The 72,089-nt window shown below is 37.0% G+C and overlaps 3 protein-coding genes and 1 pseudogene across 6 annotated transcripts in view; 2 read left to right on the forward strand and 2 right to left on the reverse strand.

Moving 5' to 3' along the window:
- The first annotated feature begins 22,574 nt into the window (after positions 1 to 22,574).
- Positions 22,575 to 28,663, forward strand: LOC122135978 (meteorin-like protein). The gene is made up of 3 exons (XM_042717292.1): positions 22,575 to 23,108; positions 26,474 to 26,533; positions 27,205 to 28,663. Exons 1-3 carry the CDS (start codon positions 22,727 to 22,729, stop codon positions 27,525 to 27,527), a joined length of 765 nt encoding a protein of 254 aa, XP_042573226.1. The 5' UTR covers positions 22,575 to 22,726; the 3' UTR covers positions 27,528 to 28,663.
- Positions 28,664 to 31,020: 2,357 nt separating this feature from the next.
- LOC109071249 (carcinoembryonic antigen-related cell adhesion molecule 5-like) lies at positions 31,021 to 40,333 on the reverse strand. The gene is made up of 13 exons (XM_042717277.1): positions 40,248 to 40,333; positions 39,976 to 40,041; positions 36,047 to 36,451; positions 35,700 to 35,948; positions 34,057 to 34,311; positions 33,703 to 33,957; positions 33,327 to 33,581; positions 32,973 to 33,227; positions 32,646 to 32,879; positions 32,260 to 32,347; positions 32,128 to 32,167; positions 31,760 to 31,923; positions 31,021 to 31,598 (listed from the first exon to the last, which is right to left on the reverse strand). The coding sequence occupies exons 2-13, from the start codon at positions 40,031 to 40,033 to the stop codon at positions 31,550 to 31,552; spliced, it is 2,307 nt and encodes a 768-aa protein (XP_042573211.1). The 5' UTR covers positions 40,034 to 40,041; positions 40,248 to 40,333; the 3' UTR covers positions 31,021 to 31,549.
- A 1,508-nt stretch (positions 40,334 to 41,841) lies between these two features.
- LOC109071259 lies at positions 41,842 to 50,168 on the reverse strand (annotated as a pseudogene).
- Positions 50,169 to 71,061: 20,893 nt separating this feature from the next.
- The window catches only part of LOC109072955 (NXPE family member 3-like), a 15,104-nt gene continuing 14,076 nt past the window's right edge, over positions 71,062 to 72,089 (forward strand). For 3 of the 4 annotated variants that reach the window (XM_042717285.1, XM_042717282.1, XM_042717286.1), the window contains exons 1-2: positions 71,062 to 71,189; positions 71,292 to 71,353. In XM_042717285.1, coding sequence (XP_042573219.1) covers positions 71,153 to 71,189; positions 71,292 to 71,353 — 99 coding nt within the window. In that variant the 5' untranslated portion in view covers positions 71,062 to 71,152. The remainder of the gene's footprint in view (positions 71,190 to 71,291; positions 71,354 to 72,089) is intronic. The other variant, XM_042717284.1, reaches the window with a different exon arrangement.

Genomic DNA, 72,089 nt, shown 5'->3' on the forward strand with positions numbered 1-72,089 from the left:
GGTGAGATCTGGACTTCATTATCAAGAAAATAATATTGCACTGCAAAAAAATTGGCTTTATTTTCTTAAAGCAGAATATGAAGTAATATTTCGATATGTGAGGCTCATATATTTGAGATGAGATAGATTTAATCAGTGCTGCCTGTGTATGTGTATTAAATAATTATTGACCAAAACAAACTATTAAAGCAGGTTGTTGTGCGATATTGCAAGGATAGAGATGCATTAGTAGTATTTGTAATAGATTAATCAAGAAACAAAATGAATTATCATATTTTTGTATAATTTTGTTTTGTTTTGTTTTTTAGTTGGATTTGCTAAAAATCCAGGCGGTGCGTCAGAGCTCTGGCTGATTCCTCTGGTGTGTGTGTGTGTTTATTTATTTTTTTTATGTACCACCTTTTATTTTAAATACACTCCTGATGACGGCGTGTGTTTGTCAGAGGAGATGACATGCAATGTGTTTGACAGAGCTGTCAGAGGAGCTCAATGGAATGACTCGAAGCAGCAATGTGAGGGAGACAAAACATGTTCATATCTGCATGTAAAATCTATTCCACCTTTTTGTTGGGTTCACGATTGCATCTGTTGCATCTGTTCTGACGGAGAGCCAGTGAGTCTCTCTGAGATACTCGATACAGAAACACATGCTTTAGATTGAGATGTGTGAGTCCCCTGCGGTGTGTGTGTAGAAATTCATGAGAAATTCACACAATACTGGAGGCTTTCCAACTAATTCTTGTTGTTTTGTAAGCTTGCGTTTGCTGGCAGCGCGCAGAGTCCATAAATGACGATAGGACCGAACATATATGGTTGCAGTTAGTGATTTAGTGTTGTACTGCTAAAGCATGTGCCCTCGCAGTGATGTTGTGTAATCAGATCTGTGATCGTGAAGCTGATGTGTCAGCTAGAGCCCTGCTCCTCCAGGAGCCAGCTAGCTGCGATCACGTCCAGCTGCTGTCGCAAGAAAAAGGCGTGTCAAAGCGAGGCAGGAACAGGCCTTTCGACGTATAAACCTTCCGGGGATTTGCAGCAGCGCTGCGCACGGCCGAGCAGTTCTCTCATCACTTCACTCAGATTCTCGAGCCGGTTTCCAAAACCCGTGTCAGTTTTCTTGCAAAGCCTTCTAGCGGGGAAGGATGTTTGGTGGAGTGTTCAAGCTATGCAGTTTCCATACAGTGGAATGACAAAATCAAGTGCCGAAAAGACGAAAAACTCTTTGCAAAAAACAATTCCCTAAATTTCAATCCTGTTTCTCACTCAAAGCAGTATATGAGTGGAAGTTCAGTTGGAGATAAAAAAACAACAACAAAAAACGCTTTGTTATTCTTATTACTGGAAACTATTTCTATTTAAATTGTTTTCATTTATTTAGAAAATCAACCGAAATGATATCAAATAGAAGTATTTGGTATAAAAAAAAAACTAAAACAGTTACGAAAGTAGCGAGGCTTAGGTTGGCTAAATAAGTAAGTTTGAAGAGCACGAAATGAGTACGAAAGGGAAAGGAAGAATCCAATACAAATAACTAAAAAAACACGAACAACGATTTTCTAACCCAAAATCACAACTAGAAAACAGAAAATATGTAAGGAATAAAAAGCTGTTTCAAAATATTTAAGAATTGCGTAGTAAATATACATTGTTATGTGTAATAATATACATTAAAGATATGTATGTAAATTAACACTGTTGCTAAAAAATAATGTATCAAATATATATATTATTATATATATCTATATATTTATTTATTTATATATATATATAAATGTCTATATATATATATATATAGATATATAGCTATATATAATTTTAAAGATAAATGATTAGCACAATAAATCATTAGCTAGAAAGTAGAATTAGAAAAGAAAAAGTCCAGATGATTTCTGCTTCTCACTGTACTGTACTTTCTGCTGCTTCAGGGTGTTTCTGGTGTTGTAAGTGTGTCTGGTTGTGATTTACGTACTCATAATCCTGATACACACTCCTACAGATAATAGCTCCATTAGTTCTGCTGACTTTACTGTGTGTGTCGGTGGTTTCGGCGGCTGCCGTCTGTGGAAGAAGTGACCCGAAGTTGGCTTCGGAGGGATTTTTCCAAGCGCCTGGGTTTCTAGAGGCCAGAACCAGCTCTCCTTGAGGTTCAGAGGAACGCCAGGAATCCAGGATCACTGAAACTGCAGGCACTTAAACACACAGATTCCTTAGGAAAGAAAACCACATGCTGTTTTTATATAAAAACACGCCTCTGGTGGATCCGCTGATGGAGGTTAAGATAATATGGTCAGCCAAATAAACCGAAGGCGTCATTCTACTTTAAAAATCCCCTTGAATATTTAAAAAATAAAGAAAGTGCAGTCATTCTGTCCGTGTACATTATATATGTTGCTGATTTATAGTATAAGCTTTGTTTATTTTTAAGTTATATATGCACATCAAAAACACACTTCCTGACTGGATGCCTGTGATGATGATGATGTGCGTTTCAGGATGACATCATGAGGCCTCAGAGAGCCATGACTACAGTATGAAGCTGCTGCAGCTTAATCCAACCGCGAGTGAGTAATGACGCGACTTTTTAAAGGAATTAAAACTTTAGTTCATCAGTGATGCATTAAAGTGATCAAAAGCAGTCAAGACGTTTATAAAGTTACAGAAGTTTAATAAATGCTGTACTTTTGAACTTTCTATTCATCTGTGAATCCTGAAACATAGTGTTTTTTCTAACATTGATAATAACTCAGAAATGTCTTTGAGCAAGTAAATCAGTATATTAGAATGATTTCCTGAAGACTGCATGTGACACTGAAGACTGCGAGTAATGATGCGGTAAAATACAGCTGCGCATCAACAGGAATAAATTAAGCTTTGATTTTACAATATATTCACATAAGAAAAACAGCTATTTTAAATTTGTAATAATATTTTTACAATATTTGAAATATGAACCAGTTTGATACAGCATGATGTGTAAACATGGTCATGAGAGCAGCAATCAGCAGGAGGGCCAAAAGCAGTTATTATTCGCAGTGTTTTTTGAGGGCTGGGTTGTGTTGTTTTGACCTCTGACCCCCGGTCACAGCTGGCGGAGGCATGTGTGCTAATAAACAGAGAGCACCATCGATCACATGACAGGAAATGAGGCGACCATGAAAGCTGCTGTTGTGTTTTTTGGGTAGCGTGTGTGTGTTGGTTTAGGGGTGTAGCTTGAGTTTGTAAGCTATGCCTTTACTCTACACACACACATTTATCAATGTATGAAACACTTCACTGTTACTTTGAGTCACTTTAATGCATCATTGATGAATAAAAAGTATTTATATATAAGAGAAAAACACATTACATCCCATATTATATGCCACTAATATTCTGTGTGTGTGTGTGTGTGTGTCTGTGTGTGTATGTGTGTGTGTGTGTGACACGTGTGTGTGTGTGCGTGTGTGTGTGTGTGTGTGTGTGTCGTGTGTTTTTTCAGATTGTAGGGGTTTATGCAAAGTGTGTCGTGTTTCCTGAAGGCTCCACTGAGCTACCAAGCACCAGATGATGGATCACAACTCTCTCTGAGTCAGGCAGCTCTCCTCACACACAGGTCTCCCCACATCATCATCAAATCAACATTCATTCATGGTCTTGATCTGCTAGTGAATGATGCATCATCACAAGTTTTATTTTCTCAATTTTTTTTGGACCTGTAATGTGTTTAATCAGAAATATCGCAAACAGTTCTTCTCTAATCATTTAGTCATCTTAAACTCCGCCCCCTTTTATAATCCAACCCAAGCTCACGTTCAGATCCGCCCACATCTCAACATCCAATCAACCACTGGTGGACAGATCCTGCCTCGTTTTTATTTTATTCTTCTAATGTTAGTTTGTTTTATTAATTGTTTTTGTCTTTTTATGAGTTTTTTATATTTCTGTTTTAGCTTGGCATTTTAGTTATTAATTTAGAATTTAGTGTTAATTCATTCAAAAATATTTTCATTTCAGAGAATGACAGAACATTTCTATTTTCTAGTTTAGTTTTTGCCATTTTAAAATTAATATTTTATTTTGTTTCAGCTTTATTTTCGTTTTAGTTACCAGTAACTGATAGAATGCTGGACTAGATTTAATGCAGGTTTGGAAATTAATTGTATCATGAAAATAGATTTTAAAACGGGGGGAAGACATTTATTAAAATATTAATGAAAGTTACTTTTTTTTGCTTCAGAATGTTGTGCACTGTATGGAGGAAGTGAAGGAAGCGGATCTGAAGTGTGTGTGTCTCTTTCATGACAGTCTGTTTGATCTCTGTATTCAGGATGTGTGTGTGTGTGTGTGTGTGTGTGTGTGTGTGTGTGTGTGTGTGTGTGTGTGTGAGAGGAAAGGCTGAAGTGTTGTGTTTTTGAGGTCGCGTGTGCCATGCGGTCAGCAGGTCACCACAGAAACAGGATGTGTACCTGAAGACAGATATTTCCAGGAAGCGGTCTGCGTTAGTGTAGCGTCCTGCGTGTTGGCGGGGAAAGCGGATCCCAAAAGAGTTTGTGAGGTCAGACCCGATGTGGAACCTTCCCAAATCATCCCAAAACACTCCTGTTACCATCCCAAACAGAGAGAAAGTACAAGTGCTGCCCGGCAACATCAGAATTCTAATAACACCTAGCAACTGCCTAGCAACCATTTAGAACCCTGTATGCTGCCCGGCGTACCCTAGCAACCACCTAGAAATAATTTAGAATGCACAGCAGCACTGTACCAGCGAATGCCTAGCAACCATTTAGAACACTGTAGCACTCCCCAGCGGTGTCCTGACAACTGCCTATCAACCGCAGAACACTACAGCACTACCCGGCAGTCACCTAGCAACCATTTAGAATACTGTAGCACTGCCTGCAACTGGCGATGCCCTAGCAACCATTTAGAACACTGTAGCACTCACCAGCAGTGTCCTGACGCTCGCCCACAGCAACCACTTAGAACACTACAGCACTACCGGCAGTCACCACAGCAACCATTTAGAATACTGTAGCACTGCCTGGCAGTACTTACAGCAACCATTTAGAACATTGTGGCACTCCCCAGTGTCCTGACATCGCCCTAGCAACCGCCCAGAACACTGCAGCACTACCCGGCGGTGCCTAGCAACCACCTGCAATCATTTAGAATATTGGCCCAGCACTGCTTGGCGGTGCCCTAGCAACCATTTGGGCTGCAGCACTGCCTGGCGGTGCCCTATGAATCATTTAAGTGGTAACTGCCCGCAGCAGCGATGCCCACCAGCAACTGCCCTAGCAACCACTCAAAGAAACATCACTAGTAATGCATGACTCTACACCTTTTCCTGAGAAACCATGGAAAGTAATGGTAACCACGGTAACATGCTAAGAACACCTTAACAACAAGGTAAAAACAGTACAGCAATGCCCTATACTTAACCATGCAAAAACACCCTCTTAACTGTCTAAGTACCACCTGGAGCCATCCTAACAACGCCCTGCTCTGGCGCCCCTGGCAACTGCAAAACGCTAACAGCTGCGCCGGCAACAGCTCAGAGATCGCCAGCAGCACCCAGGAGGGTTGGATGCGGCAACAAACAGCCATTCGCAGAAACCATGGTAATAACAACACACTGGCACTCAGGAACGCGGCGGCTGGCAACGCCTAGCAGCCTGGCGCACCGGCAGCGGCATGTGTTAGACAGATAAACGCTTGTTTTTCCTTCATGAAAATCTGTTTTGAATGATGAGTTTCTCCTCCGCATGTTCTTGTTCACTGAGAAAGGAGTCGTGTTTCTCCTGGGTGTGTTGCACATTCCAGACGAGGTTATCCAGTGAAACACACACACAGTGTCCAGCGGGCAACATCTCCGCCACGACCACTCGCTCCAGCTTCAGTCTGAACACGGACAGACTCACACACACTCGTCCTTGTAGAGCTGCCTCAATCTGGAACTGGTTTGGTTAGGGCAGTGTGACAAAAAATCAGTCTGAGCGATGTATAAATGGACTACAGTAGCACGTGTGCGATACTGTTTCACATGAGCCTGTTTACACACCTTTTGTCCAACACAGAGATTGTGACCAGACATGGCTTCTTATCACAGAATGAGGCAGAAATCACTATTTTTAGCATTCTATAAAATGATAAAGCCAATATCAACTATCATTGCATTATAAATATACTTTATTCGTATAAAAATACCCAAGATGGTTTGAATAACAGCGAATAACACATACTGAATGTTAAAAGTTCATATTGATCATGTTCTATTCTGTAATGTTAGTATAAATAATACACTGTCAGAATAAAAAGGTTGCATCTTATGCGAGCCTGTCACCCTTATGAATATCAACCGTGGTTTTACTAAAGTGTTCGTAGTTCAACTACAGTATTTGTAGATTTACATGGTTACCACTACAGTAAGCATATTCTAGCCATGTGTAAACAAAAATAGAACCTAATGTGTTGCAGTTAAGGCGTATTGAATTTTAAAATGCATTTCAAATATAAATATAATGGGTATCATTACCCAGTTTACTCTTGGTAATGTAATAAGTTAATAAATGTCATAATTTAAAAAAGTTCAGTTGAGCAGTATCGGTATGGGTATCATCGAAAACAAATAATGAATCACCCTTATTAGGGATTTGGATTGCATCACTTCTGTTTACTTCTGTTATGAAACAGGCCTATGTGCTTTTTTGGTAATAATAGGCAAGATAATACTTCTTTCTGAAGAAACGGGGTTTTTTGTCTCTCAGTGGATGCATATGAGTCATCGACATTTATATCATTATCGCAATAAATAGCTGAAAATCTCATGATATATTTTTAAGTCCGTATCGCCCATCCCTAAGTGCACACAGATCCCAGTGTTCGTTTTTTTTTTCCCCCTGAAACACATCACTGATTTCATCCATTTTGTCATCATTGAAATATTCCTGTCTTTCCTCCCTCCACTCCATCTTTCATTCTTTCTCTCTCTGTGTGTGTGTGTGTGTGTGTGTGTGTGTGTGTGTGTGTGTGTGTGTGTGTGTGTGTGTGTGTGTGTGTAAGGTCCTGAGTGTCTAGCTCTCCCTGATCTTTAACTCTTGGTCTGAACGGCCAAAGTAAACTCATCAGACTAGTGTGTGTGTGTGTGTGTGTGTGTGTGTGTGATTAGACAGTGTTGAGAGCATGTTAATGGTGCCAGACGCTGTGTGACAGGATTGGTCGTACAGACGTGAGCGAAGTGCTGCAAAGCAATCAAGACCGTCAGAACATATTTGATGTTTAATGTTCAGATTTTGGACCATGAGAATTCACTGTGGGCAGCTACTAACACATCAGTGAGAAATGGAGACCAAACATCCTGATTGGTGGACAAAACAGATTTATTTATGTATATATTTATTTATTTTATCTCTTCTACTCGACTAAAGCTGCATTTATTTGGTCAAAAATCAGTGTCACATGATCTTCAGATTAAGAATTTAATTTTTTTTTTTATGTGAATATCTGTTAAAATGTATTTCTGTGATGCACAGCTGAATTTTCAGCATCTTTACTCCAGTCTTCAGTGTCACATGATCTTCAGAAATCATTCTAATATGATGATTTGCTGCTCAAAAACATTTCTGGTTATTATCAGTGTTGAAAACACTCGTGCTGCCAAATATTTCTGTGGAAACTGATGCATGTTATTTTTCAGGATTCACAGATGAATGGGAAGCATTTATTTAAAAATAGAATGTCTTTGCTGTCACTTTCATCACTTTAGTGCATCTTCAGTGAATGAAGCATTGATTTCTGTCCTGCATCAGGTGTACACGTCTCACGGCCGACGGTCATCATGCCCACCTGGTTTCTGTTCTCGTGACTGGTTTGAGAAAGTGGGTCTGTTTAACGAGGAGGAAAGGTGAGGCTCTTCTTCTGGAACTTTGTGAATCCTTGGTCTTTTTTCTTTTTCCCCGGGGGGCGTTTCCTGAGGATCTGCTCTTCTTCTCCCAAATCTCCTCGGGGGGGTCACGTGATCCGGTGGCGAGTTTTTTGGGGTTTATCGTTACAAAAAACACGCACTCTCATTCAGTCTTGAGTATTTTTTACAGCCCCCTATGAAAACCTCTTCAGTCAAAAAAACCGGCACCGTATTTCCGGACACTGCACTGATCTTTAAATGCTTTTTACAGTGGTTTTTTTTTTTTTTTCTCTTTGACTTAATTTTTTAAAAATTTTTTTTACATACTAAAGGGTTTAAAAATTCAAATAAAAATTTAAATTTAAAAAAATTGAAAAAAAGAGTAAATAACAAAATAAATTTTTTAAAATACAAAGGGCCTAAAATACTAAATAAGAAAAACCAAAAAATTTTTGTATTTTTTTTAATTTAGTTAACACCAAGAACTTAAAAAATAAAAAAACAAAAATATAACTAATTAAAACAATAAATAAATCATTTAAGTATTGTTATTTTTTAAATACTAAAGGTAAAATTAAAAATTAAAAAAAATTTGAATAAAAAAACATTATTTTACCTTAGTATTATTTATAAATTATTTTAAATTCTGAAGGGATGAAAATACAAAAATAAAAAAATACAAACAAAAAAAAAATAATATTTAGTGTTTTTTTTTTATTATTAAACCTGAAGAGACTTAAAAATAAAAAAATAGCAAAAAAACAAACAATTACTAATAAATTACTTTTTTGTAATGTATTGACTAAAGGGGACTTTTAAAAATTAAATTTATTATTAAAATTTAAAAAATTGTAGAAATTGTTTTTTTATTATTTTCTGTCATAGGAAAAAAATTATTTTCCGACGCAGAAGCACAGGTTTTATAACCCTGCGTGACAATTCACTTGTGTTGTTTTGTTACAGTTTATCAGTGGAAAAAAATATTTCGGGGATCCCATATTCTCACGGTCACTTCATCTGTGTGTTGTGTGTGTGTGTGTGGTGTGTGGTGTTGTTGTGTGTGTGTGTGTGTGTGTGTGTGTGTTATCTGTCTCTGTCGGAAGGGGTGGCATCCTCTGATCAGGTTTCCCTCCTTTTCTCTCCGGGGCCGGGGGCCGCACTGTCGTCAGTCTCGCTCTTGTGTGGTGTGGGTGGTGGGTTGTTGTGTGTGTGTTGGTGTGTGTGTGGTGTGCCCTGATTTTGTTTTCGGGTTTTATGATGCCGGGGGAGAGATGATTTTTCCCAGGGGTTTTTTTCCCCACCGCGTCTTTGGGTTTAAACCCTTCCCGTCCCTGCCTTGTCTGGGGAAAATCTTGGAGTCCCGGGCCATTTCCTGAACTCTCCCCCAATGATTTCACCGAAACCGGGAAAACACCAGCCCCCTCCCCCATTGAGTGCCACCAAAGGAAAAATCCGGCCCCCAAATGCTGGAACTTTGACGGGGTCAAAATTTTAAAATATACAATTTTAAATTATAAATAAATAAAATAAAATAAAAAACCTCATGACACACTTATTTTTAAATTATTAATAAAAATACTAACTTTTAAAAATAAAAAAAAAATTTAAAAATTACATATTATTATTAAAAAGGGACTTGTATCCAAGAAATAACAAAAAAAAACAGTTTTTAAAAAATACAAAAATATATATATATTTTAATATAATATTTTTTGTGCAGTCTAATTAAATCATAGTTAGTTAATTGATATTTAAATGAAGGGTTGTATTGTCGTTTCTTTTTTTGTGATCGCAGGTGAAACCCTTTTTTAGAAATGAAACAAATTCAAAAGGCTTTTACACTACAGGGTCAAAGGTGGTCACTTCATTCATTATAATCTCTTCATGTCAAAACCTCGCCCTCGCTTAATGCAAATTTATACTGGTTATAACGCTTCAGAAAATAAGGTTTAAAACCACAGTTTGGGGTTTTCGCGGGAACTTTTCAGGGGAACGTGCTTGAGGGAAATGCAGATAGTGATATTATTCAATTAAAATTTAGTAATAATAGGTTTATGCTCAAACGCAGATTCCGCAGCTTTTGCAGAAGTACTGCGGTGACTATTAATTTCCGGGGGAAATTCACTTAGCCACATTACGTCGAACATACAGCGCGGCCCCAAAAACCACCCAAACACCACGGGAAACTCAGTTTGTGCTGAAGATGAAGAGATAAACCCACATTTTGACATTAAAAACCAAAATTTAAAACAGTGAAACCTGAATTGGGTTTAAAACCCGTCTTTTTCTTTTCTCTCAAAAACCCCAAACCCAGGGATCCCTGGCTGCACTTCACAAACCATCCCCCCGCCGTTCTCGGTGGTGAAGCTGGTGATGATGTTGTGGTGTGTGGTGAGTGTGTGTTTTGTTTGGGGTTTTGGGGTTTGTTTGTGTGGTGGTGTGGTTTGTTTTTTTTTGTGTGTGGTGGAAGGGTGAGTGTGTGTGTGGTGTGTGTGTGTGTTGAGTGGTGTGTTTTTGTGTGGGGTTTGTGGTGTTTTTGGGTGTGGTGTGTGTGAAGCTGGTGGTTGTGTGTGTGTTGGTAAAGCGGTGTGTGTGGTGTGTTTGTGGTGGTGTTTTTTTTGTGTGTGTGGTGTAAAAACACACTTATGCCACAGGAATTTTTTTCCTTAAGACGCCCCAAAAACCCCAACACCAGGCGTGTGGTCCAAAAGACTGTGGGGCCCGTTCAATCACATCCATCTTCTGTTTTTCCTCTAATCAAACGCGGCGGGACCATTTTATCACACCACGCTTTTCTCCCACTTCACACCGCCGCTGCGCCCAGATAGCAAAATTTTAACTGCACTCGGGGTTTGGGGGCGTGGTTTCATTTTAATAAAGTCTCTCTGCTCACAAAGGGTGCATTTATTTGATCAAAAAACATAAAAATCTGTATATTATTACAATTTAAATAACTGTTTTTTGTGTGAAAAATTTTAAACTGTAATTTATTCCCCTTTATCAAAGCTGTATTCTCCCCCTCCAATTACTCCAGTCTTCAGGTCACATGTCTTCGTAATATTCTTTGGCCGTCCCGATTATTTATATCGTGTTGAATATTTTTGTGGAAAATGAAAAGAAAAGAAATTGAAAAGAAAGGGGTTTATTTGAAATATATTTTTTTCAATAAAAAGTCTTTACTGTCATTTTGATCAAGTAAACCCTTTATGAAAAAAACATTTTTAACACTTTTATGATTTTCAATTCAGGTATTTTTATATTTGTGGGGGATTTTTAAAAATTTTTTGTTCTGTGTAGACCTGACCAGGGAGTCCGGAGGAAACCTGCGTCGCGCAGCGAAGGGGGGAGTCCTTTTAAAACATTTCCCTGAAGCGTGTTTTGGTGCCAAAGGGAAAAGCCGGACGCAAGCGGCAACACTTTCGCTAAAAAACCCTTTCAATGACGGGTCCCCTTAAAGAATTTAAGAACACACAACCTTTTCTGTCAAGCGGGGAAAAAAACCCTCTTTAGATGATTTTCAGACTGAGGAGAGTCAAAAATGGGAAGTGGGAGAGCTGGAAACTCTTCCGCGCCTTTCCCCGAGTTCCCCTTGAGAAACCTCTCACTCCCTTAGCACCTACACTACAACACCACCGCACACACACACAACTTATACGCACTCACACCCACACACACCCACACACACACACAACACACACTCGCCCCAAAACTCACACACACCCAAAAACCCCAAAGCACACACACTCACGCACTACCACACCCACCATCACCACACCCCACACACCCTCACTCACCACACACACTCATCACACACACACACCCCCAGGTTCGTGTGCATTCCTACCCCGTTTTTCCCGGATTTCTCCATTGTTCCCGAGTGACCTCAAAAAACCCTTACCCACAGCCATCCATCTCAACACACTGACTAATGTGCGCTCGCTCTCATCAGTCCCCTTGATGTCAGAGACGCTGGGGTGGACAGCAACTCAGTCCTGTTTAAAATTTTTTTGAAACGGATTTAGTGGCAATATGCAGTTACCCCGAACGGTACTTACGATGTTTAGCTGTGTGTAATTATAGCAGGGAATGGTGAAGTGCAGTTTCCACTCCACCATTCATGATTAAAAACCAGGGTGAGGGAATCTGAGGTTTGGGGCACGGTTGATTTTCTACGCTGAGGGTGTACTTCATGATCCTGCCCTTTTTTTTAGTTCATTTTTCATACAATCATACAATTTTTTCTGTTAAAGTATTTTTTCCCATTTTTTACTATTTTATTTTTTTTTATTTTACCAAACCCTTTTTTTCTATAATTTTCCCGTAGTTTTTTATATTTTTATTTTTTTATTCCCAAAATTTGAATAATATTTTTTCAACTTTTTTACTTCAGCTTAAAAATTATTTTAATTTAATTTTTAGTTATTTCTAGCCAAAATTTCTCATTAATAATTTTCATCTAATATAGCTTTTTTTTAAAATTTTTTTTCAGCGATTTTTTCTAGTTTTTTTTACAGTTTTTTTGTATTTTTTTTTGTTCAAATGTTCTAAAAAGAGTTTTTTTTAAAAATGGTTTTTCGTCATTTTTTTCGTTGTGTGGTTTTTTGTTACACCAACTTTTAACTTCTGACGTTCGACAGTCTGGTTTTTTTTTATCTCTCTTCCTCTCAACATCCTTCATTTCTGTGTGTGTGAAGACTGGAAATTTTGTGTGTTTGCATAAGACTTATTTTGGGGCACGCACGTTTCCCATGTTTTTCTGTGTGTGTGCATGTGCGTGTGTGTGTGGTTTTTTGGTTGTGTGTGGGTGTTGTCTTAGGTGATGGAGCTGTGCTGTATGTGTGGTGGTGTGTGTGTTCTCAGTGATTTTCGTGTGCTGTGGGTGTGTTGTGGGTTTTGTCTCGTGATGACGTTGCTGTAGGTGTGTGTGCGTGTGGGTTTCTCAGGTTGGAGCGTGTGCTGTAGTGTGTTGTCCTTTTCTGTTGTTTTTGTGTGTGTGTTTGGGCTCAGGTGATGGGCTTGTGTGGTTTTTGTTTGTTTGGGGGGGGTCAGTTGGGGCGTTTCTTGGGTGGTGTTTGTGGGGTGGGGGTGTGTTGTGGTGTGTGTTTGTGTGGTCTCAGGGGTGGACGTATTGGTCTGTCGGGTGGGCTTGCTGTAGGGGTTTTTGTGTTTTGTGTTTGTGGTTGTGTGTGGTTTTGTGTGTTTGTGGTCTCAGGGGGATGGAGGGCGGGCTGTGGGGTTTGTGTTGTGGTGTATTGTTTGTGTCATGATGGGGGCGTGTGCTGTAGGGTGTGTTTTTGGTGTGTGTTGTGTTTGGTGTGTCCGGTTGGTGCTGTGCTGTAGGTGTGCGTGTTGGGTCTGGGCACAGTTTTTGCCCGAAATATTTTGGATGGGGTGTAGATGGAGGGGCAAGCTCATCTGAAAAGGGGACACACACCCACACACACCACCACCCTCTTAAAAAAACACCTGTAGATTGAAAACTGGTCTCCTGACCAACAACCTCTAAAAACCCTTTTTTTTTGTTAAAATGTGGTAGGGCCTTACCGTCCATTTTTTTTTTTATTAGGCTGTTATTTATTAATCTTTTTTAAATTATTTATTTCTTATTTTACTAGGAATCCTGTAATATTTTAAAATTTGTGAATGCAATGTTTAAACTATTTTTTTTTTAGCTCTTGGGTCGGGCTGAATTCTTGTGCTCTGTTACGGGGCTAATTCGGTGCGCGGTAGCGGTCGGGGTCCCCCGGGCCGTGCAGCCGTAAAACAGCGCGCGACTCAGCACACTGATAGCAGTGTTTATAGAGCCTTCATAAAGGTTTTTTACAGTACGAGGAGTCAAGGTGAGTCACTTAGTTCATTATAATCTCTTCATGATCAAACACCCCGCTCGCTTTAATGCAGAATTATACTGGTTATATACGCTTCAGTAATATAGAGATATAACCACAGCTGGGTTTCAGCTGGGAACATGTTCATGGGAACGTGCTTGATGGAAATGCAGAATAGTGATCAGTTATGCAAATATAATGTTAGTAATGAATCAGCGTTTATGCTCAGACGCAGATTAGCCGTCAGCTGTTTGCAGAAGTACATGCGGTGACTAATTAATTTCCTGGGAAATTCATCATTAGCCACATTAGCGTACGAAAGCATACAGCGCGGCAGCCAAAACCACCGCAAACACCACAGGAACAATCAGTTTGTGCTGAAGATGAAGAGATGAACCCACACTTGAGCTTATTAATAACCAATAATTAAACAGTGAAACGCTGATATTGTGGTTAAACACTCGCTCGTTTTTCTGTTTCTCTAGGAACGCCCAAACCCAGGATCCCTGTGCTGCACTTCACAAAAAAAAAGACAAAAAACCCCATAAAAAACACAAAAACATATAATAAAAAAAATACAAAAAAAAAAATATACCAACACATCCCAACAAACTAAAAAAAAAACAACAAACAAACGCATAAAAAACAAAAAGTACACACTAAAATAAACCAAACACAACAACCCAAAAGAAAAAAAAAAATAAAAAAAAAAAATCAAACACACAAACACAACACACAAAAAAAAAAATAAAAAAACAAAAAAAAAATCAAAAAAAACACAATTAAGCATCAAAAAACAACAAACAAACAAAAAAAACTAACTAAATAAAAAAAAAACAAAAAAAATATAAAAAACAATTAAAAACTACCTACAAAACAAAAAAACACACATCAAAAAAAAAAAACAAACCACAAAAATAAAAAAAACCCATCCACAAACACATCCGAACACAACAAACAAAAAAAAAACAAAAAAAATCTACCAAAAAAAAAAAAAACAAAAAACAAAAAAAAAAAAAAAAAAAAAAAAAAAAAAAAACAAATAAACAATACAAAAGAACAAACAAAAAAAACAAAAAATAAAACAAAAAAAAAAAAAAAAAAACAAAAAAAAAAAAAAAAAACAAAATCTAAAAAAAACAAAAAAAAAAAAAAAAAAAAAAAAAAAAAAAAAAAAAAAAAAACAAAAAATTAAAAAAAAACAAAAAAAAAAAAAAAAAAAAAAAAAAAAACAAAAAAAAAAAAAAAAAAAAAAACAAAAAAAAAAAAAAAAAAATAAAAAAAAAAAAAAAAAACAAAAAAAACAAAAAAAAACAAAAAACAAAAAAAAAAAAGAACAAAAAAAATAAAAAAAAAAAAAAAAAAAACAATAAAAAAAAAATAAAAAGAAAAAAAAAAAAAAAAAAAAAAAAAAAATGACACAAAAAACAAAAACCAAAATATACACAAAAAATCACAACAAAACACAAAATTCAAAACAAAAAAAACAAAAAACAATAACACAACACACACAAAATAAAAAAAACCAAAAAACAATCAAATAAATAAACAAAAACACAAAAACCCAAACACCACCCAAACACAACAAATACCAAACAAAAACTAAACACACAACACAAACAAAACAATCAAACACACAAAACAAACACAAGGAAACCACCGCTTGGCAACCCACACAAATAACGAAATCCATCCCTACTCTAACACACCTGACAGACACATCAAGTTGGGTGCACAAAAAAAAAAATAAGGGACTGCCAAATACAAAAAACATACTCAAACAAAAAAACCAGTGCCAAATCAAACCAACCCGAAAACCACAACAAACATACCAAGACAGAAAACCTTTTCTGTCAAAAATAAAAAAAAAACATCCAACCAATCAAATCATGGTAAATCAACATACACAAAAAAAATAAAAAAAAAAAAAAAACTAAAAAAAACAAAAACAAAAAAAAAAAAAAAAAAAAATAAAAAAAAAAAAAAAAAAACAAAAAAAAAAAAAAAAAAAAAAAAAAAAAAAACAAACCCAATAAACTAAAAAACATCAAACACCCAACAAGCCAAACAAAAAAAACCTTCAAACCAAACCCCAACGCATCACAAAACACCAACACACTAAAAACCCCACAAAAAACAAAACCCACCTCCTTCCCACACACAACACAAACACATAAAACAAACCTCAACAAAAAAAAAACACAAAAACCAAAAAAATAAACAAAAAATAAAAATAAAATACCAACCACAATAAACACAAACAACACACCCCCACACCCCACCACACCACCTCAACCCACGAACACACCACACACACCACTCACACACACAACCAATCATCAAACTACAACACACACACACTCAGCATCACACAACTTTCATCACACACACCACCACTCAGGGTCTGTGTTCATTCCTGAACCCCCGTGTCACTGGATTTCTCCATGTTCCCGAAAGTGACGCTCAGAATAAACCCTTTACCCACAGACGCATCCATCTCAACACACACCGACTAGTAAAAGGCTATCGCTCTCAGTCAGGTCCTCTTGATGTCAGAGAGCCTGGGGTGGTACAGCAACTCAGTCCATGTTTACTAGACATTATTGAGCGAGAAATTGAGTGGCAACATGCGCAGTTTAGTTTACCCCCGAACAGGCGACTTGATCGATGTTCAGCTGTGTGTAATTATAGCAGGTAATGGTGAAGTGCAGTTTCCACTCCTGACCAAGTTCATGATTAATAACCAGGCTGAGGCAGAATCTGAGTATGTACGTGATCACAGAGTTGTGGATTTTCTACAGTCCTGAGGCTGTACTCTCCAGTGAATGCCTGCCATTGTTTCAGTTCATTTTTCATACAATTCATACAATTTTTACTGTTAAAAGTATTTATTCATATTTTGACTATTTTATTTTTTTTATATTTTGTTTTCATTTTATTTTCTATAATTTTCTGTAGTTTTTTGATATTATTATTATTATTATTCACAATATTTAGAATAGAGTATGCTTCCCAGCTTTTGTACTTCAGCTTTCTTAAACTTATTTTAATTTCTAATTTATAGTTATTTTCTAAGTTAATATTTCTCATTAGATGAAGTTTGCATCTAATATATGCATTTTATTTATATTTTATTTTTGCATGCGATTTTAACTAGTTTTAATTATCACTATTTTAGTATTATATTTTGTTTCAAATGCTTCTGAAATGTAGGATTTTTAAAACTGGGTTCTTCTGCCATGTTTTGTCGCGTGTGGCTGGCTTTGTGTTAAGCAGGCCAACTCTTTAATCATTCCTGACAGATTCTGACAGGTCTGGTTAGTTTTATCTCTCTTCCTCTCAACAGTCCTTTCATTTCTGTGTGCGTGAGAGACTGGAATAAAAGTGCGGTTGCATTAAGACATTATCTGAGGTCAGCCACGGCCACGTTCTATGTGTGTCCGTGGTGTGTGCATGTGCTGCGGCTGTGTGTGTGTGTGTGTGTGTGTGTGGTGTGGTGATGTGTGGTGTGGAGTGTGCTTATGTGGTGTTGGTGGGTGTGTGTCTCCTGATGTACGTGCGCAGTGTGTGTGTGTGTGTGTGTGTGTCCTCAGGCAGTGATTACGTGTCTTAGTAGGTGGTGTGCTGCAGGTGTGTGGTCTCAGGTGATTTGAGCCGTAGGGCCGAGGCTGCAGGTCTGTGTGTGTGTGTAAAGTGTAGGTGTGTCTCAGGTGACGAGCCTGTGTGTGTGTGTTTCTGTGTGTGTGTGTGCAGGTGTGTTTGTGTGTGTAAAGGCCAGGTGACGAGCCGCAGCTGTAGAAGCAGGTAATTTGTGTGCAGTGTGTGTGTGTGTGTGTGTGTGTGTGTTTGTGTGTTGTCCCAGGTGATGGAGCTGTAGATAGGTTCATTGGGGTGATGGGCGCCATGGTGCTGCAGGTGTGCTGTGTGTGCTGCAGTGTGTTGTGTGTTGTGTTGGTGTTTGTGTGGTGTTGTTTGTCTCAGGTGAATGCCCGTGTGGCTGTAGTGGGGGTGGGTGTGGTGTGTGTATTGGTGTGTCCAGATGATAGAGCATGTGCTGTAGGGTTGTGTTTGTGTGGTGGTGGGGTTTGTGGGTGTGTGTCGTTGAGTGCGGGTGCGGAGTGTGCGTTGGGGGTCTGGTGCACGTTCAATGCCTATAGTGGGATGTTGTAGATGGAGGGTCAGAGCTCTCCGAAATTGACACCACCACACACACGACACACACACCACATCTTAAATAAACACGCTGTAGATGCACACTGGATCTCCTGACACAACACAACCATCAACAACACCTTTTTTTTGTTAAAATGTGAGTATTGTCTTCTTACCGTCCATTTGTGTTTTTATATTGGCTGTTATTCGTTAAGCATATTTATTAAATTTAATTTATTTCGTAATTTTACTAGAAGACCATAGTATATTCATGACTTGAGAATGATGCCTTATATCATTTTTTTAGCTATTTTTGGTTTTTTTTCGAGACTCTTGGAGTCGGAACTGAAGCATTCTTGGGCTCGTGTATAACGGGGCTATATTTCGGTGCGCGGTGGCGGTCGGTGTCCCGCGAGGCGCGTGCAGCCGTAATAACAGCGCGCGACTCAGCACGCAATCTGATAGCAGGGTTTTATAGAGCCCCCAGGGTAAATACACCGCAGCCGCCTCGAGACACACGCCTTAGGTCACACACCCTACAAGAAAGCCATGGCCATGTGCTGCCATGAAACGTCAATACTGCATATATTCCGGTATTTTATATCTTTCGCCGTGGAGGCCTTCAACACATTTCGCTATAAATCGCTGTATTATATCCTATTGTTTTGTTGACCCAGTACAAATACACAGGGATTACCATGATGTTTTTGGACCTGTGGTAGTGTATTTACAGAACGAGCTGGGAGAATTTATGTTTATCATGTCGTGTTCTTCGGTCCGGTTACGACCACAATACAACTAAGGATTGATAGCTTTTCAGTTTATGGCTTAAATCGGAAACTTAATGAACATGAATACTGGCTGTTCGAGGATAGGATCACAGTAGGAATGGCAGTGTTGTTAATGGATACTCTTATCGCTCACACTAGCTAAATGATTTGATAAAAAAAGGTATGTAAAATATACAGTTTCCTATATTGGTTTCCTGTTGTAAATATATTTAAATAAATTATTTCCTGTGGTCTCCGTTTTGTTGTTGTGTTGGTGTTGTGGGGGTGTTGTTGTGTTGGTTTTTGTTTGTTGTGTTTTTTTGGAACCTGTGATACGTTTTTCAGGATCCTTTGATAAAAGGTTACACATAACCGCATTTATTGAGCTCCAGCTTCTCAGTCCACTTAACACTGAATAAAAGTATTAATGTTCTTTTCTTCTGTCTCTTTTTTTTCTTATTTAAAGTGAGAGGAAAAACGTGCTACGTGAACCTGGTGTAACATGACCTTTGAATGGTATGGCTAGTGGAAACACAAAATCTTTCGATTTGAATACACACTCCATATTTCTCTTCATTTCGTTCTTTTTTTTAGAACTTTTTATTCCAGTCCTGAAAAAAATAATCCCTTTCCATATCTCCTGCAACAAATACCCAACAGGTCCCTGGAAAAAATATTAAGCAGTTTCCACTGTGTTCCAAACATTGATTATAAGTCAGCCATTTAGAATGATTTTCTGAAGGCATCATGATGAGAACCGAAGGGAGACTGGAGTAATGGATGCTGAAAACTTACCGCGTTCTGATCACAGCAATATAAATTAATATTGTAAAAGGACTTGTTACCAACTAGATAACTGGTTATTTTAAAATTGCAATCAATATCGTCAACAAACATATTAGATTATTAATTATTAGAATTACATTTTTTTTTTCTTTCAAGTAAATGCAGGCTTGATATCGCATAAGAAACTTAAAAAAAAAAAAAAACAAAAAAAAAAGAATCTTACTGCATCCGAGATTTTTGAACAGGCAGTGCAGGTAAATGCTTGGGATCGCGGAGTGCTGGCGGGGGCGCGTGCTTAGAGGTGTGTTCGTTTGTTTGGGTTATGGGCGGGCTTGGAGTTTGTATGAGGGAGAAATTTCCTGCGGTACTCACTAACAGTGTCCTGGGCTTCAGACTCACGCGCAGAATTCATTGCTGCCTTCGTTCCCTAGTCCCGGATTTGTCTGCTCTTGATCCGGTCATAGTTTTCTGAAGTTGACCCCATTCGGGTTCGGGGCTGAATCCTTCTACACACTGGAAGAGATTCGTCGAGGGTTGAGGCATGGTTTTTTACTCTCTTTCTGTTATCAGCTCTGTCCTGTGTGATGTACACAATAGTCCAGCGACCAGTGCAACTGAGGATGAGGAAGGTGCCACCTTGCTTGCTCACAGAATTCAAAACCCATTAACAACATACAGATAAGGTCCTTACACTAACTTCCTGGCCGCAGTAAAAATGCTATACAACAACTAACTGCACATTAAAAACATTATCAGGTGTTATTATTATTGAGCATAGTACTTCGCATGATCGCATTGGCCCCACCAAGACAAAGGTTTTTAACAAAGCTATATAATTTTAAGAAAATTCCTGTTTGATCATGATGCATGTTTATATCGAAAGATTTTGTACGTTATAGTCCTACGTTTTTTGTTTTTTGTGGTTTTTGGGTCAGCAAAGAAATGGGTTACTGCTAATACGGTGCCATACTCTATAACTGGGTAAAGAAGTGTCAAGGCATGCTGGTTTAAATCGTGAAAGCCTGGTGAGAGCTAGGTAATGGGGAAGGTTCCGGGCATGCCCTTAATGGACAGTTTATTACAGATGGACCTGAAAGACACACTGGATTCGCGAACACCATTGGTGGTCTTCTTGAACGCACTTTCTGGTGCCGATCGCCGCACTAGCCGGGACGATTCATGATTCGCGAAGAGCTGTTGCATAATTGGGTACTACCCTCTGCGGATTGACCTGCTTTTGTTTGAGATATAATAAAGGGTTACGTGGTGAATCATTAGATCGCCTCTGTCACAATATGTTTTTGTCCCTTCAAGAAAATACTACACGCCAGATAACGCTTCACGAATTAAAAAAAAATGACCTAATCGACAGACGAACGCATATCACTAAAATTATATCACTTCCCGATATCCGCTCAGCGCGCCTTGTACAAGCGGAAAAAAAATTGCCTGACCGAAAAACTGGCCGCCCACAGTGAACGTTCATATCTCCCATCGCGCCGCGCGTCCTCCGCCGCCCACATCGCCTCCACCTCTCAGCGCCTCGCTCATCAAGCTCTCGCCGCTCTCGCCCGCTCGGCCCGCGCTCCGCCCCCTCCCCTCGCCCCGTTCTCGCTCGCGCGGGGGACTAGCGGACTCGCCGGTGTTCTGGCAACTTCCTTCTTTGACGCTTGGAAGCAGACCGCGCCGAATCTGGCCTATTCATGATTACGCGCCGCACAGCGTAATTTGACTCGGCAGAAAATCGTTAATAACGTTAATTAAAAACAAGCCGGATGAAAATGGAGGAATTTCGGGGGGGTCATGAGTTTCGAAACCGGGCTTTTCCTCCTGAGGACATTGGGCACTGATTTTCAGCAGAAACCCAACCCCCGTCAGTTTAATTATAATGGCCCAGCCAGAACCCCACCGCTGGGAGTCCAGCCATCATTCACTCACACCTCCTGAAGACCCAGTGCTTCAATATTTGGTGGAAATGCAGGATATGATCAATCTGTATTTTGGAATCAGCCAGTTATTTTTTAAAATCCATGGTATTGAAGAAACTCAGCTGGTAAAGTGAAGTGGACTTTCAATGATGCTTGTTAAAAATAGAAGGAGGTCATCATTGTTCATACTGTACACCTGAAGAGTGTAAATCTCAAAGCTTCGTTCGATCCGAGCCAGAACAGACACGACCACTGTAATCATCCCGAAATAAGCCAAACCACAGCCATTGAAAAGCGCGCTTTGGCGGGAAAATGAAAACGTCACATCTGGATGACAGCTTGTGTCCCATATCTGTCGTCTGCATGTAATCCTTGCTCATAAACCATAAGCAGCTTCATGGCTTCAGGTCGAGCTAATATCTCACACGTTTGACACCTGATCTCTCCTGATGAGGAGCAGGTCATGGGATCAAAGCTGAGGACGTCACAATTTGTCAAACTCAGATTTCTGAGAGTCGTTTGAAAAACGAGCAATTCGTTCCTCTTTGGCTTGAAGTAAAATAATAACAATAATAAATGTTGTAAAAAGGAATAAGAATGACAAAAGCGCAAAAAAGTAGTTAAACTATGAAAATATGAAGATAATTCAAAATATATTATGGTAAATGATACCAGATAGTAGTTACAATACTAGAAAAACACTGGAAAGTTTTACATTCTAAAGGTATTTTTTCTTTTTTTCCTGTATTGCTAAAATTGTGTATTGCTAAATTGGTGCATATAAATAAAATAATGAATGCAAACATTCTGTCTTTCAAGTGGTATTTTAGTTTTTTTTTTCTCTATTATATTACAGTATTTAATATTATAAATACTGTATTTAATATTAAATATTTAATTTAACATTTTCTTATTTATTAAAATAGCATTAATTTAAATAATTTCAATTGTTTAATTAAATTATTTAAAGTTTTACTAATTTTGTTATGTGCTTTTGTCATTTTTATTAGTATTTTTAATGTGTTTTATTTATTTATGTTTACATTTGTTTGAGTATTATTTAAGTTTTTGTTTTAGTTTATTCTCATTTAGTAGAAAAATATGTGGAAAACATCTGATTATTATTTTATTTGTACTTTTTGCATTAAATATTTTGAATCTGTTTTTTAAAAACAGCTATGATTCTGAGTCTCTTGACCGGGGGAAAAAAAAATCTTTTAAAGTCATTTCAAAGCAAATGCATGAATTTCAAGATAAGATTTTCAGTTCTCCTGGAGTCTGTGTGAAGTCGTCTGATATTGAAACGCTGTGATTCTCCATGTCTGTGTCAGTATGTCTCTGTTGTGAAAGGCTTAGTTTGTGCTCTCTGTCTGCAGTGGTCTGATGCACGAGTTTCACGCGCGGGACGTGGAGCAGGTGTACCTGCGCTGCGCCGAAGGCTCTCTGGAGTGGCTCTATCCCACAGGAGCCGTCATCGTCAACCTGAGGCCCAACCTGCCGTCTGCGGAGGGTCACCTGCGCGCCTGCGTCAAGCCGCGGCCGGACTCGCGCGGGGCCAGGCTGTATGTGGAGCGGGCCGGAGCGCTGCGGCTGCTGCTGACGGAGGAGGACCAGGCGGCCGGACACGTGCGCTGCTTCTCTCTGCAGGAGGCGCTGTTCGTGGAGGCCTCGGCCCGCCGGGACATCAGCCGGAGAATCACTGCCTTTCAGTACCAGCTGATCTCCACACACACGCCAGCCGGAGACCAGCCCCACTCACATACAGGTACTGACAACAACACCTCTCAATTCAGACTTTACCTCGATATTTATACACTTCCCTGAAATCCCTTTAAAATGTTCTGAAACCCTAAACACAGTTTTCTGAGATGTTAACTCATATGAACAGGTTGCACATCAGTGAAAACAGCAATAGCACTCATTGTGTCTATTATTAGGGGAAAAGGGGAAAAAGTTTGACAGTTTTACACGCCCATTTCTGGAGTCTTTTTCAGATGTAAGGTGTGAAAGACCCGTGCTGAAACAGGGGTTTCATGACACTTTAAAACATGTTTGTTTGTTTTTTTTAATTATTATTTATTTTTCCCATTCAAAAGAATCATAATCACAAACATAATCACGTTGTTGACAACATACATTCAATGCTAGAAGTACAATATAATCAGACATGATTATTACACAATTTTCATTTAATTTATGCAGAAAATATGTATTTAATGTTTTTTTTTGTATTTATATACACCAATTTAACAATAAACAAAATTACTATTATTAATATATATATATATATATATATATATATATATATATTATATATATATATATATATATATATATATATACGATTTTAGCAATGCACAATATTATTTTTTTTAATACGAAAAATAATAATAATATTTAACTATTTTGAATACAAAATTAAAACATGTAAAATACCACGCTTGGACATCTTGACAATGGTATTTCAGTATTAAATACATACTATAAGATGCTTGTATATATTTGTTTTCATTTTTGTGTAAGTTTTAGTAATTTTGTTTTGTGCGTTTGTCATTTTTATATATTTTTAAAAGTTATTTAACTTTTTTCCTACTTGTTGAAGTTGTTTTCTACACTGTATCTTGTGTATTGTTTTTTTTTTTTTTTAGGATGCAAAATGAATAATCAGTTCTGCACTGATTCACTGATTTTTATTTATTTATTATTTTTTCAAGTCTTATATTCCCGATAAGGAGTGGGTCTGAAACTGGATCACCAATGTGATCATTATAATATTTACATTGTTACTGAATTTTATATAATCAAAAAATACAATATTGATAAATATGCACCATAATACTCAGTTCTAGCGAATACAGGAATACATGTGAAAGAGAGCAGGAGTGTTGTGTGGGGGGTCGAATAACAACACTGTCGGTCAAATGGCCGTCATTCACATGAAAGACTGGTTTAGAGAGCTTGTAAAACGTCTGACCCTGTAAAACCTAAACCCCAGACAAACCCATCCACCCCCGCCGCTCCCCCAGATCCATGTTCAGCCTGACATAAGAAAATAAACAGTCTAATCAGGAGGTCCCGCCAGGGTCAAGCAGCCTGTAGAGCTGTCAATCACAGCCAGCGCTGCGTCTGATTGGTCTGATGCTCGCTGAGGTCCACTCCCATTGGTTGGTTTGATGTGAAAGACGCTGTTGTGTTGTCTGTGAAGGTGAGAAGAGCTCTAACAGAGGAGCGTAATAGTTTCAAGAGGGGTTTGTAATGATATAATTCAGTTCTCTTTGTAGAGAATCACAGGCTAAATACTGAAATCTTAATAACTAGTCCTTCATTTCTTCCACATAGCTACCTGGAGTTCCCTTCAGAATGCCTTTTTCTTTTGTTTCCCTTCCCCCTCTCTTTTCCCGCTCCATTCCCAGAGGCTTTAAAAGTTTAGACTCATAAACATGTAAGTCTTGAGGTGTCCTGAGCTCCTCACCTGTTGGTCTCACTCACACTCACGCTTGGACAGGCGTCTGATGAGTCTACAGGGAGAAAACTGTGTGTGTGTGTGTGTGTGTGTGTGTGTGTGTGTGTGTGTGTGTTAAAGGAGGTTTTTTTTTTTAGGAATGTCTGAACTGTTCTCTTGAAAGCAATGAAAGTGGACCCTGATTTATACAAGCTCAAGTTCCAAATAAGTACCATAAAAGTCATCCATGTGACCAAAAGCCCAGATTTTCAGTCAATAAATTCCATTCTGTTCATCATAGGGCTATCAAACTGTGTTTTGTTGGTTCAGCTGACCCTTTAACTGAAGTCTGCGGTGCTCGTAAGAGAGAACGAGTCCCTTCCCCGTCACAATCTCAGCTCCACACACTAATGAGCCGTTAGCCGCGGGTGCAAGCTGCTGAAAGTCGTTAAAGAGCAGTTTAGAGTGGTTTGAGTCGGGATCTGTATGTAAGTGTGAGTCTGAATGTGCTTTCATGTGTTAAATCAGGTGAGAAATCACATTTACACTGACTCTTTTCACAGGGCGAGTCTGGAGATCAATGCTTTACGTTTACATTTTACCCAGTTTGAGAGTCTTAACTGAATGTGATGAAGAAAAGACGATAAATATAAGATACTGTCTTCTAAAACATGCAAAAACAAACATGCAGCACAACCAGTGTAGTCTGATTCACTTCTGATCTGTTTGAATCATTGTAACGAATCCTTTGCTGAATCATCAGAACATATGACTCTCTCGAGTGAACTATGACAGCCTGTTGCAACATTTTTTTAATAAAATGAAATAGTAGTTTTAATCAACATTAAATAACATTAATACACCTATAACATTAAAGTGTCAATCTTTTTTTAATGCATTTGTTTTGAGGAATCAGTTTTGGATGTGCAAGAACGTTTGGTTCTCACACATGCCTTTTTATGGTTTATATTAAAAGTGTAATGGTGTGTGCACACCAAAAGCAAATTAAATCATTTGCTTGAGTAGATTACATACAAAGTCATTTGCAAATACGTGAATGGAAGCAAATTCGCGTTGGGCGATGGGAGTGATGCGAATTGGGTGACGCGATTGTGAGTAACACAAACTACAATTACAACAGTAAAAACAAACTTGTGTTAAAATATTAAAAGGCTATAAAGAGCACAAATACACAGCCTTTAAAAGTATTAGGCACTGGAGGAGCTCTAATATGATTTGGTGGATTTTTGGGTAGACTTTTCAAATATTTTATACAAATCAACCATAAAAGCCTTTTTTAAATGTACATGTGTTTATTTTACAGATGTTTAGCATGATGTAATGTGGTTTAATCTCAGTCAGATGCCGGGTTTGAAGCAGGAAAGGCAGATAATGATGATAATATCTGAACGGGGTCAGAGGGCAAAGGTCAGAGATCACAGGACTCAGACACAGCTGGAGTGTGACGGGTGTGACGCAGCACAGGCCCGACGCGTCTGAGGAGGAAATGTGTCTCCATTTCCCTACGATGTGTGTGTGTGTGACACAGCTGCAGTCTCAGACTCATGTAACGTGTGTGTGTGTGTGTGTGTGTGTATGTGTGTGACACAGCTGCAGTCTCAGACTCATTTAACGTGTGTGTGTGTGTGTGTGTGTGTGTGTGTGTGTGTGTGTGTGTGTGTTTTTAGCTTCATGCAGACCCTGCGCTGATGACGAGCTGCTGATGGCGATCTACACCAGCGACTTTGGTAAGACAAATCTGCTTCTTACTGCTTTAAACTATTAGTTCCCCTGCCATAATGTACCATATTTTCCTGGAAACAAGTCATACCTGACTGAAAGGTCTTTGCACACTGATCACCAAAAACCTTTCACAAAAAAAAATAAATATAAAAAATAAATATGACCTCACATTGTGTCAATCATGTTTACACAATGCCTCTGAAATTTTCATCCGTCATAAAAAAAATTTGGATCAGGTTTGAATTTCCAAGTTTTCGCATCCGTAGGAAAGGATGATGCATACGGAAAAAATGAAAAAACGTATACGAAAATTTCGGACTCCGTGTGAAAGGACCTTAAGTCACACAGAGTCAAAACTGCATTGTTGAGACTAAAAAAAATAGTTACAAAATAAGTTGTACTGGTTAATACAATAAAACCAGTTTTGCATGCTTGATGTTAATTGCATTTTTAAGCCACTTTGGAATAAAAGTCGCAGCACATTTCAGATGTTGGAAAAAACTCAACTTGAATTTTGGAAAAACAAGTTAATAAAGAAAAGAAAAAACTTCATGCATGTTTTGCCTGTGTAATGTTAGTTGTGTTATGTCAGCTGCAGCAGGATTCAGATATTAAAGTTTGTGATGTTTATTCTGTAAATGGTGGTAAATCTCTGTCGCTGCTCTCTGTCTCTCAGCGGTGCGCGGCAGTATTCATCATGTGGAGGAGGAGGAGGAGGATCAGGCGTCAGTGGTGGTGTCGTTGAGTCACGTGTACCGTCAGAAGAGCCGTGTGTTTGTGTCCGGCGGCGGGGGGCGGGGGTGCGGCCGGTGGACGGGTCGTATGAAGATGCCGCGGCAGTGCGGCCCACGGGCAGGACAGGGCGAGTTCCTCTTCACGGGAGCTGTGCGGTTCGGGGAAGCCTGGCTGAGATGTGCTCCGCTTTATAAAGACTTCATCAGACTGTACCACGCAGCTCTGGACAAGGGAACAAACCCCTGCCACATACACACGGACTGAGACACACACAACAATCCTCTGCTGAACTGAACCCACTCTGACGAATCGCATGAAAACATATCTTTTTTTTCATGACTTGGTCCAAGGGTGCATTTGATCCCAAAATCAAAATAAATAAATATTACATTTAGGATACTTAAATAAAAGTTGGATTATTTTATAACCAGGTTTTGAAATAATTGTTATAATAATTAAATAAATTGCCCCTCTAAAATTCTCATTACTGCATTTCATCCAGAGTTTTTTAATTATTAATATTATTATTTTTTACATTTTCATTTTAATTTATAATTCATAATTTTCAGCTGGGGTTTCTTTAGGTTTATTACTGTCAAATGTTTTAATTTTGCAGTAATACTACTAATCAGCATAAACTAAATTTTAATTAAATCCTACCATTATGTAAAAATATTTCACTTATTTCAATATTTAATTTACTTTAAAATTACTGATATAATAATAATAATAATAATCATCATCATCATCATCATTATTATTTTTTGGTGTTGTTATTGTAACATAGTAACACAGCAACATAGTATTTAAATAATGAAATAGTTGTATATAAATACTCTATTTGTAGTGCTGAATTTAAATAATAATATTTTTAAAACTGGGGATTTTTTTTTTTTTTGTGCTGACAATAACGTCACAATTTAATTTTCTAATTTTTTATGCCAAATCTTTCTTCTTTATTTATGTTGATTTTGGGGTGAAATGAGGCCTGAGTGTGTTTTGGCAGGTTTTTCAAACGGGATGTCCAGTGGTTCCAGATGGATGGCTCTAAGTCAGATCCAAGTCATCAATCCTCCCTGAAGTTGCTGTTCTTGGTTACAGACAGAAGTTGTGTTTGTGTGTTTCTGTCTGTTCTTGTTGCCTGATTTGATTCGTCTGAAAGCCATACAGAGACAGTGTGTGGTAACACTCGGATCCGTGTGATGAGCTCTTGCCTGCACGCGTGTGCTGCTGCGAGACGATGAACGCTGCTTTTGTTTAAAGCTTTGTTATTGAGCGGTCAATTCTTCTGACTGACGTCTGGACTGTGTTCATGTGTTCACGAGTGAGATTGAGTGTGTGTGTGTGTTTGTTTCTCTTCCTTGGACTCCGAGTCTGGAATAAAACACTCCTAATAGAAACATCATGGTCATTTTCTGTGTTTGTGTTGCTGGGAGTTTTTTCTGTACAAAACTGTCCAACTGTGGAGAAAAAATTGTGAAATTTTCATATTATCATGTGAAGGCAAGCGAGTTCAGCTACACAAGCCATGATGTCGTTGCTCAAAGTATGTTACCTGAACGCCGTAACAGGATTTTGAGTAAACAGTCTGTTTCCAGTTCAGCTCCCGTCTGTTGGTTTAATCAATTTAATTAAAAATTTAATCTAACCCTACCAGACAAATGTTGATATATAGCTAGCTGTAATGATAACACATCTGGTTTAATTAAACATACATTTGAAGAAAACTCTAGCACCCCCTGAATACTGTGATTTAATAGCTTGAATTATGAAATGAAATACTGTTGAACAAAGCCTTAAGAAAATATGGTTATTGTGTATGAATAATTCTGTGTGTTAATTTAGGTTAGGTTATATCAAAATGGCCAAAATAATGATGATTATTATTTCTTCCCAGCTAATTAATTATTGTCTCCTAGAATATTCTGGGAAGGTTTTTTTTTTTTTTCTGGATTAAAAAAGAACCAACAGAGAGCGTTCCTAAATGTTATTTGGTTCCCAAAAATGAACGCATGAGAACTCTGAAGGAAACGGTTTGTGTTTGCTGCGTTAATAAATGCGTTGGTATTGTAATACACAATTCATCAGTGCTTTTTATTTTAAAAAGAATGTTTATTTTTCAGCAGTTTTTCCCACTTCTGAGATGTTTCTGTTAAACTAACCAAGACCAATTGCCTAAATGTCCAGAGAGAAACACTGTTAACCAAACAAATCACTTATTTCTGTCAGAATACCCTTTTTCGTTCAATTTTTGCCACCTTTAGCCTACAGTTCTCAACACAGAGCATTGTGCTAGGCTCATATTAAGTGTTGTGCATTATTATATTTGCATACTTATATTTGAAAACAACATGCACTAATGAATCATTCACAATAAGACCAGGAGCATGCATTAAGAAAGTAAACAAAGCCATTTTTATTGGCAGATTGGAGCATCCCTATCTGGATAAGTGTTTTCCACCAAATCAGCGGTATTTTCAGATAGCATAACTGGTGTTTGTTTTCTCCCATATCCTGGGCAAACATCCCTCTATACATCTCACACTGGACAACCAGAACCATGTCATAACTGTGTTTCCATGGTCATTATGTGATTGTTCAGGGTTTGGTTCCTCCCATCGTTTGTGGGCTGATCTCCCAGCTCTCATCTGATCTGTCTTGAGTCTTGGGACTTTCTCCCGCTCAGCTGTCTCAAGCACGGCTGGAATGAAAGCACAGATAACTCAGACGTGACTCTGAGTGTGTGTGACGGGTTATTATTAACAGCACTGACCTGATGCAGAAACTGTGTCTCTGCGTCTCTGTGGTTTCTGCTGGAAGCCAGTAAAATCAATGCAACCTCAACTGTTTGTTTTAACAAAGAAACAAGAAAAACCAACCACAGCTTGTGAAGTCATGCATATCTACAAACCGTGTTTTAGTTCATGATTGATAACTATCAGCCTGTTTATTTTCATGGTGTAGGCCTTTTAATTTGTTTCCAATTAAATACAGTCTTTATCCCTTATCCAAAAGAGATTTTTGTGCACTTGCCTTTTTAATGTAAGAGCGCGTGCAATTTGCAACTTGATTATGCGAGGCTTCCAGTGTCATACTTTTTGTCATATTAAAATATATTGTTTGGTTATACATAAACATTCCGTTATTATTTGTTGCATTATTTTAATTTATTGAGACCTCAGGTCAGGTTTCAGAAATTAAGAGGACTGCATTGCGCTCAAAAACCATTCATAGACTACACTGCGCTCTGGTGCACAGGATAGGTAAGTACATCTCTACTGAAATTGTTTTCCTCCTGTACTATTACCTACTTGAATAAAATCGATCTGAAAATCAGTGTAATTTGAACACATTGTATTTCTGCAGTCACACATCAGGTTAAAGTTGACTTGTTAACAAATTTTTTAAAAAATCGCTCTAAGAACACTGAAGAACGCATTGGGATCATTTTTTTCCTCAATGATGAGCGCTGCTTTTACTCTGCACATGCGCAGAAGTGTTTGCTCAACGCGATCAAATCACGTTGTTAAAAAGAGGGATTTTTTTTTTTTTGTCTAGTATTTTCCTGTTTAAACGTATCAAATAAAGATTAGCGTCTCAAAATCATCATCGGCGCTGACGAGGTGAAACCGTGCGGTGATCAAGCTGGTCAGGTAACGTTAGGCTACAGAACAAAACCATCAACATTCAGCATGTGGACATGTAACGAATTCGTGCATTTCTAATGTCAGACACCAATAGAACACCACCAAAAACATACATATATAAACTTTATTAAAATCTTAAAATACACCAATACACTAAACATGCATGCACTTATAATGTCAAAGCATTAAACATGTTTTATGAAGCATGAAAAAGAGACACAAAAGACAAAAACGGATGCTTACTGAAGAGTGACTAAGACACGTAACACAGAGACTGCAATTCATGGAAAATTACGCAAATCTTTGGAAACATTACAAAACATGCTATTAACAGAAAGTGTTTCGACAGGCGTTTAAATGCAGCTTGTTGAGGTTGTAACTTCTCCACACAGACGCCCCAAATCACAGACCACAGTCTTAAAATGATCTACATGTAAATAACCACCATGGACATTCTTAGTTTGTGGTATTGGTATGTTTGACCAGTACTTCCTGTTCAACTACTGACAGGGAGAAATGTAATGTGACTTGACACACATTTAAAACGCTATTATAAACATCTGATTCAAAGCTGCTGTAGGTATTTGTACACTCAGCTGGAGTCCAGCTTCATTTTCAATCCATGTGACAGGTCCTGGATCATTTGACTTTGCTGTAAATCACCGATTTACCCACCATCGCATCGGATCTGTGGAACAACACAGTCAAATATTAAGTGTGAATGACCATTTATGATCCACCACAAGTAATGCAGGAGCCGATCAAAGGTCAGTCAGTTCTGAGGGATCATGCAATTAGTACATTTCAAAATAAAAAGAAAATATGACTCAAGCCAATTTTGTTCCTCACCTCGCAGCAGGATCAGGATGGTGCACTGTCAGATTCTCATTGCTCTTATTGTTTTTGACGTGTTGGACCATTGCGTACACTGTCTTTATGGTTTTTCCTGCGGTCTGATCTGCGCTGGGTCTCTTGATTGAAACTCTGGCATGCAGACCATCATCACAGTGAACCTGGAGAGAGAAGCCGACACCTCTCAGAAAAGTGAAGTATAAAAGAAAAATCACCTGATCATTCCTTTAGCTCATTTTCACTGATTTCTCATTCTTTGACGAGCTGGATTCAGATCCAAAAATTATAAACAAATTTTATGAAACACGACATAATGAAGTGATTTCATTGTCATGACAGAAACAGAGATATTTCTGTGTTCTGACCTGCTTCTGCCTGACGTCAGACACTGCACTTTTTCTCTTCCTGTAGTGCAGAGATAAGCATGTAAACTCAAACACACATTCATAATTATTAATGAATACACCAGTGCACATTATTAAAACCTAAGAGGTCACCTTATGAACATGATGATGCAGATAAGAAATAAAACTCCACATCCGGCTGCAATCACAACAGCTGTGTACAGGACTGTTTTACCTCCTCCTGAAAAAAGAATGAAAACTAAAGTATGATCTTATGTCTGTACAAATAGCAATATATGCCACATTTATTAGATGCAAAAATCAGAAAATGTTTGGTGGTGACTAAAAATATATGTCAGCCAGTGTAATATGTAAGTGTTGTATAAGAATGGAAATTTCTGTAAATTTACCTTGCAATGTCAATACAAACTGATTAATATCAGTGAGCTAAGGATTCATCATATCATCAGCAAATGACACATTCAAATCATTCATCATTTTTCTAACAAATGCTCTGCAGAAATATTTAACTGATTCACCTGTGACAGTGACAGCATCTGATCTCTGAGACCCGTGTTGATTGTGAGCCTCACAGTAGAAGCGTCCACTCTGTAGTGCACTGAAACTCTGTCCAGATCCAACAGAGGAGCTTTGATCCTCCTTAAACCAGCTGATTTCTGCAGGAGGGTTTGAATCACTGCTGCAGCTCAGAGTCACTGAATCTCCCTCCACTATTTCACCAGAGACAGACACTGAGACACTCCTGGGTGCATCTAAACCAGACAAATGTAGTGTCACATTCATGTTTTACAATAGTTAACCCACTAATCTGTTTGATACCAGTCATTGAACCATCTTTAACTCACACATGATGTTTAAAGTCACAGCATCAGAGTATTTTTCTCCATGTTTATTTCTGGACTTGCACTTGTATTCTCCACTGTGATCAGAGCTGATCTTTGAGATGCTGTAGATGCTTCCAGATCCTACAAACGTTCCTCCTTTAAACCAGCTGATTTCTGCAGGTGGGTTTGAGTCACTGCTGCAGATCAGAGTCACTGAATCTCCCTCCACTATTTCACCAGATGGACTGATGGACACTGAGACGTTCTTTGGAGGATCTAAAACAAACAAACAAACATTTATTTCATTAACATTTGCAATAAATGTAAGATGATAGAGGAACAAATATCACTGTTACTGAACCATCAATAACTTACACATGACGTTTAAAGTCACAGTATCAGAGTATTTCTCTCCATGTTGATTGCTGGACTTGCACTTGTATTCTCCACTGTGATCAGAGCTGATCTTTGAGATGCTGTAGATTCTTCCAGATCCTACAAACGTTCCTTCTTTAAACCAGCTGATATTTGCAGGTGGGTTTGAATCACTGCTGCAGCTCAGAGTCACTGAATCTCCCTCCACTATTTCACCAGATGAACTGATGGACACTGAGACACTCTTTGGAGGATCTAAAACAACCAACCAATCAAACAAACAAACAATCACACACATTTATTTAATTAACATTTGCAATAAATGTAAGATGACAGAGGAACAAATATCACAGTCATTGAATGATCTTTAACTCACACATGATGTTTAAAGTCACAGCATCAGAGTATTTCTCTCCATGTTGATTGCTGGACTTGCACTTGTATTCTCCACTGTGATTAGAGCTGATCTTTGAGATGTTGTAGATTCTTCCAGATCCTACAAACGTTCTTCCTTTAAACCAGCTGATATTTGCAGGTGGGTTTGAATCACTGCTGCAGCTCAGAGTCACTGAATCTCCCTCCACTATTTCACCAGATGGACTAATGGACACTGAGATGTTCTTTGGAGGATCTAAAACAAACAAACAAACATTTATTTCATTAACATTTGCAATAAATGTAAGATGATAGAGGAACAAATATCACAGTTATTGAACCATCAATAACTTACACATGACATTTAAAGTCACAGTATCAGAGTCTTTCTCTCCATGTTTATTTCTGGACTTGCACTTGTATTCTTCACTGTGATCAGAGCTGATCTTTGAGATGCTGTAGATTCTTCCAGATCCTACAAATGTTCCTTCTTTAAACCAGTTGATTTCTGCAGGTGGGTTTGAATCACTGCTGCAGCTCAGAGTCACTGAATCTCCCTCCACTATTTCACCAGATGGACTGATGGACACTGAGACACTCTTTGGAGGGTCTAGAAAAAAAAAAGATTTTAGAAAAAATTTAAGACTACAGTACTTTTAGAAACAGAATGTCTATTTACACTAAGTGCAAATAGCCCGCCTTGTTGGCAGAGGCTATTTACACTAGCTCCTCCCACAAACCTATTGTAGGAATAGTCAACAACACTATAACCGAAGGCAGACAAACATCAGCTTCAGTGGTGTAGCTGGTAAATCACATACTGTTGTCTTTTTGATGCGATCGACCCAGGTTCGAATCCGCCATTTACCTTTTTTTCCTTCCTTTTCAAATCTCATATCACATCGGAAAGGCATTTATTTTCAATAAAAATGAAGGACATAATCAAAAAGTTGAAAATAAAATATTGGGTAGGTTTAATGTAGTTTAGGGAGCGTTATTGTCCCATTAAGGTGCCATCCATTTAATAATTTGAATTAAAATGATAATTTACACTCAAAAGTTATTACTGCATACTGTTTTAAAATGTATTATAATACTGAGGTGCAGATAATTGCCACTATTTGCAATAAGTAGGCCTATAAATAGCAGAAAATCCTGCTATTTTACGATAGTGTAAATATAATATATCGCTATCTGCACTTAGTGTAAATAGCATCTTTGGCTGAGAAAATGTCCTATTTACACTTAGTGCAAATAGCCGCTGCCTTTTAGAAAATCCAGTGTCATCGTCAACTTAGGGAACTAAATAGTTTTTTCACAACATTGCATTTTGGTTGCTGTTAGGTTAGTTGAAACTATGATAAAAACAAACAATATAATAAGCTTAAGTTATATGTTTGGGTTATCTAATGGCCTTCACCTGAAAAACTACAAAAAATTAACCACTGTGCCAGCTACAAATCTGTACATGCAAATGTGTCTTAAGCAACCGAAACATAATAATTATTACCTGGTATCACAAAGACTACATCTTAAAACACAGAACATGGAGATTGAAAGAAGGCTGGATTAAACCTCAACAATATACATTTAATTTGATACTGACATCAAGCTGAAACTGAAATTTTATTTGTTTCATGAAAATCTATGAAACTACATGTGCATGCAGCAGTTTACTCTGACTTTTCAACTGTTTTGAAAAATAAAAGATAAAAAAAAAAAAAAAAAAAAAAAAAAAAAAAAACTGCTCATAGAAAATTATGTACATAATTTTTTCTTTCAGTTGAATATCTGCTGTGTTCCGTTTGGTCACAATAACAATGCAAGTTCTCATGTTATTTTTCACTCTCGTTTTCCTGTCAGGAGATACTCATTTAGGATGTGGAAATAATGTTTATAAAATTTCACAGGTGATGAGCTAATTATGAAATAATATTTTCTTTTCAGATTTATAGTCAACAAACTTTAAAACTTTTCAAATTATGACCAAATACTCACAGGTGACACTGAGCTGAACAGCAGGAGAGATGTAAGTGTGTTCCTGTAGAGCACAGCTGTATCTGCCTGCATCCTCTCTTCTGACTGACTGCAGCAGGAGTTGATTGTTTCTGTCTCTTCTCTCAGTTAATGGCTGTGAGTTTCTGTACCAGATGAATGTTGTTCTGTCAGTCAGAGCGCAGCTGCTTTTACATGTCAGACGGACTGAATCTCCCTCTGTCACTCTCTCAGGAGACTCCACCTGAAGATCTGAACACAACACACACATTATATCTAGTGCTGCTGTCATACACTGATTATTATTCAACATAATGCACAGAAGAAGAGTGAAACCTCATCAAAGTCACCTGTGACAGTAAGAGACACTCCTCGATCACCAATCCATTTCTTTTTCGTTTTTTTTGTAGTGAATCTGAAATAGTACATGTGTGAATCCTTCTGTGTCACATGACTCAGTCTGATGGTGCAGTTCTTCTGTTTATCTCCCAGATACTGAAGCCTCTGACTGTATTCAGGGTCCTCAGACAGATCTTGAGCATCTTCATGTTTCTTTTCACTTTTATTTTCATATTTACTTGTATCTTCAGCTTCATTTGACTCTTTATCTTTAACAAGTGTTTTGGTCCAGATTGTTTTCTTTATCTTGTATCCAGTAGGGTATGTATAAGTGCAGTAGATTGTCACTGATGAGTCCTTTAGTGCACAGATGTGTGAATGTCTGTAACTCACACCCCAATCAGCACCAGAAACCCCTGAAACACACAATTCATAAGAAGAAAAGATTAGCAGCAGTTACTAATAGTATGTATTTTCTCAAGATCTCTGAATGTCTTTTGGTTGTTGAGCAGTATTGTTGCCAAGTCCGTGGTTTTCTTAGCCATGGACTACTTTTTGTTTTACTGTTGCCGTGGGTTGTTTTTCATGTCCATGGGTTGAAGTGACCCCAATAAAGTGATATCAAGCAGAGCAAGACACAAGTAAGTCTCGAGTCTTTGCATTCATTTCTCGAGTCAAGTCCTAAATCAATACAGGCAAGTCCAAGTCGAGTTGCAAGTCCTCGACTTTTAGCTTCAAGACTTAAACAAATCATTAGGGCTCTTTGCCCAAATTAGTGTCTCAGAATTAAATACCATATGAAATGTATAGTAATTTATATCAGGAAGGCAGGTAGAATATGTTTGACATAGTTCAATTTCATGTGAGTTGGGTGACCTTAGTAAAACTAATTAAGTTCAATTTAGGGATTGTGCCAAAATAGGACAAGCAGGACAAACACTTCTTCAAATTATATATTAAATGATCATCAGGCCTATTGCCGCTTGCCCACTTCAGACATTAGGCCTAATGTGCAGTTTTTTTTTTTTTTTTTTTTTTCAAATGAAATTATAGCTAAATGGTTTGCTATGATTAATTTTAAATCTAGATTAAATCAAGGTTTATCTAATAATTCTGTCACACCAAACTTTAAACCTTTAAAAATAAGCAGGTTTACATTTAAACCCATCATTTTGATTCTGGATTTAAATTATAGTCTATTTAAGATTAACTTTAATCCTGTTGCACCATAACTTTAAACTCAGATTTAAATCTCGATTATGGATTAACTTAAAATTTAATGGAGGTTTAAATAAAACAAAATGAACATGCAAATAAAATATGTAACTGATTGAAAAAAAAAGTGGAGATCTCATAAAACCAGGTCTCAGAGAGGTGTTTATTACAAATAAAAATGAAAATTAAAGCACATAATGTTGGCAGAGTGAGTGGATCGTGGTGGGATGACTGTGATGCAGATCCATCACTCATGGTGCACCTCAGTGTCAGACAAACAAAAGAAGTGAGGAATATGTTTAGTGTTTAACAGCAGAGGTGATGTTGATGATGAGGCGAGCGCCTCTCGTTTCTCATGTCTGCTCCGTGTGTCTGCTGGGAGGTGATCAAACAAAAAGGGCAGCGCTTTTCATGAGCAGAGATAGCTACTAGATGAATCATGTCATTTTTTTCTTATCTCAGTTCTGTTGTCGTGAGTTATGCTATTACTCCATTAATTTAGCATATACTGCATATCCAGCGCATACCCAGAACAGTGAAAAATGGAAGTGAAAATACTGGCACTAAATTAAAATATTAATCAGATACAATCAATATTGTACATTAGCATTTTTTTTTTTTTGCCATTACATTTACATTAGAAATGAGATACTGAGTAAAGCATTGGACAGATATAAACAGACTTCATGCTTGTACTGCTCCAATGGTATACAAGAGAATAATTTGGTTTATTCCTTTACAGTGGTACATTACTTATAAAATGTAATCTGTTACTGACTCCAAATAACATGAATCCCTGCATTACATGTAAATAAGAAATAATGTCAATGTGTGAATTTTTGTAATGTTTGTAATGTAATTGTTAAATGTAATCAATAAAAAAGCAATTGTGATCTGATTATGAGTATTTTAAAATGTGATATAATCTAAATACGTAATTTTTGGAATCTGATTACATAATCCAGATTACATGAAATCAGTAACTACCCAGTTCCTTTATATACATAATTGAAAGCACAACACAGCAAATCATTAAACCTTCTTTACACTGTCAGTCCAAATCCAATTTTGTGCATATTCGATTAGAATCTGATCTAGATGACTAACTGTCCACACTGTGTATGGCAACTGCTCAAATCTGATTTGTGTGTACTGTAGCTTTCTTTTGTTTTACTTAATATCTGCATTGGTTTTTATAAACTACAGTACAATTTGCATTACAGATGTTGTCTTACAACATGACAACATGTTGCCTTTACACTGGATTATATTTTGTCTTAAGATGAAGAGTGGGACAAGTGATATTTCAGGTGGGCTTGGGGTATGTGTGTGGGGTTGTTTTTTTCCCCCATATTCTTTTAATGTTCTGTTCTTTTTCTGTTATATTTTGCAAACTATTTTCTATTATAAGAAAGCAACAGCAGACACTCAACACGGAAAACAAAAGCATGCATTGCGCTCTACGGAGTATTCAAGCCATTATATTTAGGCCGAGGGTTGCATTGGGAACGGGATCCCATTGGACCCAGTAAAAATAATGTGGGAACAGGCAGTTTTACTTTTGCTGAGGGCGGGAGTGGGTGGTCAAAGAATATAGTGTGGGGCACATAACCACGATTTGGCACATAACAAGAATAACAAAGTTAGATTAACACTGGGCTTACTGCACTAGTTGATGTTACACAGTGTTTGGTCATACACCGATTACATTACTTGACCACCACCCCCACTGTCATTTTGCATTGTTATAGAAATAAAAATTATTTAGTGCAGTTGGAAAACATACAGTACAATTCTAAACTGAAAGCATCTGCTTAACAGCAGGGTTGCCAGATCTGCATGACAAAACAAGCCCTATGTTCAGTCAAAAACAGCCCAAAAGTAGTGCAATGACCATATTCCAAATATCAAAACTCTTATATGTCATTTCCATACCTAAAATACTTATTTTACAGTCACTGTTGTGCAGACTGATCATAAACACAGCTCAAAGACTTCCTACCAGTGGCCCTCCTTCACAAAACCTAACATCTAGCACAGTTTTATCATACGTAGAACACAAAATATTTCACTACAAGCATTTCAATGAAATTTAATTGATGCAATTTTTCCGAACCTTTAACCCACAAGGGGGAAAAAAATCAACCCAACAGCAACAGTTTAAAAGGAGTCCAATAAAAAAAAAAAAAAAAAAAAAAAGTGAACTTGGCAACCCTGCTTCCAACACAATTATCCACCGTATTTGTCCTATAAGAGTGGGAATTTTTAAATTTTATGGGTCTGGCATCCGGTCTCATCTGTGTCCAGCTATTTTTAGCTGTACAAAAAAGCTTGTTTTGCTGCTTGAGATTGCAAATGGGTGTGTCGTACCTTAATGCATTATCTTAATTATGAACACCGTTAACTGCATGTTGTTATTCTTCTCATTATTTCCCTACAACAGCTAATAAACCGGAAGTCTTGCCCATAGGCTTACAATTGAATATTGCAGCGATTTTGTGACAGGCCTGCTACAAAAAAAAAATAAATAAAAAAAAATAAAAAACATAACACATATACACTTTCTTCCGTGGCGTGAGAATGTGAAAAAAATATGCCTAATCCAATCTAAGTGGTCAGACTGAAACAGATTTCCAGAAAGAAATGAAAATATGTGGATTACAATCGGATATGCACAAAAATCTGAAAGTCTGAACAAGCCTACTGAGAAGCATGAGAGACTCACTGTGAATCATGAGAGAGAAGATGAGAGGAAGAAGAGCCATTCTGACTGACATCACCATAGAAACACCTGCGACACAGAAATTCCAATATGTTTGAGATAAACAAGAAAATATATTTCAGTCTTTCTACCTCAAATTTGTAATTGTAATTATTAGTGAATTTACTAGCAATTTCTGAGTGAAAACAATTATAAAACAGACACTTTTTGTTAAGTGTAGAATCATTGAAAGTATATAAACAAACACACAAAACATGATAAGAAACTGGTCATACCGTAGCACAGGACAACTCATCAGCTGAAAGCAAATGATACATGAAGAGAAACAAGGAAGGTTTAGCAGCCTCATTTATAACCAGAGCGGCGTCATTTCCCCTTTCCTCTCTCCTTTTAACCTCTGATTAGTGACGTAAAAATATTACATTAAAAAAAATTTTAAAAACCACATATTGTACAGGGACTTCATATTTAACGGTATTTTATAATTTCTTTATTGCATTTAATGCATTATGAATTCAATAAAACATTTGCAATGTTTTTTGTTTTTTTAAAGCTGTTTATATGCATGTTTTAGCCTGAGTTTTTGTTGCATATACACACATTTGACAAGCAGGCATCACTAGTGTGTGGTCTTTTGAACGCTTTGAAACAGTGACTCATTTTGCAAAACAGTTGGTTCAGTTGATTCCAAGCTTCGGAAAGGTTCATTTCTCCCATCACTACAATAATGTAAAATTACCACACCACCCATATAATCAGTGATTGGGCTAAATGATGAATGGTTAGAATGATGTACGGTATAACCACAAGGTTTATGTTACCAAAACATGACCAGCAGCTTAACACATTTTTGCTGTGTTTTCTATGCCATAACAAACATGTTTTATAACCTTACAGTTAAAAAAAAAAAAAAATGCAGTGTTCAGTGTTTATTTTAAGTGCATACTCAAATAAGCTCTGAGGAGAGTGGAGTTTTTGCTGTGTATACATCTGCTGACATATGAGGGCCCACGTAGAGCTATTATTTATAGATTCTGTGGTAATCCATTAATAGGCAAATGCGACAGTGGCTGTGTTGGTGTTTCCTGTAGCACATACGCACGTCTGATGAGCAAATCTCCAGTGTGTCGAAACACATCTGCAAAAGTTTTTGTGGTTTGTGGCTGTTTTGCTGATTTTTTTTTAATTCAATTGAATTTCTTTAGTCACACATTTGGCGTAACCTAATATATATATATATATATATATATATATATATATATATATATATATATATATATATATATATATATATATATATATATATATATATATATGTATATATGTATGTATATATATGTATGTATGTATATATATATATATATATATATATATATATATATATATATATATATAAACATTACGTTACGTAATAAAACACATTTTTAGGTTGCCATTTATTCAGTGCATTTGTGTCCATATCTGAGCAGAAAGAGGATGAGGAGTCAGAGGTTTCACTTCCCTGACAACCACCAGAAGCTATAGTGAGACTTATAGTCACTCACACTAAACATAAAGTACTGACCAACGCCAGTGTTATTTATATGCCTGAATGACGGAAATGGGCCTTAAAGGTTTGAAATAATAACTCATTCCAAGTAACAATGGAAAAACTGTGCGATTTGAAAGACATCCTTATTAACACAATCAGATCAAATAGGACAAGTTACTGCGTATATCGCAACGTGTATCCTAAGATAAATTTGGATATTGTGCTCACAGGCATGTCATGAAAATGATGAAATTATGAAAATTTCCACCAAAGGCTTTGACAGATAATTTATCTCCACAAGTTGTTGTCAGAAGTGTCTCTCGACAAAACATGCCAAATTTCATACAAATTGGATGAGGAGTTTATTCTATTTGATGGTTTACCAACAATAATGTATATTAAAATAACATAGTCATTATATTTGGTGTGAAGTCCAGGGGTCAGAAAGTAAAAGTCCTGCCGTATGTTCATGGGTGGAATAAACATATGGCAGGACATTTACTTTTTGACAACTGGACTTTACACTTCTGCCAAAATTTAATCTGCTTTTACCAACATTTTGTCAGGAGGGTTAGATTTAGATTTCATACAAACTAGACAAATGATTTAGTATTTCAGCAACATCCTGATCAGAGGACCAATGAGAGAAATTGCTCTTTGCAAAAACAAGGAATAATCCAGTGCTTAGCTAAAACTAAAAAGAAGACATGACATTCCAGCTTCAGACAAGCAGTGCCACAGTCCCAGCACACGAGGGCGATGTCAACATGCAGATCAGTTTCACCAAACTGATCTGTTGATCATTTGACTGCGCTGTAAATCACTGATTGATCCTCCACCATCTGATCAGTAGATCTGTGAAATGGATATAAGCAGAGATATCATTGCATCAATGACCCTTACAGATGCAAGTTAATACAACCTCAACCAAAGCAGGAACAACATTCGAAAGTGCTCAAAGTGTTCTGATTCAATCTAAATATGTTAATTATGTTATGCTATGTTTCTCACCTCCTTGCAGCATCAGTCTGGTATTTTCTAATGTTGTCGTACTGGCTTTCATTCTCTTCCGGTTGGTTCATCTCGTTGTTTCTATGATACAGGACAGATACATACTGGACCTCTTCTGTATCTTCAGAATCAGACGCTTTTCCTTCAGTCTGATTGTGACTGAAATTGCTGAGAGTAATTAAGGAATACAAGGCATCGTTTTGATTTGCGGCATCAGATTCAGACAGAGACCCATTGTGAGCTGATACGTTGACATAAAGATCATCCTAAAATGAAAGAAAATTACTTGTTACACTGTATTTACAGCAAAAATAATTAATACCTTTGAGTATAACATTTGCTTAATACTCGTTTGATAATTTGATTTACCTGCTTTTGTGCGATGTGATTAGGTCTCTGTTTTTTCCTCCTGCAAAAAAGAATCATCTAAAATGCATTAAGGAAATAAGTTTGGTATACTAACGTGTTTCCTGACACACAACATGAACTTACATGAGCCACACAATGATGAAAATGAAGATTAAACCTCCCAATCCTCCAGTGACTCCACCAGCCGCATACAGAAGCTTCCTTCCTACAACAAGACAAGTCACAAGACAATGCTTTTATCTTTATACACTGTGAGAAAACAAAACCATGATTCATAGTGTACAGCTGCATTCTAACACATTCGCATTTATCTTCATGGTCAAAGATTTCATGCCTGGTGCCCCCCCTCCCCCCTTTTTTTTTTACATTTGAATGGATTGTTATTGCTGCTTCCATTAACATCTGTGTGTATTTTACAAACTCTAAATGTATTTTAGATAGCATATCTAGATCTTTAAGGTGTCAGTTTTACATACATTCTAAATCATAGACATCTAAAAGACATCTAATAAAGGTCAATTTGACATCTGATTGGAAACGTCCTATAGACGTATTGCAGATGAGCAAACACTCTAAAAAATACAACTTGCAGATGTAAATGCAGACATCAAATAGACGTCTCTGTGATACACGTGCTACCAGGGAGCAATTTTGTGTATTCAAATGTCTGAAACCAAAAATAATCAACATTTGGTTGAAAACACTGCATAGTTGTGATTATATGAGAAGCACAGAGCGCGTCCATCTCTGGCTCAGTGCCAGCCAAAGCGCAAAAGCTAAGTTTGAATTTGGCAGTTATGTGACGTCATTGACCATTCTGAATCTCATCTCCCAGGGGCACAGATATAGAAATAAAATCTTACTGCTCAAAAGGATTATACAATGTGGAAATTAAAGCAGACTAAATGCATTATAGTTGTGTCTTAAAGGGACTGTTCCAACACCGAACTGAGCCTGCACCAAATGTTGCTGTCTTTAGGAAATTTTATAAATACATTAATTACTTTAATTACTAACAGATTTTTATAATTCTTGATCCCCCACAGACATTTTCTTCTTTTCATAGCTCATCAATAGCAGAAATATTTGTCCAGTCACAGAATGACTCAGTGATACACACCATGTACAGTGACAGTAACAGCCTCTGATCTCTGAGATCCGCCTTAAACCAGATCAACACAATAGAAGTTTCCACTCTGTAGTGCACTGAAACTCTGTCCAGATCCAACAGAGAAGCTTTGATCCTCCTTAAACCAGATGAAGTTCAGAGCAGGTGGGTTTGAATCACTGCTGCAGATCAGAGTCACTGAATCTCCCTCCACTATTTCACCAGATCCATTTATGAACACTGAAACGTTTTTTGGAGGATCTAAAAAGGACAAAAATGAAATGTCACAATAAATATTAGAAAATTATGAATTTTGGAAATTTGAACAGTGTACACATGGTCATCAACTCACACGTGACATTTAAAGTCACAGCATCAGAGTCTTTCTGTCCATGTTTATTTCTGGACTTGCACTTGTATTCTCCACTGTGATCAGAGCTGATGTTTGAGATGCTGTAGATTCTTCCAGATCCTACAAATGTTCTTCCTTTAAACCAGCTGATTTCTGCAGGTGGGTTTGAATCACTGCTGCAGATCAGAGTCACTGAATCTCCCTCCGCTATTTCACCAGATCCATTTATGGAAACTGAGATGCTTTTTGGAGGATCTAAAAAAGAACAAAAAGGAAACGTCTCAATGACTATTAGAAAATTATGAATTCTGGAAATTTGAACAGTGTACACATGGTCATCAACTCACACGTGACATTTAAAGTCACAGCATCAGAGTCTTTCTGTCCATGTTTATTTCTTGGACTTGCACTTGTATTCTCCACTGTGATCAGAGCTGATGTTTGAGATGCTGTAGTTTCTTCCAGATCCTACAAATGTTCCTTCTTTAAACCAGCTGATTTCTGCAGGTGGGTTTGAATCACTGCTGCAGCTCAGAGTCACTGAATCTCCCTCCAGTATTTCACCAGATGGACTCACTGCTACAAACGAATCCTTTGGAGGATCTAAAGGTCCAATATAAATGAAAATAATATAGTAAATAGTAAGAAAATATAGTAAAAAGTAAGTAAAAATTATTTATATAGCACCTTTCACAGACAATGAGTCACGAAGTGCTTTACAATAAAAATTAAAATCAAAACAAGTTAATTACCATCTGTACAAATACACGACACAGAAAGCACAGTCACACGGACTTGTTCTGGAAAATAATTTAAAGTTCTAGGCCAGAAGATCTCAAAGACTGGCCAGATGAGTGTGCATGTAATAGATCCTGGGTGCCTGACCATGCAGGGCTCTATAAGTAATGGCCAAAATTTTAAAATTCACTCTAAAACCAACGGAAAGTCAATGTAGGGCCTTAAGCACGGGAGTAATGTGCGACCTCCTTCTGGTCCTAGTCAAAAGCCTGCAGCCTCATTCTGTACAACCTGTGATTGATCCATAGAAGATTTGTTCAAACAAGTGCACTGCAATAGTCTAACCGTGTAGAGATAAATCCATGAACAAGCATCTCCATCTCTTTTTTTAAAACCAAAGATCTAATCTTAGCAATGTTCCTAAGATGAAAAAAAAAAAAACATGAAGGGACTACAGATTTTACATGACAGTTCAAACACATAGACCTGTCCAAAAGGACACCCAGATTTCTTATGTCACTGCAGGCAGAGGATGATAAACCCCCAATAGCCTGCCTAATATTAGAAGTAAGTCAGGGGCAATAATCATCACCTCAGTTTTATCATTATTTAGTTGCAGAAAATTATCTGACATACATTTATTAACAATTCTGCAGAAGGGACAGTTTGTCTACTCTATCAGGACTAAAAGAAATATATAACTGGATGTCACCGGCATAACAATGATAATATATTTATTACTAATAATCTTGTCAAAAGGAAGCATATACAGACTAAACAGCAGAGGCCAAGCACAGAACCTTGTAGCACACCCCAGGACAGAGGAACAGGGTCCCTAAGGAGACCCTAAGGAGGGCAGTTTCAGTCGAATGGTTTTTATAAAAGCCAGATTGAAATTTCTCACATGTATTATGAGCCTTCAGAACCATATTTAACTGCATTGCCACTAACTTTTTTAAGATTTTAGAGAAGAAAGACAAATAATATCTGCTAACTCTTTATTGTGATGGTTTCCCAAAAGACATTCTATTGACTATAAGTAACTTTGCGAGTACATGTCAGCCTAACCCTACCAGTCTACTTATACTCTAATGAGAGTCAGTAAATATGTAGGTGCAATGTTACTTATAGTCAATGTGTGTTAAAGGGACCATCAAAATAAAGTAAAACCGTAACTTTTACGTAATATGAATTCTCTGTTGTGGTATATTCAAACAAATTTACTCAGTCGGCCAAAATTCAAATTATAATTGAAACCAAACATGGGCCAATAGATGTAATAGACTGGGCAGATTTACATCTATAGATGTAATAGATTTCATAAACAGATATGTAGGCAAAATATCCACAGGGCTTTGGGAAGGTTTCATCATGCCCACTAACTTAATTGATGTCATTTAGGGAAATGGGACTAAAGGAGTGCAAAACTGACAGACTTTGTCGGGTAAATGTAAGAGGGTTTGCTGGTGATGCAGTGTTTGCCCTGACAGCCATAATCTTGTCCACAAAATAAGACAAAAAATGATTGCAGTCATTATTAGAAAACACAGGGACAAGAGATGTAGCAGGAGAAACAATATTGTTAAACAGTTTCAAACAAAGTTTTAGGATTCCTTTTGCAGGCAGATATCAGTTTCATAAAATAAGATGCTGTAGCATCCTTGATCATCTCGTTTAGATCTGACAAGAGCTCTCTAAGATGCAGGCGGTGGACTTGGAGCTGAATCGCTTTCCATAGACGTTCAGTCATCCGACAAACACGTCTAAAGCAGCGGATGGCATCATTTATCCACAGGATGGTGTTAACAATGGGGGTTTGTCGCGTTTTAAAAGGAGCCACTCTGTCCAGTAGCAGGATGCAATGTTCATTAAACTACTGTACAGTAGCATCAATGTCATTTGAGATAATAACCGAGCTTGAGTCAAAGGCGGCTGAGAAATTCTCAACAGCACGCTGGTTAATCATGCGAGAACAGGATGCTCACTTAACAAGCAGAGGATCCTCGTTAAAAGCAAGATCAAATAAAACGCATTTGTGATCACTAACATATACATCTTCAGTACAAATAGTGCCAGTGTTTAAACCATGAGAGAAAACTTGATTGAGCGTATGACCCTTGTTCTGAGTAGGACCAGAGACAAGTTGAATAAAGTTAAAAGATTCCATAATATTTAAAAATTCATAAGCAGCATTACAAGCATCATCATCCACGTGAACACACTCTGTCCAATTTAATAATGGATGATAAAAAGTCAATAAATTCTCTCAGAAAAGAGGCCGCTGACTCAGGTGGCCAATACTAAAATACAATAAAATTAGTTTGAACGACTAACCTTAGTCATCTGTAGTTCAAATGAAGCGTACGTACCACCAGCAGTCACTGACTGGCAAATACAATGCTTTTTAAAAACCACAGCAAGTCCTCGACTGTGGGCAGTGAGTCTAGGAAGTGCTGATAAAAGAACAATCCACAGGACAGACCTCGATCAGATGACAGTACTCCGTGCTCCTTTGCCATGTCTCCGTCAGCAACATAAAATCCAGGATTTTGTAAGTGAATATTTCACTGAGCAGAAATTACTTGTTTGAAATTGAACAGGCATTAATCAAAGCCATCTTCAGCGGTGACGAAACAACACCTGGTGCAGAGGGCGAGGCTCAGGTGCACAGCGCACACACTGCGACCCAATGTAAGTTTTCTCTGGGGCAGAGGGACCAAAACCCTAGGGACGTCCCGAAAGACAGAACGAAGATATAATGGTCTGGAGCCATCATAAAAAAGTCCCAGCTTTAGGAGTCTTTTAAAATGCACCTGCCGCCCTCCCCTTTTTCCTCTCCTTCTCCGCCCCTTCTTTGTGTGTCCCATTAGGCCTTTTCCATAGCGAGTAACGGGTGCAGACGGACATATAAACAGGGCAGAAAACACACTCAGACCACACCAGGCACATACCCCACCACACTCCTCCATAAAGGATCGAATCAGAAGCATTGTTTGGAGATCTACACCCATGCAGTAGACACGACATTTGTGGACAAACTTAACAGCAATATAGCACAGAAAACAAATAAAATGAGTCGGGGTGAACATCCAGCCACAGCGGCGCCATGCCAAAACCGGAAGAGGATTGTCCTATTAATAAAAACGTTTTGCATTTCTAATTCATTTTTTTTTTTTTTTTACTTTCGTAACACTTTATTTTAGTGGTCCCTTTTGAGCACTCTTTTGACAATAAATAACTTTGCACCTACTTGTCAACAAACTGTCATTAGTATTAGTAGACTGTCTGATTAATATCTGCTCACTCTTTACTGTGATGGTCTCCCAGACATTCTTCTGACTATAAGTAACTTATTCTAACCCTCACCCTACCAGTCTACTCATACTCTAATGAGAGTTAGTAGATATGTAGGTGCAATGTGACTTATACGTAGTCAACAGAATGTGTTAAAGGGACCATCACAATAAAGTGAAACCAAAACTTTTATATAATCTGAATTCTCTGTTGTGTGATATTCAAACAAATTTACTCAGTCGGCCAAAAAATATGATTGATTCTGTACTCACACGTGACACTGAGCTGAACAGCAGGAGAGATGTAAGTGTGTTCCTGTAGAGCACAGCTGTATCTGCCTGCATCCTCTCTTCTGACTGACTGCAGCAGGAGTTGATTGTTTCTGTCTCTTCTCTCAGTTAATGGATGTGAGTTTCTGTACCAGATGAATGTTGCTCTGTCAGTCAGAGCGCAGCTGCTTTTACATGTGAGACGGACTGAATCTCCCTCTGTCACTGTCTCAGGAGCCTCCACCTGAAGATCTGAACACAACACACACATTATATATAGTGCTGCTGTCATACACTGATGAGGTTTCACTCTTCTTCTGTGCATTATGTTGAAAAATAATCAAAGTCACCTGTGACAGTAAGATACACTCCTGGATGACCAAGCCATTTGTCACCAAGTTTATCAGTGATGAATCTGAAACAGTACTCATTTTCATCCTTCTGTGTCACATGACTCAGTCTGATGGTGCAGTTCTTCTGTTTATCTCCCAGATACTGAAGCCTCTGACTGTATTCAGGGTCCTCAGACAGATCTGGAGGCTCTTTACCATGTTCAGGGTTTTTAGTCCAGAACACTTTCATGATCTGATGTCTATTAGGGTATGTATAACTGCAGCTCATTATCACTGATGAGTTCTTTAGTGCACAGATGTGTGAATGAGTGTAACTCACACCCAAACTATTTTCACTGAAAACATCTGAAATTTTTTTTGATTATTATTATTCAAATTAACAGCATCTATAAAACTAGAGGATGTTTAAAAGCAGAAATAGTTCTGACTCACTGTGAATCATAAGCAGAAAGATCAGAGGAAGAGGAGGAGCCATTCTGACTGACATCACCATAGCAACACCTGCAACACAATCAATGTACCGTGCCTTATTTTAGTTTCTGTGACTTTAGTTTCCTTATTTTAGGTGAATCTCATGAAATCCATCAAGAACAAGATCAGGCCATTGTGAGATTTTTGCCCCTAAGATGGGCACTAAATATAAAAGTTTTTTTTTTTACATTTATTTATGATTTTTATATATTCATTTATATATATATATATATATATATATATATATATATATATATATATATATATATATATATATTGTATATATATATTCATTTTATATATTCATTTATAATTTTAACTTAGGGTGTAAATTACAAGCAACTTTATGAGGGCAATAGAAGCAATCAAAAAAAAAAAAAAAAAAAAAAAAAAAAAAAAAAGAGCTGCAATATATGTTGTGACAAGTCCCGGTTAATCCAACAGTAAACATGTATTGCAAGCAAACAGAGAAATTCTCTTACCGTTTTTCAGGGATGAAGTGATACAATAAGAACAGAAGTTCACAAGCATTAGACGAAAACTTTATCTTCCTCTTATCACATACATTTACTCTCAGACTCTGCTTAAAAACCAGCTTTGTTTAAATCCATTCAAAGAGTATTTTGATAATGTAAAAGAATAAAAAAAATCTCATTATAAAAAGCACAGGGCAAATGAAACAGCATACGCCAGTGCATAATAATTAGTGAACCAGAGGGAAAAAAAGAGGAAGTTAAAAGAGAACAACATGCAAAGTTTTTCACATTTTCATAGCAACTTTCACATGCAGTGGAGCTTTTCATTTCTCAGACAGGATTGTCCACAGATACTGAGTTCCTTCACAGTGAACAAATGCAATTGTGGGATCTTTTTTTTCAGCTTGGAGTTAATTTAATGAGTTTTGTTGTTGCTTTTAAGATCATAGAATTCTGTTTTACACTTAAGTTTCTGTTCCTCTTTTGTGTGTTGATAAGAGGCCTGTGAACTACATTAAACCTTTATGCAAATCCTGAACCGACAGTCTCTCTCTCAGAGCTTCAACAGAACTCAGTACCACTCAGATACTATCTATCTATCTATCTATCTATCTATCTATATGTCTGTCTATCTATCTATGATTGTGTTATGATGTGAATCAGGCCTGCCTGCACCAGCAGTCCAGTGCTGTAAACACATTCTCATCAAATGAAGAAATGTCCAGCAAATTGGACATGCTTGCAAACTACTGAACTTAAACAAACAAATAAATCCAATAGTGTGATCTTATGATTTCTTTTTTTTTTATTATTTTTATTTTTTTTAAATACACAGTTATTATAGTAAATTATTCACCACTGCAAACATCTGTTCTGGTGATTTTTATTTGTCAGTGATTCAGTTTTCAATACATACTACAGTGAAATACAGAACAACAGTTATTTCTGGTCCTTGAACCTGACTGGCTGATAAGAGTGTGATATTAGAGTGATATCAGATCTCCAACAGCTGTTTCACAGTTTGTAATCGTATCACTCCGCTTACAGCGAGTGTCCTAGAGAACGCCCAAATCCAGTATCATTTTAGAAATATTACTGTTTTTGTGTCACAGAATGTCGTTTTAAGAGATTTTCAGGAGAGAATGTACTTGTCTACAGTTCAGATATGCAGTTTGTTAATGAAGACAACATCTATTTGGAAATTTGCTTTGACGTTTTCGGATGAGCTCCAGATGTTCTGCGCTCATGAAGCCGCCTGAGAGCTCCTCACCGTGGCCAGATCTTCTGGAATATGATGCTGGGTCAGATGTCTCTGTAGTGATTAAACATGATGTAACACCAAGTTGAAATGTTCAGCAGCCCAGATAGGAAAACTGTGTGGTGCTAATAATGCACGGGAGATGAGAAGATGGCATATTCCCCTGAGTTAAATAAAACGCCTCAAGCGCCATCAAAACAACTGACCACATACATGGGGAATGAGTGAGGAAAAATGTACATAAGCATCCAACTCAGGTCACAGACAGAAAAGAATAAAAGAAGATAAACAGATGTCGGTAGAGTGAGTTATCTCTTCACCTTTCCATCTCATACAGACACACGCTAAGCACATGCACAGCTGTCAGTCTGCCACAAAACTACCGTGAATGCTCTAGTGGCTGTTACATAATGCAGCAAAGTTGATATATCCTATACAGAAATGTAATATATGACATATATTGCCCACTCTGAGTATATATTGTCATACAGTATATGTCACCTAAAATCACATATAATACAAACAACACACACAAAAATTCACAACTAACACACAAAAAAAAAAAAAAAAAAGCCAGTTAGTTACTGTTAATTGTACAATTTTACTTTAAGGTATGTTACTAAAGATACCATGCACTTAATTACAACTCGACTATCATCTGCATAAACCAAGTGCCTTAAATTGGCACACAGCCATTTAAATTGGATTAAAGGGTTAGTTCACCCAAATATTAAAATTATGTCATTAATGACTCACCCTCATGTCGTTCCAAACCCGTAAGACCTCCGTTCATCTTCGGAACACAGTATAAGATATTTTAGATTTAGTCCCGAGAGCTTTCTGTCCCTCCATTGAGAATGTATGTACGGTATACTGTCCACGTCCAGAAAGGTAATAAAAACATCTTCAAAGTAGTCCATGTGACATCAGAGGGTCCGTTAGAATTTTTTTGAAGCATCGAAAATACATTTTGGTCCAAGAATATCAAAAACTACTACTTTATTCAGCATTGACTTCTCTCCCGGGTCTGTTATGAGCGCGTTCACCTCACATCCGGTTCGCGAACGAATCACTCGATGTAACCGGATCTTCTTGAACCAGTTCACCCAAATCGAACTGAATCGTTTGAAACGGTTCGCGTCAACAATAAGCATTAATCCACAAATGACTTAAGCTGTTAACTTTTTTAACATGGCTGACACTCCCTCTGAGTTCAAATAAACCAATATCCCGGAGTAATTCATTTACTCAAACAGTACACTGACTGAACCGACCCAGATAACGAACGAAACATTGACTCGTTCTCGAGTCAAGAACCGTTTCTGTCGGACGCGTCCGATTCGAGAACCGAGGAGCTGATGATACTGCGCATGGGTGATTCAGACTGACACACAGCGCGTCTGAACTGAACTGGTTCTTTTGGTGATTGATTCTGAACCGATTCTGTGCTAATGTTATGAGCGCGGGTAAACCGAAGGCTTCAATCAAGGGCAATCATCGCCAATGAAGTCATTACGTCGAGCGCAAAAGAACTGGTGAACCGTTTTCGGCAACCGGTTTATTGAATCAAACTGTCCGAAAGAACCGGTTCGCGGAGAAGAACAGAACTTCCCATCACTACCGGTGATCCGAAAACCGACGCAACCGGTTCTTGACTCGAGAACGAGTCAATGTTTCGTTCGTTATCTGGCTCGGTTCAGTCAGTGTACTGTTTGAGTAAATGAATTACTCCGGGATATTGTTTTATTTTAACTCTGAGGGAGTGTCAGCCATGTTAAAAAAGTTAACAGCTTAAGTCATTGGTGGATTAATGCTTATTGTTGACGCGAACCGTTTCAAACGATTCAGTTCGATTTGGTGAACTGGTTCAAGAAGATCCGGTTTTACATCGAGTGATTCGTTCGCGAACCGGATGTGAGGTGAACGCGCTCATAACAGACCCGGGGAGAGAAGTCAATGCTTAATAAAGTCGTAGTTTTTGATATTTTTGGACCAAAATGTATTTTCGATGCTTCAAAAAAATTCTAACGGGACCCTCTGATGTCACATGGACTACTTTGAAGATGTATTTATTACCCTTTTGGACGTGGACAGTATACCGTACATACATTCTCAATGGAGGGACTGAAAGCTCTCGGACTAAACTCTAAAATATCTTAAACTGTGTTCCGAAGATGAACGGAGGTCTTACGGGTTTGGAACAACATGAGGGTGAGTCATTAATAACACAATTTTCAATAAACTCAAAAACTAACCCATTAATGATCAGACCGGTGAGTTTGTTGTGAGGTCCAGCGTAAAATGGCCAACATGAGGCACTCTGAGCAGCAGGCTAGTCCATTTTGCTAGCAACTCAAAATGGTACTCAGTAGTTTGTAAGGTCACCGCTTGCTTGTATCCATGACAATGTCGGGGCATGCTCCTAATAGGGCTGGCAACACACCATTAGCCTAAAAAGAAAATGCTTAACATGGCGTAAAGCATTAAAACGTGTTTTAAAAAGACCAAACTCAGTAAAAAATTTTAATGAATCATTCTATTTACAGATTTACAACAACTCTAGTTAGTGACAATAAACAGGCATATTCATAATTAAAATGTTTTAATTTAATTTAAATTGTTAAGAATATAAATGTGAATATTACCATGTGGGAATTTTACTGAGGTGATTATGAAAACAATGACAATAAAAAAATGAATGAAACAACATAAAAATCCCAAAAACTTATTACAAACTCGATTCCAAAAAAGTTGGGACACTGTCCAAATTGTGAGTAAAAAAAGGAATGGAATAATTTACAAATCTCATAAACTAATATATTTTATTCACAATACACAGCAAAAAATCCAGAGTGAAATCAACTCTGCTGGGAGTACATGTGAGACCACACTCAAGAGTGTGAAAGTGTAAAAATAGGAGTGTTAAATTAACACTGAAGCGGAGTTAGAGTTAATGAGATAATTAAGTGATTAACTGAGTGATGATTGACCATTATTGACGAGACCTGATGTTAACAAGCAGAATCAACAAAGACAAAAATCCAAAATTTTTATGTCACCATTATAGTGGTCAGTGTTTGCTTTAGTTGGGCTCTTGACCCTTGCGATTTTAAAATTAGATTTGGTTTGGCTGTTATAACTCAGTTCTAATAGAGAGACGAGCAAAAATAAAAACATGATTATGTGATGTTAGTTATGTTTTTACATAATAATTATTTGACCTGAATCACCAAACTTATTTAAAGCCTAAAACATAAAGGACATTACTAAGACAATTCAGGTAATAATTTATTCATGCCACAGTGCATCATGGGAGCCATGGATGAATTTTGATAGGTGTCACCCAGAATGCACTGCAACACAAGTCTCCTGCAAAATACTTTTTTGATTGTCACCGTCGTTGAGGTTCACAGGTTGATTCTTGATGTTTGCATGTCTAAATGAAACACTCTTTTGAAAGATTTTTGAACAAACAACTTTTAAGAACTTCCACAGATTGTATTTAAAATTCCGGCAATCCTATGCTTAAGAATCATTCAGCCGCAATAATCAACAATGAAAGTTTAACTCAGTGATTCAGAAAAAAACAATATTTTTGTTTGCCCGTCTGTTTTATAAAATCCATTACAACAGCCAAGCAAAATCTGGACTTTAAAATATTAAGGGTCAAGAGCCCAACTAAAGCAAACATTGGCCACTATAATGGTGACATTAAAATAGTGATTTTCGTCTTTGTTGATTCTGCTCGTTAACATCAGGTCTCGTCAATAATGGTCAATCATCATTCAGTTAATCACTTAATTATCTCATTAACTTTAACTCTGATTCAGTGTTAATTTAACACTCCTATTTTAACACTTTCACACTCTTGAGTGTGGTCTCACATGTACTCCCAGCAGAGTTAATTTCACTCTGGATTTTTTGCTGTGTAGAATATAGATAACATATCAAATGTTGAAAGTGAGACATTTTGAAATGTCATGCCAAATATTGGCTCATTTTGGATTTCATGAGAGCTACACATTCCAAAAAAGTTGGGGACAGGTAGCAATAAGAGGCCGGAAAAGTTAAATGTACATATAAGGAACAGCTGGAGGACCAATTTGCAACTTATTAGGTCAATTGGCAACATGACTGGGTATAAAAAGAGCCTCTCAGAGTGGCAGTGTCTCTCAGAAGTCAAGATGGGCAGAGGATCACCAATTCCCCCAATGCTGTGGCCAAAAATAGTTGCGCAATATCAGAAAGGAGTTTCTCAGAGAAAAATTGCAAAGAGTTTGAAGTTATCATCATCTACAGTGCATAATATCATCCAAAGATTCAGAGAATCTGGAACAATCTCTGTGCGTAAGGGTCAAGGCCAGAAAACCATACTGGATGCCCGTGATCTTCGGGCCCTTAGACGGCACTGCATCACATACACGAATGCTACTGTAATGGAAATCACAACATGGGCTCAGAAATACTTCCAGAAAACATTGTCTGTGAACACAATCCACCGTGCTATTCGCCGTTGCCGGCTAAAGCTCTAAAGGTCAAAAAAGAAGCCATATCTAAACATGATCCAGAAGCGCAGGCGTTTTCTCTGGGCCAAGGCTCATTTAAAATGGACTGTGGCAAAGTGGAAAAACTGTTCTGTGGTCAGACGAATCAAAATTTTGAAGTTCTTTTTGGAAAACTGGGACGCCATGTCTTCCGGACTAAAGAGGACAAGGAGAACCCAAGTTGTTATCAGCGCTCAGTTCAGAAGCCTGCATCTCTGATGGTATGGGGTTGCATGAGTGCGTGTGGCATGGGCAGCTTACACATCTGGAAAGGCACCATCAATGCTGAAAGGTATATCCAAGTTCTAGAACAACATATGCTCCCATCCAGACATCTCTTTCAGGGAAGACCTTGCATTTTCCAACATGACAATGCCAGACCACATACTGCATAAATTACAACATCATGGATGCGTAGAAGAAGGATCCGGGTACTGAAATGGCCAGCCTGCAGTCCAGATCTTTCACCCACAGAAAACATTTGGTGCATCATAAAGAGGAAGATGCGACAAAGAAGACCTAAGACAGTTGAGCAACTAGAAGCCTGTATTAGACAAGAATGGGACAACATTCCTATTCCTAAACTTGAGCAACTAGTCTCCTCAGTCCCCAGACATTTGCAGATTGTTATAAAAAGAAGAGGGGATGCCACACAGTGTTAAACATGGCCTTGTCCCAAATTTTTTGAGATGTGTTGATGCCATGAAATTTAAAATCAACTTATTTTTCCCTTAAAATGATACATTTTCTCAGTTTAAACATTTAATATGTCATCTATGTTGTATTCTGAATAAAATATTGAAATTTGAAACTTGCACATCATTGCATTCTGTTTTTATTTACAATTTGTACAGTGTCCCAACTTTTTTGGAATCGGGTTTTTACATTCTTCTTCTGTGCTAGGAATGTTATTGTTCTAAGAACACATTCTGGAAACATTATGCTATGCTATGTGAATGTTTTCAGCGGCAAGACTCTTGGCTTTCTGATGTTTTTCTCTAGCTAACTAAGTTTATGTCAAATGCATCAAGAGAAAATGTGGTCACCTGCTTATCTACGTGATTAATTTAGAGACTAGGCTGATATGTTTCAACAGCATAAGCTCCTTCAGTCATGTTATGTAATCAGATAAACTGTATTTCTATCTGCAATTTTTAAAACACATTATTCTTAAATCATTTTGAACTGATGAAGTGTGTGTGTCATAAACTGTGTGTCATAAACACACACAGACATTAAGAGTCAGTGTATGAATCGCAACAAACGGTGACATGCTTCAAATGTATTCTGGATGCAACACATAAAACAAAACCAATGCACCCATAACACAATTCATCAAAACACATGTCACCTGTAGACTATAAACCAGAACCCATACCCCCAAACCTCAAACTGTTCAATGAGACATAGACACCACCACTCTCTGATTGCAGTAATGTCAAGCTAACAGAAATTGAATTGTTACAGGATTAGTATTCAGATCACATTGGTAGAACTCAATGATCAGCAACACAGAAAATAGAAAAGCTCACCTGAGGGAAATTGAATGGAGTGATCAGCACGGTGTCAACGTTATATGCCATAGGAACATGGCAATTGTTTCTTAGCTGTGGAACTAAAGATGTCTCTGTGCTGGTCAACTCCAAACCCAGGCTTTGATTACTTTACAGGGAGACTAGAAGGAGGAAATCTCTTCAGAGTGGCTTCAGTACCTATAGGGATGCATAAGCAATGGTTATGGCCAGTCTGTATAAAAAAGTTCCATTTCACATTTTGCATTATCTTTGCCTTATTATGTTGGGGTAAAATCACCCTCTGTAAAACCAGCATAAAAGAACAATCCCTCCAAACCACAAAGTTTAATAATTACTATATGTCAAACCTTACACATAACAAATAATGATCTGGGCGGGCGGGTTATGTTCATGCAGGGAACACAAGGGCATCCTTCATAAAAGCACTATCCTAAAAAACACAAATAACACCAATAAAGAATACCTTTTATTTTACTTCTGACTTAGGGTAGATGTCAAATAGTATGATTTATGCATTCAATACTCACTGGCGAGTAAGCTAGGGGATTGTGGGCAATAACATGCATGTTGGCACACTGTAAAAAACACACAAGTAATGTAACTCAAACCGTTTGAGGAAACCGATTGCCTTAAACCAGGGATCCTCAAATCTGGCCCACCAGATCCACTTTCCTGCAGAGTTTAGCTCTGACCGTAATGAAACACACCTGAGTATGCTAATCAATGTCTTCAGGATCATAAGAAAATCAGAGGTAGGTGAGTTTGATCAGGGTTGGAGCTAAACTCTGCAGCGCTTTGGCCCTCCAGGGCAAGATTTGAGGAACTCTGGTTTAAACCATTTAAGTTTTAAAACTGAGTTCAGAAAAAAGAAGATATACATTGCAGTTAAGTAATGAAGTGATTAATTAAGTGCTGATTGAGCATTAGTGATAAACACCTGCTGTTAACAAACAGAATCACTGAAGTAAAGAGAAACACAAAGAACTACAACTGACTTCAGCCACAGACGATGAAATAAACTGAAATAAAAGAAGACATTAAATCTCTCAAGATCTGATTAAACAACCCCACAAACAGCATCACCAGCTTCATGCATTACTAACTGTTAGACTATCTAAAACAGAAGTTCTTATTTGAGAATTAATGTTTTTAGATGTTTTTTTCTCTTCAACTTGCCCATTTTTGTGAATAGTGGTTACTTCAGTTGCCTCTTGACCCTTGACTTTTTAAATATAAGAATGTGATGGCAAGAAACTTATGATAAAGTCATGTGTCTGAGTCTCTGATTGCATTTTGTCTAAAAATGTTGAGCTTTTATGATGTCTGTGTTGATGCAGTTATATGAGATAACAATGTGAGAAAAACTTCATAAACAACTTTTATAAATATGGTTCATAAAGAGGCTATAATTCTGGCACTCATAGAAATGAAGAATCAGTATGTGAATCTCAGCAATGGAGTAAAAAACAACAAAGCAGTAAAAAGTCACAACAAAAAACAAAAATAAAAGAAATTAGTAAAATTAAAAGAAAATAATAAGACACTCCAGCTGCATAAATTTATTCATGTCGCAATGCATGCTGGGAGCCATGGATGAGAGATATGATTGGTGACCACAATGAACCTAGCTACAACATGGATAACTATATCATTCTCAAAAAGAAAAAAAAAAAGAACCCAGAGAAAAACTATTGTCAAAAAAAGGGGTCAAGAGCAAAACTAAAGCAAACACATATATCCACAAAAGTGACTATAAAATTGTGGTATTTTCAATCAGGGGTGGATAGTCCAGAGGTCAGAAAGTAAAAGTCCTGCCATATGTTTATTCTACCCATGAACTCAGCAGCTGATTTCACCAGAGGAGGAACCAAGTAATTCCTTTCAAGTCACAAGCAAGTCTCAAGTTAAATCCCAAGTCCTCAAAGAGTTAAAGTTAATAAAATAATATAATTTTTTTTTTTTAGGTTAAAATGATGCCACCATCATTGAGATCAGTGTTTGCTTTAGTTGGGCTCTTTAGATCAGATTTTTTTTTTGTAGATGTTTTTTAGGCTTTTTTTGTTATCTGTTAGCACCGGTTCTGAAAAATTTCGATGCTCTGTATGTATGGTATTGTTGAAGAATTGACAATTTGAGATCATTGAGATCAGTGTTTGCTTTAGTTGGGCTCTTTACCCGTGATTCTTGTATTAAACTTTTCTCTGTAGCAATGCCTGAGGTGTTGTAGAACCGAAAGATGTGATAGTCAGTCATCATGAGCTGACCAAATTGCAGTCAAATTTACTTTTTTAAAACTTTAAATTTAAGTTTTGTGTAATTAACTCTGTGGAAATTACAGGATGCAAACACAATGCTGCTCTAATGCTTACAGTGAATTTAAAAATATTTATAATGCTAATAAAATGTTGGGTAACATCATAGTAAAAACTCCCATCATGCACCTGCAGTATGAAAAATTATTGTCACCACTGTTAAGATTTCATATGATAAGTGTTTATGTTAGTCTAATATTGAAGCATTATGACATTTGTTTAGTAACAGCTGAATGTCAGACAATAGACCAAAGAGAGAGAGAGCACCACTTAAGTTATGAACTTTATCTCTAGAGTACCTACAATAAATGGTACAGTATTTGAAAAATAATGTTTTTGAAAATTAAAGTATGTCAACATATTCTGTTACTCCAAATAATGATCTTTAAAAAAAGCATCATATGACCCCTTTAAATACTCACTGCACCGTATCACTGTATGCAATGGCAGTAGCAAGTTCCTGTTCTATTTTCAAGCATGGAAAACAGAACAAAGGAATCCAGGAAACTAACAAAAACAAACTAAAAGCACAAACTAATATGACTGTGACATAGTGTTGCATTAGCTGATTTAACCCTTAGGGGCCGACAAACGCAGATATGCGTTTTGTGGCATAATCTCCTGATAAGGCCGAAAAGAACTTAAATTACACTTTCAGTTTTGATCGTACAGATAAGAGCAATACATCAACCGAATCTGTAAAGGGTCTACTTTTATTTGTATACACTCCTAATAACAACAAAACGCTGTGCTTTTGTAGAATAAAGAAAATAAACAGAGTGCATTCTCTGCCATCTCGGTCTCGGTCACCACTCTTCACAGACACATAAATAAAACAACCCGAATCTCAGCGAATACTTGCCTCAAAGACAAGATAAATATATGCATAGAAAGCTTGAAATGTCTACTTTTAAATTAACTAATTCAATTCAAAAACAAATAATCTATTTTTATGTGATCCGTATAAAAGTAAGGAGTGTCCGGTTTCTCCTGTATCGACTCATTATAGATAATGTGTTCCCGCCTCGTTCTGAGCGCGCTGTTGGCGTTCGCGATCGTTCGAGGTGTAAATGTATCAGAAAGCTGTAAATGTCACCAATAACTGGCCCATCGACAGACATATACGCTCGTATTATCAGTGATGCAATTTATTATCAGTTAATGAATCTTCTGGTAATTCAATTTTCGTTTAGGACTCTATAGCTGCATCACCGGCATCTGGCACAAGAAAGGCATGCAAGTGTCGTGTTTTGAGTTCCCTGGAAAATCATACTGAGTAAGTGAACAGTAGTTGTACTTAATTATGCCTATATGGGTAACATTGTCTGTGGTTGGGATGACACAATAAGTAAATCTTCCTGTATGGGTTAATAGAAATTGTACTTTTGTTATGCCTATATCCCACATTAAAAAAATACTAATAGTAATTTATAGTAAATACTATTGTGTTATTGAACCATACTATAGTAAAATGTATTGTACTGTATATATATATTATAGTATTTACCACACTGTGTTAATAAATTCTAACAGTTGTTTACAACACTTTTTTTAGGACTGCGAATACACCACTTTCACCTTTACCTGCATCTCGCAAAGGAAAGGGATGCAGGTATTGTTCAATTATCAATTTCATTCAGAATCTTATAGATAATAATGTTAATAATGTAGTTTATTTGTGTAAACAGCATGCTTATTTATTTATTTATTTTTTTTTTTTCAGATGTGACAATAACAACAAAATGGATGGAGGACAAAAAGTTTTCCATGTCCTGCACCTGTGACTGCCTACAACCAGCACATGGGGGCGTTGACCTGTCTGATCAGCTGTTACAGTACTACAGTACACTGCACAAAACAATGAAGTGCTACATACAGATATTTCTACACTTCTTGGATATTACTGCCACAAATGCTTTTATTGTACACAAAGAGCTTTATATCACCATGAGCCACAAGGAGTTTATGGAAGAACTAGTTGCAGAGCTCTGTGGTGTGTCACAGAATATACCACCAAAACGGACCAGTGCCATGTGCTTTTTCCAGGAGCTGAGCAGGCCTCAGATGCCAATACTGGTTGCCGGACCTGTGTGCTGTGCAAAGTAAAGCATGGTAAGAGGCAGGACACTCCTTGGAAAAATGCCAGGCATGTGATGTTGTTCACTTGTGTGTTAAGCTGAAAAAGGAACTGTTTTCCTAGAGTGGCACAAAGATGAATAGCTGTTCAGTTCCGTGTACTATGTGGGAGAGTAGGTTTGTGCAGAGGTGGATAGTCCAGGGGGTCAGAAAGTAAAAGTCCCTGCCCATATGGTTTATTTTCCACCCATGAACTCAGCAGCTGATTTCACCAGAGGAATCAAGTCATTCCTTCCAAGTCACAAACTAGTCTCAAGTTAAATCCCAAGTCCTCAAAGAGTTAAAGTTAATGAGATAATTAACTGAATAATTAAATGAAGATTGTGCATTATTGATGAACACCTACTGTTAACAAGCAACATCACTGAAGAAAAGAGAAGCACAAGAACTACAACTGACTTTAAGCACAGCCTTGGATTGTAATCAATGAAAAAAAAAAAAAACTTTGCCACCATAATTGTGGCAGTATTTGCTTCAGTTGGGGCTCTTGAGCCTTTTAACAGTTTAGATAAATCTGCTTCTAAGCAAATGCATTACTGTTTCACAGAAAACATTTGTGCAATGCAGAAACAAATCTTGAACTACCAGGTATCCGATGCTTTTGATGACTGTATGATCTTGATTTGAATTTTTTTATTATTTTTCAAAAAAGAGTGATATTTCATTGTACATTACCACTATAATACTTCAATATTAAGAAAAAAAAAAAAAAAATCCTGCTTAGGCATTTAGCCATGAACATTTATCATGTGATCCTCAACAGTGGTGAAAATAATAATTCATACTGCAGTGCATTATGGGAGTTTTTCATGTATTGCAACAAGAAGCATTTTGATGATTGTCACCATTGTAGAGATTCATATGCTTGTTCTTGATATCCGTGTGTGTCTTAAAACCACTGGAGTTCATGTGTTGCACAGATTTAAAATTTCATTCTCTGTAAATATTAAAGCAGTACTTTTTTGCGTGCTGTTGTAGTTTTTCTGGGATGACTATTCAAAATCTTAAACTTATGAAACAAACGAACATTATTTTGAACATAATCACACTAGCTCATTGTGACAATGTGTTTATTGTAGATCACTGATCGCGCTTTTCTACAACACCCCATACAAAGCTACAGAGTGAGGTCTAGGCACAACAAGTCAAGGGTCAAGAGCACAACTAAGTCAAACACTGATCTCAATGATGGTGGCATCATTTTAACCAATAAAACATTAACATCTGATCTTCTGTAATTTACAATAACAGCAGGTGTTCATCACTAATGCACAATCTTCATTTAATTAGTCAGTTAATTATCTCATTAACTTTAACTATTTGAGGACTTGGGATTTAACTTGAGACTTGTTTGTGACTTGGAAGGAATGACTTGATTCCTCCTCTGGTGAAATCAGCTGCTGAGTTCATGGGTGGAATAAACATATGGCAGGACTTTTACTTTTCTGACCCCTGGACTATCCACCTCTGATGCAAACTGAATAATAGATGATGTAACAGACGTTTTAAAAAGTTTGTATTAAGTTCATGAGACATCCTGAACTGAGTCCTGCTGCCTGTGGACTAAGGTCACGCTAACATCTCACGTCACAAGAAAATGCCCAATCATTGAACGTGTCAATCAAAGGGCCCTATGAAATCCGTTAGATTTTTTCCCAAATTCCATTTTATTTTTTTCCAAATTCCGTTTTTTCCATTTTATTTTTTCTCAACTCCTTTTTAATGGTTAAATGTATTTGTATTAATCAAAAAGCATGTCTAATTAATTAAAATCATAACACTTATACATTTTCACAACAATTTATTAAAAGTTAAACAAAAATTACATGTTTAGGGCCCTATGAAATGTTTTATTTTTTCTTCACCATATGTTTTATTGTTACCTAATTCTGTGTTTTAGCATGTCTAATTATTTAAGCACAAAAAAAAACAAAATATTCATTTTTTTAATAGCCTTATGAAATGTTTTTTTTTTCCCCTCAGAAATTTTGTTGTGCTGCTTTTTACATTTTTTCTGGTTATCAAATGAGGACATAAAACATTATTTTTTTTTTTCTCTTTAATTATTGAAAAATTAAGCAAACTTTATTTTTGGTAACAAAAGGGGATTTACTATTAAAAAATAAAACATGGAAGAAATGTTGTGTGATTATTCCTTAAAAAAAATAATGTTTGTTACATTTTGGTAGTAGTAGTAGCATTAGGCTATGTAAATCTGCTGAACAATAGAAATACATTTCTGGCAAATACTGTCTTTAAATTAAACCGGACTTTTATTTTGACGGGTTGCCGTGAAAACCTTACAGTTCTGTGTATGTGATGTGACGTTAGTTTTACTCAAATCAAAAGGTCAAAATGCTCATGAAGTGACTCTCTGTGCAGTTCTGGAGATGTTGTTCATGTACATTACGTCCTTATTTAGTGAGACGTCTGGCAGACGCTGAAATCACCGTGAGCGTCACGTGCGCTTCTGTGTGTTTAATAAACGAAGCCGCGCTTCTGCGCCATTCATTAACACAGACACACATAACATGCAGGATTTATATTTAAATATACTTTTCCGGCTTAATATTTACAGGTACTAGTCCATATCGTGATCTGATGTAAGTAAAAACACACACTTTATAAAAACACACAAAAAATTACAAAAACTCTGACACACCGCATCAAAAAACAAAAAACTCCTTTTATATGACTGATTCCGTGATTCTGTCCATCTCGGGAATAAGTCCGATTCCTAGTATGTTCGAGTCCGAGTCAATACCAAGTCAAAATGCTCACGAGTCCATGACAAATTTCGCTTAGACCCAATAATACTTATATTCACTTCAGAAGTCCTTTATTAACTCTCCAGAGCTGTGTGGGGTTTGTGTACTAATATTAATGCATATTATTATAGTTTAATTGTATATGTGCATATTAAGTGCATATTAAATGTGTTATTTTGGATCAACTTAAGCATGTTCACTGCTCTTTAAGATATGCTTAAGATAAACTGTAAGCTAATTGCAATATTTTCACTGCTCAAAAAAAAAATATAAGGAACATTTTGTAATCAGAGTATAGCATCAAGTCAATTCAACTCCTGGGATATTGATCTGGTCAGTTAAGTAGCAGATGGGGTTGTTGATATGATTCTTTAAGGGTCTTAATGAGAAGTCTATAACATACTTTGTTTAAAAACGCTGCACGTGTCGCCCCGCCCCATACCTACTCTGATTGGTTCGATCGTCTTTCATAGACACACATTATAGGAAATGTGTGTGTAGTTGGTGTAGGAGTATGTTGTTTAAAAGGCTAAAAAACGCTGTGCAGTCTTACAAAGCCTTCATTATAATACAGAAAAAAAAAAAAAAAAAACATTAGCATGTAATCCTCCATGTCCCTGAAATTACTGTTTTTTGCTAAATTAAGCTGATCTTTAGGCTAACAGACGAACCACCCACTACATTTATAAAATGAACTGGGTTGATTATCCACAGTGGGAGGATCAGGTCTTCAGATAGAAGAATTAATTATGAATTAAATAATTTTTGAAAACTTGATTATTTCATATCATCAGAGTATGAGAAAGGAAGTGAAAAGGATGTATCAGTATTGTTTTAATTGATATAGTATGACAAGTCAATTATTGTTACATATTATCTGTCATGCAGTTGAAAAATGACACCGCAGTAGGCTAATGTGTCTGCTGCGTGCCATTTATATTTTTATGAAACTTTAATTTTCTTTACTACATTGCAAAGCATAGACTTTTCCTCCCCTTTATTTCAGGAAAATATGCTGCTCATCATTATTTTAAAGTAAAGAAATCGAGAAACTTTTATTTCTACCGGCCAGTGATGATTCTGAAAGACATACCTGTAATCTGTTGCTGTAGTAACGAACGCAATTTCAAATTCATATTTTAGTGCAGTTGTCTCACAGCCACTGCGGTCAAATATTGAGATAAACTTTATAAAGTATCATCAATTTATATTAAAGTTAATATATTAAAATTCGTATCCCCGCTCCGATACCCATTTTGTGACCATTATTGAGCAGATTCTTTTCAATCAGCTGGAATGATTTGGGACATTCTACACTGAACGTGGCTTAATGCATTAAAACTGTGTTTTTAAAATACCAAACTCAGTAAACACATTAATAATAAAGCATTCTATTCACAGACAAGTAGGTTATGGGAGGAAAATGCTTAACACGTAATTAAACGCGTTGCGTTCGTATTCTGGGCTCATATCTGTTTGTCTGTGAATTGAATGCTTTATTAATAATTTGTTTACTAAGTTTGGTCTTTTTAAAACACAGTTTAAATGCATTAAGCCACATACTTTCACGTTTAAGTGCTTTAGAATGTCCCAATGATTCATTCGTGAATTCGACTGGTTTCTAAAAGCAAGAGAAAAAAAAAGAAAAAAGCAGAAGTTCTTGATAAAACAGAAAACAGGTCGAACGACACATTAAACACATCGCTTCAGAACAGCAATGTTTTTTGTTTTTTTTTTTTTTTTTGCTCTACAAAGGACATTTTGTGTACAGGTATGTATTTAAAGAATGTTTATCTGATAAACATCTCAGTCAAACCGTCTATTCTGAAGATTATAGTCCAGGGGTCAGAAAGTAAAAGTCCTGCCATATGTATATTCCACCCATGAACTCAGCAGCTGATTCCAGAGGTGGATAGTCCAGGGGTCAGAAAGTAAAAGTCCTGCCATATGTTTATTCCACCCATGAACTCAGCAGCTGATTTCACCAGAGGAGGAATCAAGTCATTCCTTCCAAGTCACAAACAAGTCTCAAGTTAAATCCCAAGTCCTCAAAGAGTTAAAGTTAATGAGATAATTAACTGACTAATTAAATGATAATTGTGCATTAGTGATGAACACCTGCTGTTATTGTAAATTACAGAAGATCAGATGTTAATGTTTTATTGGTTAAAATGATGCCACCATCATTGAGACCAGTGTTTGACTTAGTTGTGCTCTTGACCCTTGACTTGTTGTGCTAGACCTCACTCTGTAGCTTTGTATGGGGTGTTGTAGAAAAGAGCGATCAGTGATCTACAATAAACACATTGTCACAATGAGCTAGTGTGATTATGTTCAAAATAATGTTCGTTTGTTTCATAAGTTTAGATTTTGAATAGTCATCCCAGAAAAACTACAGCACGCAAAAAAGTACTGCTTTAATATTTACAGAAAATGAATTTTAAATCTGTGCAACACATGAACTCCAGTGGTTTTAAGACACACACGGATATCAAGAACAAGCATATGAATCTCTACAATGGTGACAATCATCAAAATGCTTCTTGTTGCAATACATGAAAAACTCCCATAATGCACTGCAGTATGAATAATTATTTTCACCACTGTTGAGGATCACATGATAAATGTTCATGGCTAAATGCCTAAACAGGGTTTTTTTTTTTCTTAATATTGAAGTATTATAGTGGTAATGTACAATGAAATATCACTCTTTTTTGAAAAAAAAAAAAAAATTCAAATCAAGATCATACAATCATACAGTCATCAAAAAGCATCGGATACCTGGTAGTTCAAGATTTGTTTCAGCATTGCACAAATGTTTTCTGTGAAACAGTAACGCATTTGCTTAGAAGCAGATTTATCTAAACTGTTGAAAGGCTCAAGAGCCCAACTGAAGCAAATACTGACCACAATTATGGTGGCAAAGTTTTTTTTTTTTTCTTTTTTTTTTCTTCCAATTGATTACATCCAAGGCTGTGCTTAAAGTCAGTTGTAGTTCTTGTGTGTTTTCTCTTTTCTTCAGTGATGTTGATTGTTGACAGTAGGGTGTTCATCACTAATGCACAATCTTTATTTAATTAGTCAGTTAATTATCTCATTAACTTTAACTCTTTGAGGACTTGGGATTTAACTTGAGACTTGTTTGTGACTTGGAAGGAATGACTTGATTCCTCCTCTGGTGAAATCAGCTGCTGAGTTCATGGGTGGAATAAACATATGTCAGGACTTTTACTTTCTGACCCCTGGACTATCCACCTCTGGAAACAAGGGACCAAAAAATGCAGATGAGCTGAAGGCCACTGTCAAAGAAACCTGGGCTTCCATACCACCTCAGCAGTGCCACAAACTGATCACATCCATGCCACGCCGAATTGAGGCAGTAATTAAAGCAAAAGGAGCCCCTACCAAGTATTGAGTACATGTACAGTAAATGAATATACTTTCTAGAAGGCCAACAATTAACTTTTTAATTTTTTTATTTGTCTTATGAAGTATTCTAATTTGTTGAGATGCATTGGTGGGTTTTTGGTAAATGTGAGCCAAAATCATCACAATTAAAAGAACCAAAGACTTAAACTACTTCAGTCTGTGTGCAGTGATTTTTTTTAATACACAAGTTTCACAATTTGAGTTGAATTACTGAAATAAATGAACTTTTCCACGACATTCTAATTTATTGAGATGCACCTGTATATTTATGAAAGACGATCAAACCAATCAAGCCCTGTCTCGATCTGCAGGCTGCATCCAGGTGTATTTGTTAGTTGGACTTTGGTCCTTTTAATGATTTAAAATAACATGCTTCCAAGCAATTGCAATATTGCTGCGCAACCAACCTTTGAGCGTTGTTGAATTAAAAGCTTATTATTTTGCATTTTCTGTTAACAACAGTGAACAGCTCCTCACTGAACACCACATGCATGGCTACAGAGAAAAAATGAAAGATACCATGGGTCAAGAGCACAACTAAAACAAACATTGACTACCATGATGGTGACATCAAACTTTATTATTTTTAGTAAAACATCAACTTCTAAACATGTTATTTATTTTTTATGTGATACAAATAAGGGCAAACAGATTTGTAATAAGTAAAGATACTTAAATCTAGAGAGATCTGTTAGTGTTAATGTTCTGTTGGGATTTTAAGGGGTCATATGATGCTGATAAAAATAACATTTATTTTGTGTATTTGGTGTGATGAAATGTGTTTATGCGGTGTAAGGTTAAAAACAACAACATTTTCCACATGCTGTACATTATTGTTTCTCCTCTATTCCCCACCTTCTGAAACGCATCAATTTTCACAAGGCTCATCTGTCTGAAAAGTGAGGTGTGCTGTGATTCTCCAGCTATCCAGCACATTGTGATTGGTTGAATGCCTCAAGCATGTGATGGAAATCTTACTCCTCTTAACATATTGTGATGCGGTGTCCAGCCGGAGCGACAAGATAAAAGCATAAAACCCATTATAAACGTGATATAAACATGATTCTAGTCGTGTTTTCTTTTGGAAGGCAAAAACAAAGTAGTTTCACTTTCTCAATGAAACAGCATCACACACTGGCTTGAATGAGCAGAGGCGGGTGGCTTGAGAACGGTGCGGCAGGTGGATTCTACGAAGAAGTGTACCTTGGTCTTGTGGCAACCATATGTGGCAACCCCGGGCTGGACGCCGCTTCATCCACGGTGAAAAGCAATTTGGTGATCCAAAGTGCGATCCAAAGTTGATGTGTTTCCTCAGCGACCAGCACAGATCAGCTACAGGCATGACAAAGTGGATATCATCCTCTTTAGGAAGGCCAAACAAAGTAGTTTCACTTTCACAGGGAAACAAACAGCGTCTATACGACATGGCGGCAGCGGCAACAACAATACTACAATGAGAATAAAAGGTATGCCTTCTTTCTTTGCGTGAACATCTGGTCAGCATCAAATATTCCCACATACTGACGTAGAGATGTGGGGGCATTTTAGAACAAGCTGTTTCAGTGGGGCGTTGACGAGTGTTAACTTTTATAAAGAATATGTCTTTGGATTTGAGACTTTAGTCTTTGCAACTTCACAGATCTTCTTTATGCACCAAGAACTTGTAACACTCCAAAGAGAAAGGAAAATTTGAAATTGCATCATATGACCCCTTTAAAGTGTTTCTGTGCGTTTGTGAGGTTACCATTGTGCTGAAAAGTAGAGCCTGTGCTTCAGTCTAGCAGAAGAACAGGAACTGTTGATGCTTTGTTGTGTGTTGTTTTTTTCTGCTGTTTTTGATTAACTTCTAGAAATCCTTGTTTGACCTGTTAACTATCACCCCACAGGACGCCTACGTTTACTTCACTAAATCCTTATCTAATCATGATAAACTATATATCGTTGGAAAGGTTTAAGACTCCTAAGTAGATATTTTACCAATGTTTTTTATTTATTTTTTTATTATTATTATGTAGGAAAAGTAATAGATTAATTTATGACAAGAGTGCACCCTCAAAAATCTACATCATAACAGGAGTTCTGACCTTGTCAAAAAAAAGTCTTCTTCGTTGCCGTTTTCTCTGTCACACTTTAGAAATAATCAGAAATGATATATCAACTGAAAACTTAAAATCTCAAAATTCATCCTTTAAAACCCATTTTAAAACCAGACATTGCATTACCACGAAAATGGTACATCAATATCATGTTATAAAATGTTTTTGTTCATGAATTATAAACATTTTTGTTTGGAAAGTGCACTTTCAAATCTATGTTCAAAATGTGAGTGACAGTTAAGGGGTTAACAATGGACTTGTCTGCTATTCATAATTAATAAAATAAAGAACATTTCTGTTAAAGTTTTTTTGCACTTTGTTTAAATTAGGATATTTTACATTAATTTTAGGGTTTTTGTTTGGCAGCCGTAGCTGACAGTCGTTGACTGGTTTTTATGCCTTTTTCCAGAGGTGGGACTTTCAAGTCACAAGCAAGTCTTTAAGTCATATCCCAAGTCCTCAAAGAGTTAAAGTTAATGAGATAATTAGTTGACTAATTAAAGGATGATTGTGCATTGGTGATGAAGACCTGCTGTTATTGAGAATTACAGAGGATCAGATGTTAATGTTTTATTTGGTTAAAATTGGTACCACCATCATGGAGATCAGTGTTTGCTTTAGTTGGGCTCTTGACCCTTGACTCCAGTGATAGATATCTCTCTGTAGCAATGCATGAAGTGTTGTAAAGCAGGAAAGTCAATACTGTACAGCAATGCATAAACATTTGCTATAAAATAATATTGTAATTGCTTAAAAGCAAATTACTTTGAATTAATGAAAGGGTCAAGAGCTGAAGTAATGCAAACACTGAACTCCATGATGGTGGCATGATTTTAACCAATAAAACAGCAACATCTGATCCGATCTAATTCTCAAGAACAGCAGGTGCTCATCACTAATACACAATCATCATTTAATTAGTCACTTAATTATCTCATTAACTTTAACTTTTTGAGGACTTGGTATATGACTTGAAGACTTGCATGTGACTTGAAAGTCCCACCTCTGGTTGACACCCCTGTCATTGTGTTCCAGATTCTTTTCCAGATTCTTTTGTTTCCACAACGTTTTCAGAGCTGTACAAATATGTTCCTCACTCACAAGCTAACGTACATAGGAGAACAACAGACATGGTCACACCATCTGAGAAGAAATCAAATGCACCAGGTAATCATGAGTTTATGGACATTATTACGTTTGTCATATTACGGGTCAAAATTGTTTTATGTTTTGAAGGATTTGAAGTTGATAATTTCCATGTATTATCAGTCTGCAGATTAAGACCATGTGCATTACTACAGGCTTGTTTACTTTGGACATTGTTCTGTTTGGTAAGTTTATGAGACATTTTAAAGCAGATGGTAAAATAATGATCAAAAAAATAAGCATTTTATTTCTGCCTAAAATAACAATAACATTAATAAGAGCTTAATTTCTGTGTGATGGCATTTAACTCAATTTGAATTCAGCAATATATATTTTTATTCCAATTGAATTCTCAAATCAGAATTTAAGCATCAGTAGCAAACAAATGCAGAATTTGAATGTGTACAAATTTGTGTAACAGCTGTAATTGTGGTTTTAAAGTAAATTAAGTTTTAGTAGGAATCTATGAAGCTGTACACTGTAAAAAATAATACACTATATTTACTTAATAAAATTGTGTCAACAGATTACAAGCAATTATATTAATTAATTATAACACATTAGAATTAATTAAAATTAATCAAATGAGATGCTTACAAGCAACCATTCAAAATTAGTAAAATAACATGAAAAAAATTAATTAAAATGTACACAAAAATATTGATTTCAGTGGACAAAAAAAAAAAAAAAAAAAAAAAAAAAAAAAAAAACCATTATGCTAAAAAATACTGTTATGCATGCCAGGCCAGTAGTTGGCAATCAAGAAACACCCTTTGAAAACATATGCATGCACATGACATCAACCTTTTTACAAATTCACATTTTTGTTGTTTACATGGATATGATACAGGCATCATGTTCAAAAGCTTGTGTCTTCAGGCCCCCAAAACAGAGTTATTGAAGACACCTAAAGTGAACAAA

Source organism: Cyprinus carpio, chromosome B1 (assembly GCF_018340385.1).
Source record: "Cyprinus carpio isolate SPL01 chromosome B1, ASM1834038v1, whole genome shotgun sequence".
NCBI lineage: Eukaryota > Metazoa > Chordata > Actinopteri > Cypriniformes > Cyprinidae > Cyprinus > Cyprinus carpio.

Excerpts from the sequence above, each read along its gene's own strand:
- LOC122135978 (XM_042717292.1), top strand. The coding sequence starts at position 22,727 with ATGCACGAGTTTCACGCGCGGGACGTGGAGCAGGTGTACCTGCGCTGC. Across the intron at positions 23,109-26,473 it reads CCAGCCCCACTCACATACAG|CTTCATGCAGACCCTGCGCT; the intron begins GTACTGACAACA and ends GTGTGTTTTTAG. Across the intron at positions 26,534-27,204 it reads GATCTACACCAGCGACTTTG|CGGTGCGCGGCAGTATTCAT; the intron begins GTAAGACAAATC and ends TCTGTCTCTCAG.
- LOC109071249 (XM_042717277.1), bottom strand. The coding sequence starts at position 40,033 with ATGGTGATGTCAGTCAGAATGGCTCTTCTTCCTCTCATCTTCTCTCTC. Across the intron at positions 36,452-39,975 it reads CTTCTCTCTCATGATTCACA|GGGTTTCTGGTGCTGATTGG; the intron begins GTGAGTCTCTCA and ends TGTGTGTTTCAG. Across the intron at positions 35,949-36,046 it reads AGTGTCTCTTACTGTCACAG|ATCTTCAGGTGGAGTCTCCT; the intron begins GTGACTTTGATG and ends TGTTGTGTTCAG.